Genomic DNA, 72,089 nt, shown 5'->3' with positions numbered 1-72,089 from the left:
TGATGTGCCTAAACAGTGGAAACCCCCCACAAGTGACACCATTTTGGAAACTACAGTACAGACCAAAAGTTTGGACACACCTTCTCATTTAAAGATTTTTTTGTATTTTCATGACTATGAAAATTGTACATTAACACTGAAGGCATCAAAACTATGAATTAACACATGTGGAATTATATACCGTACTTAACAAAAAAGTGTGAAACAACTGAAATTATGTCTTATATTCTAGGTTCTTCAAAGTAGCCACCTTTTGCTTTGATGACTGCTTTGCACACTCTTGGCACTCTCTTGATGAGTTTGCCCAATTTTTCAGACTGACTGACCTTCATTTCTTAAAGTAATGATGGCCACTCGTTTTTCTTTACTTAGCTGCTTTTTTCTTGCCATAATACAAATTCTATAAAGGCACAGATGATTGGCCTCGGGGAGACCAAAACATCCAACACCGCGGAGACACCATCACGTGTTTCTCAACGCAGTGATTCCAGAACACTGCCCCCATCCCTTATGGGAAATATGCAGATGCATGTAAAAAAAGCTGCGGAGACACCATCACGTGTTTCTCGACGCAAACAGTGAATAGCCAGGCCTTTCCCCGGGAAGGAACAACCACGGGAAGGGCAGCATCCTATGAAGGCATGCCAAGCATGGTATCCATCCACAGACAGCTGTTTCTTTTTTTTCTTTTTTTCTTTTTCCCCTCAGATGGGAAAATCCACGGTCCAGAAATCCAAGACCAAAGAAAAATCCCAAACAGCTGCGTCAAATCCAAAACACAAAAGCTGTTCCCATCATCATCGGAAAATTTCAGTTTAATACAACATCAGAAAAAGCAAGTCAAGACATATTTACAAGGTATCTCCACTTCTTCACCTTCCAAATCCCTTCGGCATCCACCTCCCCCCTTCTTCTTTTATCCCATAGAAAACACACATACATCTTCCCCAAAATCACTTTTAGACTATTCTTTACTACAATTTCCTTTCTCTTAAAAACATACACATTCCTCACATCCCATAATACTTCTTTTATACATGCAACTATTAAACACAACACTCTCTCCTTCACTCCATCACACATTCCCAAGCCAAACATGAACAACTCGAATGATAACAAGCTCACACCACACAATTCGTTACACAAAGGTCCCATTCTTCCAATCACCTCCCTAGCATAACGACAATTCCAAAACACATGTATTACACTTTCCCTTCCACCACACCCACCTCTCGGACACATATCACTTCTCCCCAACCCACGATTCTTCTGAAATTCCCTAACTGGTAACACTCCATGCAAAGACTGCCACACAATCTCACTCTGCCTATTCGTCATACCGTCTAACCGCACTTTCTTCCATACTTTTTCTATATCATTCCCTCTTACCATGTTTATTCCACACTCTGTCTCTCTACATTCAATCATCCTATATACAGCCTTCTTATTACTCAACAACCTAACATCCACATCACATAACTCATACTTCACCAAAAAATTTATAAACCCACACATACCATCTAGGCACGTCAAAAGCAACCGGATACCTCAGATCCCTCTCTCGCCACTTCAAACGAAATAAATACGCCCCAAACAAAAACCTACACAGACAAGAAAACTTGCCATCCATCCTAATCACCCTCAACACAAAAACCACAATATTTACACCAAAAAACACCTCAAGGTTTGGAAAACCCAACCCACCTTTTTCTAAACGTTTCACCAAAACCTCCCTCCTAGCCCTCTCCATTCTAGAATTCCACAAAAACACAAACAGAATCCTATTTAACCCTCTCATACACATATACCCCGGCGGAAAGACCACTGCAATATATAAGAAAATAGGCAAAATCACACTTTTAATAACTAAGATTTTTCCAAAAAACGAAAAACTTCTCATCTTCCAAAAACATAACTTCCGCTCAACCTTTCCTTTTGCATCATCCCAACTTTCTTTCCCATCCAAACTCTCTGAAAATTTCACCCCCAAAACCTTAATAGACCCAGTCACCTCATTCACTCCTACATCCTTACTTAAAACCCCTCCCCCAAAAACCTTACACTCACTCTTCTCCCAATTCACCTTAAATGCTGACGCACCACAAAAAATAGACGCTAATAACTTCACCCGCCTCACAGAATACTCTGAATCACACAACACACACACGTCATCCATATAAGCACTAACCTTCCATTCCCTCCCTCCACCTCCTGGCACTTGTACACCTCTAATCCCTTTATCTTTCCGCAACATACAAAGCAACGGTTCAATCGCACAAATAAAAACCACAGGAGACAAAGGACAACCTTGTCGCACACCTGAAAAAACATTCACTCTTCTACCCACAGAACAATTCATCAAAACACAACTATAAATGTCTTTATATAAGCTCCTCACCCTCCAAACAAAATCAGGCGGAAACCCCATTCTCAATAATACCCGGAACAAAAAACTATGTGATAACCGATCATACGCCTTTTCAAAGTCCAAACTCAAAACAAATACACTCTTCTTCCGACTCATACAGTCCCACAAACAATCTCTCAACATACACACACACTCATGTATACGTCTCCCAGGCACCGCACAACACTGTTCATCCCCAATCACACTCTCTATCACATCACGCATCCTATTTGCCATTACTTTCGCATAGATCTTATAATCGCAATTCAACAACGTTATCGGTCTCCAATTTTTTAAACTCTTCAAATCTCCTTTTTTAGGTATTAACACAACCATCCCTGCACGCATACTCTCAGCCACCTCCATACTAGACCACATATACTTACACACATCCACAAAATCCTTACCAATCACATGCCACATCACCCTATAAAACTCTATAGGAAGTCCATCCTCTCCTGGAGTCTTATTTAACGCCATGCTATTCATTACCTTCCATACCTCATCACCTGTCACCTCACCCATCACTCTCTCTCTCTCCATCTCACTCAATTTATTTTCTAATACACTTAGTACATCCTCCTCCAAAGCCTCATCCCTCCACTTCACTGCATACAGCTCCTCATAAAACTTAGCCACATGTTCACACATATCCTCCCCACTTACCTCTCTTCCATCCTCTGCATTCAAAACACCCATACTCTGCTTTTTCCCAAAAACCTTTTTAAAGAAAAACCTCGAACACCTTTCATCTTTCTCCATTCTATCAATTTTTGCCCTAAAAATAATACTCTTCCCTTTCTCTTCCAAAAACTCTTTAATTTCTTTTTTAACCTTTTTTATCCCCTCCTCCACCTCCATTCCTCCTTCCCTCAATTTATACAATAAACATAAACGGGCATTCAACTTAACAAACTTTTCCCTCTTAATTGCCGCAAATTCATACCCCACACTTTTAAAAAACTTTTTTGTCTGCCTCTTAACCCAATCCCACCACTCACAAACATTCCCAAAACTTTCCTTACTTTTACACCACTGTTCATACTTTCTCACATACTCCTTCCTCACAGCTTCATTTTCCAACAATTTCACATTTAATTTCCACAAACCCTTTCCAAACACACCACTAACATTAATATCTAACTCGCACAACACACAAACATGGTCCGAAAAAACTACCCTATCCTGCTTATATCCAACAGGAATAATATTTTTAGAAATAAAACAATAATCCAACCTGGACTGTGCTCTTCCACTATCAGAAAAAAAGGTATCTAACAAAGGGTTAACCTTACACACACGCTGCATATCACTCAAATCAAAGTCAGTAACTAACTCCAGCAAAACTTTTCCAGACACATCCACATTCACTCCCCCCACATCACAATTCATATCACCCACAATCACCACAGGCACTCTTCCTGGAACAAAAAGCTTCACTTTTTCAAATAATAACTTACGCTCATTTTTTTCTACTGGCGCATAAATATTGATAACACAAAACTTAGCATTTTTATATTCAAAATTTGCTAAGATACACCTCCCCACCTCCACCACCAAATAATTATTCAAAACAACCTCCTGCCCCTTAACTAAAATACCCACACCATCATTTCTATTATTTGCACTACCAGACCATACAGACGCACCATAAGACCACTCATCCCCTTTCACACCATCCACAATCCCACATTCTTGCAAACAAAAAATAGATGCACTCTGCATAGCTAAAAAATCCAAAATTGCTGCTCTCCTCCTCGCTTTCTTAAAAACTCTCACATTTTGAGAAACTATAGAAAAACCCATACTATAAAAACAAAGAACAATGCAAAAATTACCACAAAACTACACACATTACACAAAAAGCCCTTGACAAAGGTCAAGACTCACAGAAAGGAGAGAAAAAAAAACAACAGATCCACTGAGCTTTCATTTTACCCAGTATCACCATTGTCCTCCTCTGCCATTTGGACTGAACAGCAAGTCTCTGAACCACTAACCCCTTCGTGCTCACTCCATTTTTTTTTAGCTGGCCCAATTTTCCTCTTAGGCATACTACTGCATGCCTCATCACTTTCCCCATCCTCCTCCCTCTGACACTTATTCGCACCCCTGTCCTGATCTGAAGAAAGCCCTCTAATATTCTGAGGATCTGAGGGGTGCACAGGGCTCTCAGCTTCAGAAATACGCAAGTCTTCCTCCGTTGCATCCATTGCTTCCTCAAGAGAAAACATTTCAGGCACAGTAGAGTCATCATCTTCTTCCTCATCTTCTTCCTGATCTTCCTTATTAAACCCCTTCTCTACTTTTTTTGCCGCCAACCAAAACTCCTTATCTTCCTTCTGTGCATCACTCATAGTACCACAGGGTGCTAGCACAATGTCATCTGGAGTCACAGAGCGTCTTTCCCTCTCCCTCTCCCTCCTTTCCTCTCTCTCCATTCTTTCAGTTTCCTTCCTGATAGTCGCCAACCTCCTCCTTCTCTCCTCCTCCTCTCTCCATTCACTCTCTGAGCGTCTAGGCGCCCTCCACGGACAATCCTTATACATGTGGTCACTACTACCACACACATCACAGGTCTTAGCCATCGGGCAATCACCAGCCATATGCCCCTCCTTCTTGCAGTTTCGGCAACACTGCCCCTTCTGGCAGTCTGCCTGGACATGTCCAAAAGAGAAACATCTCCTGCAAAACAGAGGCTGCCCAGGGTACGTCAGGAAACCCCTATGCCCTGCCACAGAGAAGTTCGCCGGAGGGTGTCTGAACCCACCCACACTGCCAGGATCTCTTCTGAACCTTACACGATATTTGTATCGACAATTGAAGATTCCTAAACAGTTCACTTGCTTCTCTCCCTTTGAAACAAAGTCACAATACTGTGAGAGGAAGCTCTCCAACAATGCAGGTTCAGTAAAGGGGTTATGGACAGTGATAGTCACCTGCCTTTCCTGAAGACCAAACAGTGGTTCACATTTCACTCCCTTCAAACAGGGATCTCCGGCATGATTCCGAAACCACTCATAGACATTCAGGCAATAATGCTCCGACATAAAAGTAACATCGTAGTTACCTTGATTAGGGAACTCATTGATGCTATAGATGTTCTCCCGCTTTCCTCCAGCCTTTTCCTCAATAAGGTCACGTACAATAAAGACCACGCTGTTCCTTGCCCGGATAGATGGCTCCAACGTCACTCGGATGGTGTTCTTCACATAACTCATCTTCAAAGCTGTCGGTACAAACGACCACAGAAAAAAACAGAATTCTCTGCAAAAGGGTCTGGATTGCTCCAGAAAACCTCACTCCAGACAGCTGTTTCGGGGTATTTGCCCCTCATCAGTGTGGAGTAGGAATCTGACTATTAGGAGCAGTGCCTAGTAAAAAGGCTATAAAGGCACAGATGATTGGCCTCGGGGAGACCAAAACATCCAACACCGCGGAGACACCATCACGTGTTTCTCAACGCAGTGATTCCAGAACACTGCCCCCATCCCTTATGGGAAATATGCAGATGCATGTAAAGAAGCTGCGGAGACACCATCACGTGTTTCTCAACGCAAGCAGTGAATAGCCAGGCCTTTCCCCGGGAAGGAACAACCACGGGAAGGGCAGCATCCTATGAAGGAAAGCCACCTATGCCAAGCATGGTATCCATCCACAGACAGCTGTTTCGGGGTTTTTGCCCCTCATCAGTGTGGAGTAGGAATCTGGCTATTAGGAGCAGTGCCTAGTAAAAAGGCTATAAAGGCACAGATGATTGGCCTCGGGGAGACCAAAACATCCAACACCATGGAGACACCATCACGTGTTTCTCAACGCAGTGATTCCATAACACTGCCTCATCCCTTATGGGAAATATGCAGATGCATGTAAAGAAGCTGCGGAGACACCATCACGTGTTTCTCGACGCAAGCAGTGAATAGCCAGGCCTTTCCCCGGGAAGGAACAACCACGGGAAGGGCAGCATCCTATGAAGGAAAGCCACCTATGCCAAGCATGGTATCCATCCACAGACAGCTGTCTGTGGATGGATACCATGCTTGGCATAGGTGGCTTTCCTTCATAGGATGCTGCCCTTCCCGTGGTTGTTCCTTCCCGGGGAAAGGCCTGGCTATTCACTGCTTGCGTCGAGAAACACGTGATGGTGTCTCCGCAGCTTCTTTACATGCATAATACAAATTCTAACAGTCTATTCAGTAGGACTATCAGCTGTGTATCCACCAGACTTCTGCACAACACAACTGATGATCCCAACCCCATTTATAAGGCAGGAAATCCCACTTATTAAACCTGACAGGGCACACCTGTGAATTGAAAACCATTCCCGGTGACTACCTCTTGAAGCTCATCAAGAGAATGCCAAGAGTGTGCAAAGCAGTCATCAAAGCAAAAGGTGGCTACTTTGAAGAACCTAGAATATAAGACATAATTTCAGTTGTTTCACACTTTTTTGTTAAGTATATAATTGCACATGTGTTAATTCATAGTTTTGATACCTTCAGTGTGAATGTACAATTTTCATAGTCATGAAAATACCGAAAAATCTTTAAATGAGAAGGTGTGTCCAAACTTTTGGTCTGTACTGTAAATCACCCAAGGAACTTATGTAGATGTGTGGTGAGCACTTTGAACCCCCAATTGTTTCACTAAAGTTTAGAATGTAGAGCCGTGAAAATAAAAAAAATCATTTTTTTTCAACAAAAATGATCTTTTAGCTCACAATTTTTTATTTTCCCAAGGGTAACAGGAGAAATTTGACCCCAAAAGTTGTTGTGCAATTTGTCCTGAGTATGCTGATACCCCATATGTGGGAGAAAACTATTGTTTGGGCACATGTCGGGGCTTGGAAGGGAAGTAATGACGTTTTGGAATGTAGACTTTGATGGAATGGTCTGCGGCCGTCATGCTGCATTTGCAGAGCCACTAATGTGCCTAAACAGTAGAAACCCCCCACAAGTGATGCCATTTAGGAAATTAGACCCCCCCAAGGAACTTATCTCGATGTGTTGTGAGAACTTCGAACCCCCAAGTGTTTCACTAAAGTTTATAACGCAGAGCCATTAAAATAAAATATAATTCTTTTCCCCACAAAAAATGATATTTTAGCCCCAAAATGTTTATTTTAGGAGGGGTAATTGGGCCTCAATAGTTGTTGTCCAATTTGTCCTGAGTACCTTGATACCCCATATGTGGGGGTAAACCACTATTTGGGTGCACGGCAGAGCTCAGAAGGGAAGGAGCAACGTTTGACTTTTTCAATACAGAATTGGCTGTAATTGAGATCGGTCGCCATGTCTCATTTGGAGAGCCCCTGATGTGCCTAAACAGTGGAAACCCCCCAATTCTAACTCCAACCCTCCCAACACACCCCTAACCCTAATCCCAACCCTAACCCTAACCACACCCCTAACCCAAACACACCCCTAATCCTTGTTACTGATCTGCAACACAGGACTAAGGTAGATGGGGGAAAACTGACCCTGCACTCTGACTAGGCTGAAACCCTTCGATGGAGTGGGCGACTCATTCCTTGCAAATAGACCCACCGATGATCCTAGGTTAATCTCAAGAGAAGACCTATAGATAAGGGGAAGGGGTACCTTAAAAGAACTAAGGACTGGGTACAAAAACAGGTCACCTCCTAGTAGAAAACACAGAGAAGGCTGCAGAAACCAATAGAAAACAGAAACTAAGGCTAGCAGAACCAGAGGTACCAGTACTGCACAAATAACATACACAGAACCAAAAGCAAAGCACCAAGCTAGAGCTCAAGCAGATTAACACTGTTGTCCAGCAAGGACTGGGAGGCAGGTGCTGGTTAATAAAAAGTGAAACAAACCCAAGACAAACCCAGCACCAGAGGAAAAAGACCAGCAGCCAGAACTCCACAAGAAAATGGTGGATAGTAACAAACTAAACAGATTCTAACAACCCTAATCCCAACCTTAACCACAACCCTAAGCCCAACACACCCCTAACCCCAACACACCCCTAACCCTAATCCCATCCCTAACCATAACCCTAACCACACCCCTAACCGACACACCCCTAACCCTAATCCCAACTGTAAACGTAATCCCAACCCTAATCCAAACCCTAACCCTAACTTTAGCCCCAACCCTAACTTTAGCTCCAACCCTAACCCTAACTTAGCCCCAACCCTAACCCTAACCCCAAACCTAACCCTAACTTTAGTCCCAACCCTAACCCTAATGGGAAAATGGAAATAAATACATTTTTTTATTTTATTATTTTTCCCTAACTAAGGGAGTGATAAAGGGGGTTTGATTTACTATTTATAGCAGGTTTTTATGTTTGGCAGCTGTCACGCTTTTTATTGCAAAAAATTGTTTTTGCATCACCACATTTTGAGAGCTATAATTTTTCCATATTTTGGCCCACAGGGTCATCTGACCTCTTGTTTTTTTGCGGGACGAGTTGGCGTTTTTATTGGTACTATTTTTGGGCACATGACATTTTTTGATCGCTTTTTATTATGATTTTAGGGAGGCAGAATGAACAAAAACCAGCAATTCAAGAATTTCTTTTGAATGGGGCGTTTATACCATTCCGCGTATGGTAAAATTGATAAGGCAGTTTTATTCTTTGGGTCAGTACAATTACAGCGATACCTAATTTATACTTTTTTTATGTTTTGGCACTTTTATACAATAAAAACTATTTTATATAAAAAATAATTATTTTTGCATCGCTTTATTCTAAGAGCTATAACTTTTTTATTTTTTTGCTGATGATACTGTATCATGGCTCATTTTTTGCAGGACAAGATGACGTTTTCAGCGGTACCATGTTTATTTATACCCGTCTTTTTGGGTGTAATTCCACTTTTTGTTAGGCGGTATGATGATAAGGCATTGTTTTTGCCTTTTTTTTTTTTTTTACGATGTTCACTGAAGGGGTTAACTAGTGGGACAGTTTTATAGGTCGAGTCATTATGGATGCGGCGATACTAAATATGTGTACTTTTATTTTTTTTTATATTTACATAAAGAAATGTATTTATTGGAACAATATTTATTTATTTATTTTTTCTTTATTTAGGAATTTTTAAAAAAATATTTTTATACAGAATAATATTTTTTTTTAACTTTTTGCATTGTCCCAGGGTGGGACATCACTGTATAAAGTCAGATCACTGATCTGACACTTTGCACAGCACTGTGTCAGATCAGCGATCTGACAGGCAGTGTAGGAGGCTTCTCAGCAGGTCCTGCTCTCAGCAGGCACTGACAAGCCACCTCCCTGTAGGACCCTGCGGCCATCTTAGATCCAGGGGCCTACAGGGAGGAGACGCTCGGAACAACCCGATCACATCACGTTGTTCTCAGGGTCTCAGGGAAGCATGGAGGGAGCCCCCTCCCTGCGTGATGCTTCTCTATGCCACTGGAACGCTGCGATCTTGTTTGATCTCAGTGTTCCGGGGGTTAAAGTGCTGGGAGCGGTCCGTGACCGCTCCTGGCACTTAGTGCCGGGTGTCAGCTGACACCCAGCGGCGATTGCCTGCGCTACCCCCGTGAGCGCGGCTGATCGCATGTGACGTACTATTCCGTCCATGGGAATTAGGGCCCAGGTCACATGGACGGAATAGTACGTCGGATGGCAGAAAGGAGTTAATGAGGGATTGTTTTATTGTTGTTATGTATTTTGCAATAATTATAAGAAGCATCTTCATTATTTCTATGGTTATAAGCCCAGATTTTTTAATGGGAAGGATATAATAGGGAAGGATGAGATAATTTGTGTTTAATCTACATTTATACCACTATTGACTTCATATGGTCATAAGATAGATGCATTTTAGCATTCTTTTTACATTCTCTACACACTGCCTCTATTAGACAAATCAACATCACTAGATTTGGTTTCCAGTACCCTCTCTATGCTGATGACACCCAATTATACACATCATCTTCTGTCATGACCCTTGCATTACTATAAAATACCAAAGTATTTAGAATTGAGAGTCCTCAGTGGTTGATAACTTTTAATGGCTAACTGAAAAGATGGTAACAAATTGCAATTTGTTACCATCTTTTCAGTTAGCCATTAAAAGGTATCAACCACTGAGGACTCTCAATTTTAAATATTTTTCTATCTACTGCCTAACGCGGTACCAAGATATATATCTTTCCTGTATAAAATACAAGTGATTGTCTTTCCACTGTCTCTAACATCATGTCATTCATCTATCTGAAATAGAATCTGTCAAAAACTGAAGTCCTTGTGTTTCCTCCCTCCTCTAAGCTACCTAATTGCCGTTTCTGTGCGAGATTCTACCATAACTCCCAAGCAGCACACCCGTTTTGAGGTTATATTTGACACAGAACTTTCCTTCATTTCCTTTATCTGATCACTCGCTCATGTTACCTACTCCTCAAAAATGTCTCTAGAATTTTAGCTTTTCTTACCTTTGACTCTGCAAAAAACATTTACTGTTTCTAAACTCTCGCTTCTTAGGCTAGGTTCACATTGCGTTATGGCTCTACGTTTAACGGACTATGTTACACCGCGGCATAACGCGGTGTAACGTAGTCCGTTAACGCCGCCATAGACTGCAATGTCGGATGCATCGCTAGTGCACGCCCTCAATGGGCGTGTTCTACCGATGTGCCGTCATTTGAGTGACGGACCCGAGACGCGGGCTGCAGTGTTTCCGGGTCCGTCACTGCTAGCGCAGATGGAACTAGCAGAAGCTCCATCTGCGCTAGCGCTGTGCAAAAGTTGGCACTTGCGTTAGCGCAGTTCGTTCAACGTATGCGTTGAATGGACTGCACTAACGCAATGTGAACCTAGCATTACATCTCCATCCTGAATGTAGCAGCCAGGATTATATTCCTCTCCAACCACTACACCGATAACTCTATCCTGTACCAGGCATTGCACTGGTTACCCATCCGCTACAGACTACAATATAAATGTATCAGTCTCACCTACAAAGCTCTCCATAGTTGTGCACCACACTACATCTCCTCCCTCGTCTTCTCTATCACACTACCCGTGCTTTCAGTTCCGCTAATGATCTAAAACTAACATCCTCTACAATCTGAACCTCCTACTCCTGCCTCTAAGACATCTCACGTGCTGCGCCAATTCTCTGAAATGCATTACTCAGGACAATATGATTAATTCCCAGTATCCTCAATTTTAAACGTGACCTAAAAATGCATTTTGTTAGACTGGACTACCGCCTCACTAATCTAACTATTCCCTTTTTGCCTTTTGCCCTTCCCTCATATCATCAATTTACACTTCCTCTTCCACTTAATAGCCCTCTGTATCCGTACATATACTGGCTCATGACTGGTTCATGTAGCATTATTTGACTACCCTACTTATTATATTGATGGCTGGACCGTACACGACAACATTTTTTATCATTTCCCTATTGTGTGTCTCCCCTATTTCCTCATAGATTGTGAGCTTGCTAGCAGGACCCTCACTCCTCTTGGTATGTGTTGAATTACAGTATGTGTTACTATGTAATATCTGATATTGTCTGTACATGTAACGTGCATAAGATGTTGAATATGTTGGCGATACAGAAATTAAATTATTATTATTAACCCCTTTCTGACCTCGGACGGGATAGTACGTCCGAGGTCAGATCCCCTGCTTTGCTGTGGGCTCCGGCGGTGAGCCCACATCAAAGCCTCGACATGTCAGCTGTTTTGTACAGCTGACATGTGCGCGCAATAGCGGCGAGTGGAATCGCGATCCACCCGCCGCTATTAACTAGTTAAATGCCGCTGTCAAACGCTGACAGTGGCATTTAACTATCGCTTCCGGCCATCCGGCCGGAAATGCGCGCATCGCCGACCCCTGTCACATGATCGGGGATCAGCGATGCATCAGCATAGTAACCAGAGGTCTCCTTGAGACCTCTATGGTTGATGATGCCGGCTTGCTGTGAGCGCCACCCTATGGTCGGCGCTCATAGCAAGCCTGTAATTCAGCTACATAGGAGCAATCTGATGATCGCTGCTATGTAGCAGAGCCAATCAGGCTATGCCAGCTTCTAGCCTCCCATGGAGGCTATTGAAGCATGGCAAAAGTAAAAAAAAAGTTTAAAAAAATATGAAATAAATAAAAAAAATATAAAAGTTTAAATCACCCCCTTCAAAATAAAACAATAAAAATAAAATCAAATATACACATATTTGGTATCGCCGCATTCAGAATAGTCCGATCTATCAAAATGAAAGCATTAACCTGATTGCTAAATGGCGTAGTGAGAAAAAAAATTCGAAACACCCGAATTACGCTTTTTTGGTCGCCACAACATTGCATTAAAATGCAATAACGGGCGATCAAAAGAACGTATCTGCACTAAAATGATATCACTAAAAACATCAGCTCGGCACACAAAAAATTAGCCCTCACCCAACCCCAGATTACAAAAAATGGAGACGCTACGGGTATCGGAAAATGGCGCAATTTTTTTTAGCAAAGTTTGGAATTTTATTTCACCACTTAGATAAAAAATAACCTAGACAGGTTTGATGTCTATGAACTCGTAATGACCTGGAGAATCATAATGGCAGGTCAGTTTTAGCATTTAGTGAACCTAGCAAGAAAGCCAAACAAAAAACAAGTGTGGGATTGCACTTTTATTTGCAATTTCACCGCACTTGGATTTTTTTTCCCATTTTCTAGTACACGACATGGTAAAACCAATGATGTCGTTCAAAAGTACAACTCGTCCCGCAAAAAAGAAGCCCTCACATGACCATATTGACGGAAAAATAAAAAAAATTATGGCTCTGGGATGGAGGGGAGCGAAAAACGACCACGGAAAAACAGAAAATCCCAAGGACATGAAGGGGTTAATTAACAATTTTTGTTAATTGTTTTCAACTTTTCACATCAATATCTACAATAGAAAAAGAAATTCATAATTGTTCACACTGGCCACTAGATAAAATATTTGACTCATACTTCATGTTCTATGCAGATGAGTTTTCAGCAGTGTTATCATTACAGACAGGATTACAATAACAGGTAACACCTCTATATACAGCAGATAACATAGGATTCAGCATTCACAACAGGATGTGTCACAGCTCCCATTTGCTCCCCCTACATTCACAGTGACCTTTAACCAAGTCACAGCATGCCTAGAAACTTTCAGTGGAAGTTAATGGGTCAGTCAGTATATTCCTGACTATATCCTTGTGGCTTCATGATTATATCATACTTATCCATAAAGTAAATAACCACCCTAAATATGGGTCACACTTCAAACAAACACAAGTTTTCTACCCAATTTTTTTTTTCGCCATTGTTAGAAAATTAGTGACGGCAATAAAAAAGTAATATCAAAAAATGTAAATTTTTATTTATATAAATCCCATTCAAAATATTTAAAATAGAACGTTACTTCTAAAGCAAGGCACATATAATCTCTATATATCTAAATAATTATTTTAATCCCATATGGATCAAAATACATCTATTAGTAAACAATTTCTAGTAGGTTTTTAGCAGCCCATATTAGAGAATAAAAAAAATAATATTGGACCATATTGGGATTTCAGCTACACATATGAGGGATACAACAAAAACTGAACTAGGAAATAATAGGCCAGTAAGCTTAACCTCTACTGTGGGTAAAATCCTGGAGGGCATTCTAAGGGATGCTATACTGGAGTATCTGAAGAGGAATAACCTCATGACCCAGGTTCAGCACGGGTTTACTAGGGACCGTTCATGTCAGACTAATCTGATCAGTTTCTATGAAGAGGTAAGTTCTGGACTGGACCAAGGGAACCCAGTAGATGTAGTGTATATGGACTTTTCAAAAGCTTTTGATATGGTGCCACACAAAAGGTTGATACATAAAATGAGAATAATGGGGATAGGGGAAAATATGTGCAAGTGGGTTGAGAGCTGGCTCAGGGATAGGAAACAAAGGGTGGTTATTAATGGAACACACTCGGACTGGGTCACGGTTAGCAGTGGGGTACCACAGGGGTCAGTATTGGGCCCTCTTCTTTTTAACATATTTATTAATGACCTTGTAGGGGGCATACAGAGTAGAATTTCAATTTTTGCAGATGACACTAAACTCTGCAGGGTAATCAATACAGAGGAGGACAATTTTATATTACAGGAGGATTTATGTAAACTAGAAGACTGGGCTGATAAATAGCAAATGAGCTTTAATGGGGATAAATGTAAGGTCATGCACTTGGGTAGAAGTAATAAGATGTATAATTATGTGCTTAATTGTAAAACACTAGGCAAAACCGTCAATGAAAAAGACCTGGGTGTATGGGTGGATGACAAACTCACAATTAGTGGCCAGTGTCAGGCAGCTGCTGCAAAGGCAAATAAAATAATGGGATGCAATAAATGAGGCATAGATGCTCATGAGGAGAACATAATTTTACCTCTATACAAGTCACTAGTTCGACCACACTTAGAATACTGTGCACAGTTCTGGTCTCTGGTGTATAAGAAAGACATAGCTGAACTAGAGCGGGTGCAGAGAAGAGCGACCAAGGTTATTAGAGGACTGGGGGGTCTGCAATACCAAGATAGGTTATTACACTTGGGGCTATTTAATTTTGAAAAATGAAGGCTAAGGGGTGATCTTATTACAATGCATAAATACATGAGGGGACAGTACAAAGACCTTTCCAATGATCTTTGTAGACGTAGACCTGAGACAGGGACAAGGGGGCATCCTCTACGTCTGGAGGAAAGAAGGTGTAAGCATAATAACAGACGCGGATTCTTTACTGTAAGAGCAGTGAGACTATGGAACTCTCTGCCGTATGATGGTGTAATGAGTGATTCCCTACTAAAATTTAAGAGGGGACTGGATGCCTTTCTTGAAAAGTATAATGTTACAGGGTATATACTAGATTCCTTGATAGGGCGTTGATCCAGGGAACTAGTCTGATTGCCGTATGTGGAGTCGGGAAGGAATTTTTTTACCCAATGTGGAGCTTACTCTTTGCCACATGGGTTTTGTTTGCCTTCCTCTGGATCAACATGTTAGGGCATGTAAGGTTAGGATATGGGTTGAACTAGATGGACTTAAAAGTCTTCCTTCAGCCTTAATAACTATGTTACTATGTTACTATGAGTGGTAACTGCAGTGTCTATGGCTGCTAGTATAATTCCCATCACTAACTCTCCTAAGCAAAAAATTGAATATAAGACATAGATGTAAAGCTTCCAGATAATCAATTTACCATTAAAGCACTATAAGAATAAAAGCCTTTACCTGACACTAACAATCGCCAAAATGAGGTTCAAGTGATGGCTTCCCTGCACCTTCGACAGGCATGTCATGGCAGGGTGTGTCCCAGTTTAAATACCCTGAAAAGCTAATAGGAGAAGAGTAAAGTGATGATGTTACCCATCCCTGGATTAAGCTGCCACATGCACATGATCATATCAACATTGCGTTGTTTCGGTGATTTAAAACAATGGTCAATGACGTCTCATGTCCATGAATTTCTATGGTGCATGATCCAGCTAGTCGCATCTCACGTTGCCAAGGTGACTTGAAGGAGCGGTCACGTGAACTGGCCCTCATTTAAATCTGTCCTACGGATGAAAATGTGGGGTTCAACAAAGACCATCTCATCCAAATCAGAGTGAGCTGCCGGCCAGCGCATGCGCACCTTCACAGAAAAAGGAGATGAGTCATATCGGTGCCTAAATGAAAAACGCTTCATCGTGTCAATAGAATAAATTATTAAAATACGATTTGAATGTGATAATTAAAATCTTGTGCTATTACATGTGGAAAAAATGTATAATATCATATTAACAGTAAATACAATGCTAAAACACTTGATCAAAATCCATTCCTGATTAATTCTCTTCAACACAAATTGCAAGAGAGCTTATCAACATATCTATTTTTTTCACCCTTCAAGACCTCCCCCAGATAGTGGGTGTAGTACCAAGTCGACAAAGGAGAAAAAAAACCTTGAGAATACACAGCCAGTATACATTTAGCGATCTTGAGAGTTCATATCCATGAGAAAAAAATAAATACCGTATTTTTCGGACTATAAGACGCTTTTTCGGACTATAAGACGCACCCCAAATTTGGGGTGAAAATTGCAGAAAAAAAGATTTTTTATAACATGGGGGTCCGTCTTATTGTCCGAATTTACAGTATCTTATGGCGGTGGCAGAGCAGGGTCACAGGAGGCAAGGTGGAGTGATGCTGGGATGAGGAGGTGCTGGGATGAGAAGGTGCTGGGATGAGAAGGTGCTGGGATGAGAAGGTGCTGGGATGAGGAGGTGCTGGGATCAGGAGGTGCTGGGATCAGGAGGTGCTGGGATCAGGAGGTGCTGGGATGAGAAGGTGCTGGGATCAGGAGGTGCTGGGATCAGGAGGTGCTGGGATCAGGAGGTGCTGGGATCAGGAGGTGCTGGGATGAGAAGGTGCTGGGATCAGGAGGTGCTGGGATCAGGAAGTGCTGGGATCAGGAGGTGCAGTGAGAGGTATGGCGTGAGAGGGGTCCCTGGCGTACCATGCAGGCTTACCTAGGTGGCAGAGGTGCGGTGGCAGAGGTCCGGTGGCAGAGGTGCGGTGGCGGGGGTGTGGCAGCAGAGGAGGCGCAGGAAGCGGGGTCCCTTTCCCCGGTATGGTGATGCAGCAGGCCCGGTATGCAGCAGAGCCGGGTGAATCCTCTTGTTATCGGTGGGCGCGGCCATCTTCCTGAGGCCGCGCGTGTGCAGATGAAGCGCTCTGCTCCCGGGGCTTCAGGAATATGGCCGCGGGAGGCCGCGCGTGCGCAGATGGAGATCGCGGCGGCCATTTTCCTGAAGCCCCGGGAAGCAGAGCGCTCCATCTGCGCACGCGCGGCCTCCGGAAAATGGCCGCCACCACCGATAACAAGAGGATTCACCCGGCTCTGCTGCATACCGGGCCTGCTGCATCACCATACCGGGGAAAGGGACCCCGCTTACTGCGCCTCCTCTGCCGCCACACCCCCGCAACCGCACCTCTGCCACCGGACCTCTGCCACCGCACCTCTGCCACCTAGGTAAGCCTGCATTGCGACTATTAGACGCACCCCCCATTTTCCCCCCTTTTTTGGGGGGGAAAAAGTGCGTCTTTTAGTCCGAAAAATACGGTAAATATTCTAAAGACAGTTCGTAAAGTCCACATATTCCAAGTCTCTAAAGACCTGAAGATATTTGTACTCTCTTTCATCTTTTTCTTGGGGTGGAGTTACCCAAATGTTCCACATCTGCATTGGTCTACAAAATATTCTTTTTAGTTTTGTTTGTCCTTTATTCCGGCAAACCAGGTTATTCATGGTTAGTTAGTTCTCTTCCTTTTCCTTAAGACCAGACTCAAGATCTTGGGACCAGAGATCTCCAACCAGGGCCATACCACACAGATCAGATACATCCAATTTCATCACCAAAAAAGCCCAAAAGCTACAGTGGGGAAAAAAAGTATTTAGTCAGCGACCAATCGTGCAAGTTCTCCCACTTATAAAGATAAGAGAGGCCTGTAATTGACATCAAAGGTAGACAACTATGAGAGTCAAAATGAGAAAACAAATCCAGAAAATCACCTTCTCTAACTTGGCAAGATTTATTTTGTAAATTGTGCTGGAAAATAAGTATATGGTCATTAACAAAAGTTCATCTCAATATTTTGTTATATATCCTTTGTTGGCAATGACAGTGGTCAAATGTTTTCTGTAAGTCTTCAGAAGGTTGGCACACACAGTTGGTGGTATGTTGGCCCATTCCTCCATGCAGATCTCCTCTAGAGCAGTGATGTTTTGGGCCTGTCGCTGGGCAACATGGACTTTCAACTCCCTCCAAAGGTTTTCTATGGGGTTGAGATCTGGAGACTGGCTAGGCCACTCCAGGACCTTCATATGCCACTCCTTCATTGCTCTGGCAGTGTGCTTGGGATCATTATCATGCTGAAAGACCCATCCATGTTTCATCTTCAATGCCCTTGCTGATAGAAGTAGGATTGCACTCAAAATCTCACGATACATGGCCCCATTCATTCTTTCATGTACACGGATCAGTCGTCCTGGTCCCTTTGCAGAGAGACAGCCCCAAAGCATGATGTTGCCACCCCCATGTGTGGCGCCCCTGAGGGTTCAGTCGCCACAGTGGTACTGCACCTCACACGGAGGTGTGGTGTCCCACTCTCAGGTAAGCAGGGAGCACTACCCAGGACTCTAACACTCACATCCAACACACACCAGTTCAGTCGGGGCACCTGGGCGTACCCTTAGGGAGGAAGGCCTCATCTCAGGCTGGATAGGACTGGGTGGTGGGAGTGGGTGGGTTAGTTAGGAAAAGGGGAGGAACTTAGAAGTCGGAAAGAACAGTGCAGAGAGGAGTCTGAGAGGAGAAGTGGAGCTGAGAAGAGAGAATTGAGAGGGAGAGACAGAAAGAAGGGATCCTAGGGGCACGGGAGTGCAGAAGCCACCCATGGGGCCCGTATCCACGGGACACTGTGGGTAAGGCACTGGACAGGAGAAGTGGAAGCCAGCGTAGTGAGACGGCCAAAGAAAGGCATATGAAAGGAGTCCTGGAAAGGTGCATCCCAATTTACCTGGGAGTTTGCTGGACCACTGACCCGGAGAATACAGCATCCGGCTGGTGTTTGTGGTCTGGAGAACTGTGAGTAAAAGTGGAAACTGCAACTTACTGTGTCCTTGCGCTATTCCTACAACACCTGCCCAGCATAACCACCACCGTCATCTTATCATACAACATTACATCTGCCCTGGGGTTAGCTCTATCCATGGAGATCTGCACCAACTCTGCTTCATCACCATCTGCCCCAGAGGATCTGAACTGCAGCGTCGGCCACCATCTCATTGCCGAATACCACGGGTGGCGTCACGAACATTTCCCTTTTTCCCATAAACTTTATTCCCATTTTCCATTTTCTACAAATCACCCCTTTAATTGGACACCCATGGCCACAGACTGGGTCACTGCTGCCGTGACCTTCCCCTTTAAGAACTGCTGTGTTGGACCCGGTAAAAAGTACCCCACGGCCCTATGGGGGCACTCCACATGCTTCACAGTAGGTATGGTGTTCTTTGGATGCAATTCAGCTTTCTGTCGCCTCCAAACATGATGAGTTTTATTTCTACCAAACAGTTCTACTTTGGTTTCATCAGACCATATGACATTCTCCCAATACTCTTTGGATAATCTTAATGCTCTCAAGAAAACTTCAGATCTGAGTCACTGGTGGTGCAGTGTGTTACTGATGGTAGCCTTTGCTATGGTGGTCCCAGCTCTATGTAGGTCATTCACTAGGTCCCTAGGTGTGGTTCTCGGATTTTTGCTCACCGTTCTTGTGATCATTTTGACCCCACGGGGTGAGAGCTTGTGTGGAGCCCCAGATCGAGGGAGATTATATGTGAACTTGTATGTCTTTCATTTGTTTTCTTATTATTGCTCCCACAGTTGATTTCATCACACCAAGCTGCTTGAGCCTATTGCAGATTCAGTCTTCCCAGCCTGGTGCAGGGCTACAATTTTGTTTCTGGTGTCCTTTGATAGCTCTTTGGTCTTCATCATAGTGCAGTTTGGAGTGTGACTGTTTGCGGTTGTGGACAGGTGTCTCTTATACAGATAGCAAGTTCAAACAGGTGTCCTTACTACAGGTAATGAGTGGAGGACAGAGGAGCCTCTTAAAGAAGAAGTTACAGGTCTATGAGAGCCAGAAATCTTGCATATTTTTAGGTGACCAAATACTTATTTTCCAACATATGAGTAAATCTTGCCAATTATACAGCGGCAATGTCGCTGATTGGCCGTGCTGGCTGAGCGTGACCTATCAGGGAAGCAGGATTTAAATCCCGCGCCAATGTCGCTGATTGGTCGCGCCGGCTGGGCGCGACCAATCAGCGAAGCGTGATTTAAATCCCTCGCTTTATGCTGCGGTGTAATGCAGTCAGTTTAACAGACTGCTACAACGATATGCGGATGGCGGGCACTGATTGGGGGGGAGTATGGAGGAGGCATTGACTGCAGGGGAGTAGGGAGCAGCCGGACTATGCCAGTCACTCCCAAGAGTGCATTTTGGTCTCGCGAGATGATGATGTAGCGGTCTCGCGAGACCGCACGTCATCATCTCGCGAGACTGCAATGCATGGACCCGGGCGTCGCGAAGAGCGGGAAAGGCCTGGGCTGCATCCGGGCTGCATTTTTTAAATTATTTTTAACATTGGATCTTTTTACTACTGATGCTGCATAGGCAGCATCAATGGTAAAAAAGATGGTCACACAGGGTTAATAGCAGCGTTAATGGAGTGTGTTACACCGCGGCATAACGCGGTTCATTAGCGCTGCCATTAACCCTGTGTGAGCGCTGACTGGAGGGGAGTATGGAGCGGGCAATGACTGCGGGGAGGACGGAGCGGCCATGTTGCCGTCGGTCTGTCCCGTTGCTGATTGGTCGTGGTTGTTTTGCCGCGACCAATCAGCAACTTGAGATTTCCGTGACAGACAGAAGGACAGACAGACAGACAGAAAGACGGAAGTGACCCTTAGACAATTATATAGTAGATATTAAACCAATAAGCAACAATAAAATTAATCACTCCATAGATACGAAAAAACATCAAGTATCCACCCAGCATAGCTGGGCGAGAACCATCTAATAAATACCACGACGACATTACAACTTAAGGGAGGGCGGGCGGGCGAGCAGCAGTTTCTTCAAAATCCCGGCTGCTGTGAGACCCCTGACAGGAATGCAGGGTTTAAAAAGGCTCTTTTGCTTTGCACCGAAATCTGTCCACCAATCAGGCTCCTGTCGCTCATTTCTGTCTGGCAACTGAAGACTAAGGGTACCGTCACACTATACGATTTACCTACGATCACGACCAGCGATATGACCTGGCCGTGATCGTAGGTAAATCGTAGTGTGGTCGCTGGAGAGCTGTCACACAGACAGCTCTCCAGCGACCAACGATGCCGAGGTCCCCGGGTAACCAGGGTAAACATCGGGTTACTAAGCGCAGGGCCGCGCTTAGTAACCCGATGTTTACCCTGGTTACCAGCGTAAAAAAAAACAAACAGCACATACTTACATTCTGGTGTCCGTCAGGTCCCTTGCCGTCTGCTTCCCGCACTCAGTGACTGCCGGCCGTAAAGTGAAAGTGAAAGCACAGCACACCGCTGTGCTCTGCTTTCACTTTACGGCCGGCAGTCACTGAGTGCGGGAAGCAGACGGCAAGGGACCTGACGGACACCAGAATGTAAGTATGTGCTGTTTGTTTTTTTTTAGTTTTACGCTTGTAACCAGGGTAAACATCGGGTTACTAAGCGCGGCCCTGCGCTTAGTAACCCGATGTTTACCCTGGTTACAAGCGATCGCATCGCTAGATCGGTGTCACACACACCGATCTAGCGATGCCAGCGGGAGATCCAGCGACGAAAGAAAGTTGTAAACGATCTGCTACGACGTACGATTCTCAGCAGGATCCCTGATCGCTGCTGCGTGTCAGACACAGCGATATCGTAACGATATCGCTGGAACGTCACGAATCGTACCGTCGTAGCGATCGAAATGGCAGTGTGTGACGGTACCCTAAGACACCAACCTACAAAAGGTAAGTACCATTAGTCATTACATAACAAAGGGAGGGGGGATTTAAAAAGAAGCCCACTACTGAGAGAACTAATGGGACATACCAAGACTAAACCCTAACTAGACTAGGCTTTTAGCAAACAGGGGGAGTTGGTGCCACAATCCCATGAAGCCCCCATGCTATTTGCTCTAAAGGGGGACTTGGACATTCTTTTTGTGAGGTAAAACATTTCCCTGCCTGTTTTTAAACAATGTTTTACCTAAAAAAAGAATCATTTACGATCCCCTGCTGTAATTTTTCTCTGCCCTCTGCCCAGGAGCTGTGGCATGATCAGACCATGTTCCTGCACGGTCACACACAGCCATTACACAGTACACAGCAGGGGCACATTTATAAGATTATCTCAGCACAGGAACATTTTATTTACACACATCCAATTGTGGAAATTATTATTATTCCAAGATCTATTGATTAAAATGAGATTTTGTTGTGGAAAATTCCCTTTAATTTGTAAAAGAGACTTCCAGTCAACACATAAACCCCAATGTGATCCAGCTAGTGTGATTTGAGGTCACATAATCCAGCAGAGGACCCGAGCGACACTGGAAACAAGGCACAACCGCCATCAGTAAGTACTTACATTACTTTACCACACATATTAGGGATTAGGCGATACATGTTTTGCTGTACCTATTTAGTAGTATGTGTGTCGTGAGGATGCAGATAGTGTGAAGAGCGCTGTGTGGAGCGCCCCATCAGGGCAAGGGATCACTCGGTACCGGGTCCTGCGGTTCACAGGGGGATGTCATGGTGGCTAACCCAGTCCGTGGCCCTGGGACGTCCGTATAAAAGGGAAAGGTCTTTAAAGGGATAAAGTTTATGTTCGTGACGCCACCTGTGGTATTCGGTCAGGGTGACTGATGCTGCTTCAAGGGGTCCGCTGGGGTGATGCTATGGCAGCTAGATGGTATACCTACCCACAGTTGAAGTGTATCCCCAGGGCTTCCCAGTATGTAGATGGTAGAATGGTGAGAGGTGCAGTGAAGAACGAGGACACAAGGTTGCAGTCTCTTTGCCTTTACTGAAGGCTTCAGCAGCCACAGTCCAGGGCACCAGACCACAGGGCAGGCAGAGTCCGGCCAGTTCAGAGGCAAGTCCAGAGTCCCCTTATCCAGGTGGAAATCAATAGCCTTCCCTTGCGCTGTAGTGGTGTAGTCCCTTACTGCAAAAGCTTCAAATAAGGGCCTCACAGATGTGGTGTCTCTCTCTCTCTGTCCCCCGTAGTCGGATAGGACAAAACCCGTATGACTGGTGGCTTGAGGCGGTTTATAGGGACTCTAGCATGCCCCAGCCTCTGAGGGGTGCCACCGTGCCCCCTGGGTGTAGGTGCGGACAGGTAACGTGCAATTAGCTGTCCTGCCGGTCTCTGAAGTAAGGCACAGAGGTCCTTACTACCTCGGTGTTCCAGCTACCGGTTATCTGCCTCAGAAGGAGGCAGCCTGCTCGGGGCTGGTCCCCTTCTGGTATCCTCTCCTGTGCCTTGCTTTCCTTCACACTCGCTGCAATACAATTCTGCTTTCAAAATGTCTCTTTCTGGGAGCTGCATCTCTTAGGGCATGCACAGCTCCGTGGACCCTCTCCTACGTCCTCTGACAGGAATTCGCTCCTGCCAGGAACAGCTTCCCTGAAGGAATGACTGACTTTCCCTACAGACTACCAGTTATATATATATGGGGAGTCACCTAGTAAATACGATCAAAAGCTCCCCCTGGTGGCCTGGAGTATGAATGTGTTGCATGTTTGTGATACCTGGATGCAGTTATCCTTCCTTGCCTCTAAACGTAGCATCACTCTCCCCGGGAGGAAAGCAATACCACTGTGACGACCAGGACCCTGGGGCGCCACATGTGGACCCACTGCCGGACAGGCCTGTGTAGGATTTATCAGAATTACCAGAAGGCCAGTTCGGCATCAGTGCACCCTAGACATCAGTCATGTGTAATTAATTCAATCTGCACAGTTGGGACTATATTTTCAGCTACCATTGCTAGAACTATGTATTATAGATATAAAATGTTGTAACTAGTTTAGATTTTTAATAAACTCCCAGTTATTAAAAGTTTGACAATCTGGGGTCTTATTTTGCAGAGGAGGTCATATAAGGAAATGTTCTAAGCATTAGATGTTTGAGCACCATCCTATCTTGTGGAAATCAAATTTACATAAATAGTGACAATTCACATAATTTTTTTTTACATAGTAGACTATTTATGTTGCTTCTAATATTAGATTTTATTGTGTAAGGAATCCAGTGCTCTCCCCAAAACAGAACATCTGGACTCCTACCAAGAACTGAGCGTACAGGCCAGCTCCATATCAGAAACTGTACAATCTTCCTGCATTAAAACAAATACAACCTTGGCCAAATTCCCATGGGAAAGGCAACTCTGAAATATACCAGGAAAAATTGCTAGGACCTGTTGGTGTATGATGAAATCTCTACTGGTGCCCAAGCATACATCGATTCAGTGGTGGTCGTTGCTTATCCCTTTCACAATGTTTTCAAGATCTATACCTTTCTGATTTTTCTATCAACACTGTCGTGCGATGTTTTTTTTTTTTCCGAGACGAGTTGTGGCTTTGAATTACACCATTCACTTTACTAAATAATATATGCTGAAAAGGGTAAAAAAATGTAAGTGAAGTGAAATGTTGAAAAAGACACAATTCCGCATTCTTTATTTATTTATTTATTTTTTGGGGGTGGAAGGAACGAGAGAGTGTGTTTTTCATAAACCAAAAGCAGTAGTATAGGGTTCTAGTAGTAGGAAAAAAACAAGTATCAAACAAAAAACCCGTTAAAAATTAACGTTTAATAATTTCATTAAAAGGTCAAAAAATACCACTAATATTCCTTAAAATAGGAATTGGTGTAGGGTCTTGAGGCAATAGTCCCATGAAAAAATAACCACCGAGAAATGCAACAATGGCACAGAAACTTAAAAAAATGACAATATTAGGAAGAGCCTAGGGAAGATAGAATGTGTCTTACCCTAAAAGTGACCCTTCCTGACTGCGGAGGTTGGCACCCTGGGTAGCGAAGTGGCGCCCCCGCTCCACGTTGACTATCCCTCCCTGACCCTCACCAGGACTCCTTATCAAAGCCACCACTAAACACCCAATAAAGTGCTATACTGCAAATCAAATTGTTGCCTGGTTTTTGGTGCCTAATAACCGCTGAGCTGTGCAGACAATAGGGCTCAGCGTTAAGGGGACATATAAAGTGACCATATGACTATATGTGTCATGGGCCTTCCAGGGCAAGGCTATAGTATTGCACATACAGATATATAAATGGTTAATCTTTCTGCTTAAACTAGCATCTTAGAGTAATAAGAAAAAAGGGAGTGGATTATACATACATCGCAACGCAGAAAAGAATGGTCACATCCAAATATAGGTTTCAGTGGTACAATGCCATTCTGTCCCCAACCAGATCACATCATAATAAATCCTTGCAGAGATGGCACCAATGTCACAGACATAATAAATAGGCTCTTATCTCAAAGGGGATGGTACCCCAACGCGACGCATTTCCACCTTATTTTGTCAGTCCAATTGGGGTTCATCAGGGGAGATGGCGGCAATACACCACAGACAGCTTCTGTCAATGAGGCGCTGTGTGTGTTGGCGTGGGCACGTGTCCATCCTAAAATAATCTCTTGTCAGCGCCCGCTCCTGCCGGAAAGCAGTGCAAGCGGGGGTGGGCATGTGACCGCAAATGACCTCAATATCCAGAGATGTTTGCTGGAACGCAATATGCGTCCCAGCAGACCGGAAGTGATGTTCACCAGGGCGGAAGCATATTCTGAAACGCAAGCATCGCTACAGCATGTAAATATCCCAAGCCGGACACTGCAGGGCACGTATGCAAATCAAGAAAAAATAAACAGGTAGAATTTAAAAGGCACTGGATGGTGCCTGATTATTCAAGGTCATCAGGTAGGATACTGAAACATACCAGTTATATCATCCTCATTGCATACTGTGTTGCCATAATAAGGTGAAATATTATTCACTCAGGCTCACCCACATATATGACAACAGGGCGGGGCCTAAAGTTATTCATGGCATTTTAGGCATACCATGCATATTGTGATTAGATACACACATAGGATGGTCGTGCAAATGCATACCGCACATAGAGTATCTGGCTATACTAAATAGAGAAAAAAATAATAATAAAAAAATAATAGCTTAGTAGATCTATATGAAAAAAATGATGAATCGTGCCCACTTAAGAAAAGAAGATGGTATTCCTATGATATAATTCAAAGATAAAACAACCCCCCAAATGGGAGATGTGCTGTACAATAAAGAGTCGTCATAGTCTGTAGGAACAATATAACCATTTTGCCACAGTCCTTTTGACTAAATGACCCAAAAACTAGTAAAACCAAGTTTTTCATTCAGTCCCCTCGGACTCATGGACTCCAACCAGAAGAGCCATCTGGTCTCTCTTTGGATTACTTTCTTGTCCCAATCCCACAATCTCTTGGGTAGAGGGATTGTTTCAATCACCCTAAACGAAAGGGATTTTAAATCCTCCTGATGTACACTGACTATGTGGCGAGATATGGAAGTGTCTCTTTTGTGGATAATGTCCTCCACATGCTCTCCAATTCGTACTCTCAGTTTTTCACACATAGTCAAGGGGGCAGGTACATGTACAAATGTACACAATGCCTGCTGTTCTGCAATTTGCAAAGTCTTTGTTATTATATGTCCTGCCTGTTATGGCACTTGAAAAGTTTTTGGAGACTTTGACATATTTACAGAAACTACAGGAGCCGCATCTAAGAGTTCCCGGTTCTCTATAATCAAGCCTCGTACCCGTTGGTTTGGGGGCACTGTAGTGACTGTGTGTCACAAAGTATCGTATTGATTTACCCTTTCTAAAGGTAACTGACGGGTGTGAAGTAATGATATCAGAAATATCTGGTTCTGCCCTTAGGATGCTCCAATGTCTTCTTAGGATATTCATAATTCGGCCGTTATGGTCATCAAATGTACCAAACGAGTGACATCACGGTAGCTTCCTTAACTTTCGGGACCAATCAATAGTTCTGACCGATTATATGCAATAGCATGTGTGTACCCTTTGTCTATAATATGTGTAGGGTAGCCTCGGTCCTTGAATCTTCTTTTTAGATTGTAAGCTTTAGATTCAAAATCCCTCAGTGATGAGCAGTTCCTTCTCAGCCTCAGGAACTGCCCCTTGGAATGCCCCTCCTGAAGCCGAGAGGATAATAGCTCTCCTACCTAAGCAAGCTATTGGATGCTTTTGGTTTGCGATAAATGGAAGTACCGAGATGGCCATCAGCATCCCTTACAATGAAGATGTCCAGAAAAGGAATACTGTCCGTGCCCACTTCACACGTAAACCTCAACCCCAGTTGATTAACGTTGAGGTATGCCATAAACTCTTCGAAGGATCTCTTGTCGCCCGACCAAAGGATGAGGATGTCATCAATATAGCACCCCCAAAAAATAATTCTGGGGCACCATGTGACATCCTCGTCCCTGAACGCGACGGTGTCCTCCCACCAGCCTAGGAGCAGGTTTGCATAGGTAGGGGCGCAAGGACTCCCCATGGCTATGCCCCTGAGCTGGTGGTAGAACCACAAAGTTGCTATGTGCCAGAAACTGATTACCCTTAGTGCTGAGATAATATTCAACCGCTTGGATAACCTTTGTATGAAGGATGCTACTGTAAAGTGATTCTACATCGATTGACCCAAGTATTGTATTAGGCTCAATATGGATGTCCTCCAATTTATTCAGTAGATCCGTTGTGTCTCTTATGTAAGATGGTAGAGCTGTGACAAAGGGACGAAGAATCTGATCCAAGTAAACACTGGAGTTCTGGCACAATGCATCAATCTCTGATACGATCAGGCGACCCCTCAGGGGGGATAGTCCTTTATGGATTTTCAGAAGAGAGTAGAAAGTGGCAATAGTGGGATGTTTCGGGAACATGAAATCAAATTCATTCTTAGATATTAGAATGTCATCCAGGGCTTTAGTGAGGATCCCAAGAAGGGAGGTGGAATAACTGGATGCAGGGTCCCCCCTCAGAGTCGCATATGTCGAGGAGTCAGATAAAATAGAGTGACAAATGTCCAAATACTTTCTTGCGTCCATAATAACAACATTGCCTCCCTTATTGGATTGTTTAATTACAATAGTTCTGTTTTTATCCAGGGAGTGCAATGCTTCTGTTTCACTGTCTGTCATATTCCGAGTAATGGAAGCCTGTCTCGGATTAATACGTTTAATTTCTTTTGTGACCAGTTTATCAAAAATCTCTATATTACTATAGTCCCCTAGTGGAGGCATCCAAGTAGTCTTTGATTTTAACTCTGAGAAAGGACCTTCCCCCCCACCTCTCATACCTTCCTCATAGAGTCCAGCTAAAAGGTTAACATCAGCTAATGAGTCCAGGGGGTGCCCAACTGTTTACATTTGGCGTTGTCGCTATTCTTAAAGAATTTTCTCCATTTGAGCTTTCTAATAAAAAGATTAATATCTTTGACCCACAGAAAGGGGTCAAATCTAATAGTGGGTACAAAAGATAGTCCGGAAGCCAACACTGAAGTCTCTGCTGGAGTCAAAACATATGTAGACAGATTAACCATTTCTATATCTGTATGTGCAATACTATAGCCTTGCCCTGGAAGGCCCATGCCAGACATAGTTATATGGTCACTGGAAAGACATATAGTCATATGGTCACTTTATATGTCCCCTTAATGCTGAGCCCTATTGTCTGCACAGCTCAGCGGTTATTAGACACCAAAAACCAGACAACAATTTGATTTGCACTATAGCACTTTATTGGGTGTTTGGTGGTGGCTTTGATAAGGAGTCCTGGTGAGGGTCAGGGAGGGATAGTCGACGTGGAGCAGGGGCGCCACTTCGCTACCCAGGGTGCCAACCTCTGCTGTCAGGAAGGGTCACTTTTAGGGAGTGTGTTTTTACATTGTTCAGTGTGAACTTAAACTGACCGGGCAGCATAATTCTCTAGGTCAGTACGATTATGTCAATATAAAATTTTTATATTTTTTTTGTGTAATTAAGTTGTGGAAAAAAAATTCTGAATTTTTATAAAAAAATAAATAATAATAATAAATTTTGGTTTGTGTCTCCATTTTATGAGACCCATAACGTTTTTATTTTTCTGTTGCTATAGCTGTATGAGGTTTTGATTTTTTCATGGCGAGATGACGTTTTTACTGAGATCAATGTGGCACATACCATGGTTATTATTGCATTTATTTGTGAGGAGAGGAGGTGACTATGAAAATTCAATTTCCTTTTTTTTACTTACTTTACTGGTTAATTAATTTTGTATTTTAATAGATCAGACCTTTATAGATATGGGGATACCAAACATGCTAATTTATTGAGAGAAAAAGGATGAGGGGTAATTCAAAGTTTTATATTTTTTAAATATATATTTTTAAAACCTTTTATGTTTTTTATTTTATTTTGTAAACCCTTGGGGGATTTGAACTTGCAGTGATTTCATCAATTGTGCCATATATTGAATTACCAAAGTATATTCCTCTATGAAGCCAAGCCTGAGGGTGGAAACCGCAATCGTGTCATGTAGATGCCAAAGTCAGTGATTGACAGTGGCATTTAAATTGTTAAAGGGCAGCGATTGGAACAAGTGCCAGTCGCTGCTGTTATAGGCAGATACCAGGTGCAGTGTAACCTCAGCTCCCGAACTTGCTCCATACAGGGGACACAACATAGAATGTAATATTACGGTCTATGTTGGGAAGGGGTTAAAGGAAATGTGTCATGAGAAAATGATCAATTGTTTAAATTAATTTTATATGGAAATATGTTTCAAAATTGTGTTTAGTTCTCCATTTTTGTATTTAAAAATGGAAAATTCAATTAAAAAAACACTTACCTTACATTTTTCACTCTGGCCACAGAACCTTATAATAGGCTGACACTTCCTGCTTTGCACAGATCACTTCTCAGCAGTCTCATTATCATCACAGGCAGAATCACAATAAATGGCAACAGATATAGTCAAGTTTAGCTTGACAAAAAGTGCAATATCCTGTTATCTTGTCACAATGGGTTATCTCACTTAAGGTACCTTCACACTGAGCGACGCTGCAGCGATACCGACAACGATGTCGATCGCTGCAGCGTCGTTGTGTGGTTGCTGCAGAGCTGTCACACAGACAACTCTCCAGCGACCAACGATCCCGAGGTCCCCGGTAACCAGGGTAAACATCGGGTTACTAAGCGCAGGGCCGCGCTTAGTAACCCGATGTTTACCATGGTTACCAGCGTAAACGTTAAAAAAACAAACACTACATACTTACCGTCCGCTGTCTGTCCTCCGGCGCTGTGCTTTCCTCTGCACTGTCAGCGCCGGTCAGCCGGAAAGCAGAGCGGTGACGTCACCGCTGTGCTTTCCGGCGGACCGGCGCTGACACAGGATGCAGGAGGAGTGCAGAGAAGCAGAGCGCCGGGGACAGACAGCTGAAGGTAAGTATGTAGTGTTTGTTTTTTTAACGTTTACGCTGGTAACCAGGGTAAACATCAGGTTACTAAGCGCGGCCCTGCGCTTAGTAACCCGATGTTTACCCTGGTTACCAGTGAAGACATCGCTGGATCGGCGTCACACACGCCGATCCAGCGATGTCAGCGGGAGATCCAGCGACGAAATAAAGTCCTGGACTGTCCCCAGTGACCAACGATCTCCCAGCAGGGGCCTGATCGTTGGTCGCTGTCACACATAACGATTTCGTTAATGATATCGTTGCTACGTCACAAAAAGCAACAATATCGTTAACGATATCGTTATGTGTGACGGTACCTTAAGAGATGCATGTTTTAGATGATAGGACCCATCAGAGAAGTGTCACCTTGTCGCGGTTGATGGGCTCGCATGAATTGGCCAATTTATGCACTAAGAACCTTCACTTTTGTAATGTAAATTTTTTTTTTTACTTTTTATTAGTTTACTCAGCAATTATGATAGATTTTGTGTTCCCATATACAGTATATTGGTCTCTACAGAGTGCTGCTGCGTTCCTCCTTTTTCAAAGTTATGTAGTCATTGCAGTAGGCGTCTGTTCACTTTATATGGAGGTGCTGTCAGGTTTTTTGTTCCACACATTAACCTGTTAGCCCAATCCTGACCGCTATCAACAGGTTTGTCTAATTTTTATGTAATGTCTTGGGGTGGGGGGTTTAATTGGCATGTCCTTGTCCAATGGTGTCATCAATTATATAAAGGAAATGCGAGAAGGTAAAAGTGACATGATTACTTCAGCTTGTATCTCACGCCTCATTGTTATGCCTGAATGCAGCTTGACAGAAAGGAGAGCAGGAGCAGAAAGACAAAGTCTCGCCTCCGCTCCCTGTAATCTGTCTCGGCTTCACTGCTGCTACAAACGGATTACACTGGACAGCAGGCAGGAGACAACACATTGGGCAGAAAGGCTGATACCTGGGAGAGATTTTTCAGGAGTAAGGCAATATAATTTGATTTGCTGATTGTCTATATATCACAGTATCCTATGAGATCATATTATCTGAAAGTACAAACACTACTTAAAGGGAATCTGTCAGTAGGTTTTTGCTATGTAATCTGAAGACAACATTAAGTACGGGGTAAAAACACTGCATTCAGCAGCTGCTTTATGTCACGTCATCTGCCCACACCCCCTCCTGTGATAAGTAGCTCACTGTCAATAGACAATGTACACAGAAAGCTATGGGGTGGGGCTAGCTTTCTCAGCTCTGCTTCATGCTGCATCTAAGAACTCGGATTGTGTCATAACCGCTGCACCCAGTAATCTATGTGATACATCGTTAGAATCAGGGTCTCTTTTTCTACATTATGCTGGTCTCAGATGAGGTAGCAAAAACCTGATGACAGATTCCCTTTAAGGAATTAAAAGCTGTAATGGTGTACAAATTATGGACAGTTCTTTATCATTATCTTTAAAAAGGTGGAACTTTGTAGTGGAACTTTGTAGCAGTTTATAATAAATATGTTGCTGTAGTCGTCAGTTCACTTTCCCTCTGGAAAGAAATAAATGCCCGACCCCATTTTTCCTATGACAAGTGCTATGTATCAGTGGCCAAAATCAATAGCGATGCTTCATTATGAAGACCCAAAAATTCCTTTCTTCCTTTTCATCTTTGCCAGGCGAAGGTGTGAATCAACATCGGCCATGAAAAACTTGATTCAATTTCCAGTTTTATAATAAATCAAAACAAAAGGAATTCAGACAGAAAACACGGTATAAAACACGTAAGAAAATACATGTAAAATATATTTGTTGGACCTATTGGGTCTTTATTATTGTACCACTCCTTCTTCTCCTCCTCCAATTATGACACATAAACCAGCATGTTATTTCAGAAGGGTGCACACCAGTGGTGGGATTGTGAAGAGGCACAGGCAGAGGGTTCTGTAATCGGAAGCTAAAGGGGTCTCCTGGGTGGGTGGGGGGTCATTTATATTCAGTGCTTATACACAGTGTTCCTCACAACAAGTGCAGTGTCTTTGTTTGGATCTATATCTTGGAAGACCTAAGATACCAGCTCATTTCTTCCATTATAAATCAATCTCTTTTGGTGTCACTGTGATGGCGATATCTTCATTTCCGCGGCGTACCACCAAACGTAGAGGCCCTTCCTGCTTAATGGCTTCACTGACGTCATTGCTGGAAGTCACAGTCTGACTGCCAATACTAATTATCACGTCACTTTCCTTCAGCCCAGCCCTGGGATAAAAAGACATAAAGTTATGATTAAATCGTATCGGTGCTGACCACGTGAAGGGCTAAAAACCCAAAACGAACTATGTATCATAGGAAATTGACACTTTCCCTAAATACTGCAATACTACAGCACAAAACAGACGAACAATCACAAATTCAAGTCTAAAAGGGGGACGAAAAAAATATGTAAAAAGCGATTAACAAAAACCCATAACATTTTAGATCACTCCTCATTTCCCAAACCAAAAATAAATTAAAAAAGCAAATTTGGTATCTGCGTGTCCATAAAAGTCCTTGAATTATAAAATTAATGAACCTATAAACACTGCAAATAAAAACAAAACAAAACAACCGAACTATTTTTTTTCAGTCACCCCTTTCCTAAAAGAAAGTATTAAAAAGGTGATTAAAACATTGCATGCATACCAAAATGGTACTAATAAAAACTACAGTTCACCATGCAAAAACCAATCGCTTACACTGCTTCATCAACAATAGAAGAAAAAACTATGAGTTAACAAAAGTCAACATTTAAAAAAAAAGTTTTTAAAAAGTTCTGAAATTTTGAAAAGAAATGAAATAATAATAATAATAATAATAAAGTATTGCTGTAATCATACTGATCTGCAGTTTCATGACAGGTCATATTTACCGGCCAGTGAACACCATAAAAAAAAACAAATAAATAATGGAATAATTGCCACTTTTTCCCCATTTCACCTAACATGGAATTTTATTCCTGCTGTTTTTCAGTACATTAATTGGTAAAGTGAAACAAACAAACAAACAAACTTACAACACGCCCTGCAAAAATACATCAAAAATACATGCCTTCATGTGGCTATGTAGATAAAAAAATGATGGCACTTGGAAGATGAGGAGGAATAAACTCTAGGGCAAGAATATAAAATAGCTCAGCAGTGAAGGGGTTAGGAAAGCCGTATTCATTGGACTGAACTGTATCTCATCTTCAGATTTGCCCTCATAAAGGAAAAAGCTAAGGTGAGACAAGTGTAGGCTTTACAGCCGATTTCAGCACCACTTACTCTTCTGCTGGGGTATCGGGAAGCACCTCTACAATATAAGCTCCAGACGTCACATCAGAGAAATCCTTTAATTGCTCCTTCAGTTCCTTTGCTTTGCTGCAATGATGCAAGACACCATTATTTGCACTAGTCGGTGCCTTGATAAGGTTTTGCATTACATATACAGTATACGGATTGCAGAATAGAATCAGAAAACATTATCCTAAATATCAAAGCATTAAAATCATCCATGGATTAAAAGGAGGTTCTCACCTTGCATTGAGTGACAGCATCCTTATTCCTAAGTATCTTTTCTTCTTAATTCCCTGGCCTATAAGAAATATAAGATAAACTTGTAATACAAAACTGCACATAGTCATAATGCCGTATGCCCGTCTGTTTCCAATATTAACGGAAAACTTCTGACATGCTGCAGAGACATGTTACAAGTTTGATCGGACCTTAAAAGGTTAATCCTGAAATGCAAAGTTATCGCCTGTGTATAGGATGGCTGATAACTGTGAAATGGCTGAGACCACCACCAATCGAAAAAAAAACTGAAATCTGAAACGCCCCGAAGGAATGAGGCACCACCACTCAATTCTCTACTGGACTGATAGGTCCCATAGTGAATGAATGCAGTGGTGGCGTGCATACGAGGAAATACCTAAAGGGCATTCCATTCTCGGAATCAATGGGGCTCCAAGCAACCGGACTCCCACCAATCATCCCTGTGAATAGGTGCTAACTTTTAATGCTATGAGACACCCACCAAAGGGACAGTGGCACTTTACAGACCTCTATGGCCCTTTGGCTCTCATCATCCCTTAGACTCTAATGAAAGTCAAATGAACCTATATCAGAGCAATTTCGATTTGTCATTGTAACCTTCTGAAAAGTAATTCAGTGTCCGTGCTGATCTATAGCTCAGAGTCAGGGAGCATAAACGTCAACTGAAGCCGCTGGTGAAAAAACTACAAAAGTCAATACAACCTAAAACTAATCCATAATTCAGAGTAATGAATGTGCGTGACCTCCGGCAGAGCTGAATTCCAATTTTCCAACAGATGTAACAGAACTGAATGCGGACATTACTCTGGGGGCTTCTGTTTGCTTTGAAATAATAAGTTGGTTTACTATGAACCCTTGAAAGCCACCACCATGATAGGTGCAGTCTGGAGGAACTGAGTCCTAATCTCATCTCCATCAAACATCTTTGGGAAGCATTGACAAATTGTGAGCTCGTCCAACGTCAATGTCTGAATTCACTAATGCTCTTTGGGCAAAATTACGAGATACCTCCAAAGTCTTGTAGAACGTCTTCCCGGAAGAGTGAAGGTTGTTATAGCTGCAAACAGGGGCCAAATTGCACATTAACTCACATGGTTCTAAAATGTGATGTCCAAAATGCTCACATAGACGTGTTGGTCAGGAGTCCACATACATCTGGCAATATTCTCTGATCTCAGCTGGAGAACAGGATGAGTGAGCACTGCGAAATTGCTCAATGAGTGTCAAGCCTCATTCAGACATCTGTTTTCGTATGTTCGTTCTATATATTGTTTTTTCACAGATAGAACAGGTATTCATTATAAATGCAAGAAAAAAGGACAAACAGCTCACCTGTCCGGAGATCGGCAGAAGTACTCCAAGTGATAAAACCAAGTGGCACTCGCGTCTTTCTAAAAAACTTCTTTATTTAGTCCAGATTTAAATGAAGCAAAGGTAAGTGGCAGGAGGGTAACACATACATGCCTCCATTGCTGCTTTTAAATCTGGACCAAATAAAGAAGTTTTTTATGGAGGCAATCATTATAGTCTACATACATTTTTACATGTATGTTTTTTTCTGGGGAGGATCGATTATAAATAATGGAGACATGTCCATTTGTATCCATTTGAAGTGACGGAATCTGTGAAAAAATGGATAGGACTCTCTTTGATTTTTACTATTCAATGGGTGGTAAAGGCTTGAAAAATGTATTGATTTATTTTGGATATGAGAAAAATGGATGCGAATGATGGTAAAAATTGACGCATGATAAAAAAGGTCGAAAATTGGATCCATTTTATTTTCCCATATGCACAAAAAACATGGTAGTTTTTATGAGCCCAAACATTGTTTCTGCTATAAAGGTACTGTAGTTTATCGGCAGTTATAATTGCTCCATCACCCTTCATGAAGTATTGGGGGAACCTACTTAAAATTCCCATACATGGCAAGCACTGGAACAGAAAAAAAGAAAATTACAAGTGCTTTGGGTTGGTGAGATGATTCAGCATTAGTGAGGGGCCCGATTAACTTTTTTGCTATAGACCACTTTTACACTAAAGAATCCTCATAGCAATTTATTTGGTACTGGGGTCAAAGAACCGTATCCATACCCCGGACCACACACTTCTATCCAAGTTGGTTAGACCCTAATAAGCAGCTGGTTTCGAACGTGTTCATGTGTGGGCCTTCACAACTTCGCCATATGTCATTACCTCCTCTTTCATCTAAAATATCATTTTATTTTCTGTTTATTTTCCCTCAAACTTCAGCCTGTGAATGCGTAGGTTGGCCTTGACTGCAAGTAGTTGTTATCAGTGGTAATAAATGGTGACTATTCATTGCATGTTTGCCCACGAAAGGACAGAGGTTGCAAAATCACCTGCGGACTGTCTGCTGTGTGACTCGGCAAGAAACTTGCGGATTTTATCTGATGGAATAGCAAAGGAGATGCCAGCAGTAACCTTTAGAGTGTTTATTCCGATCACTTCTCCGTCCTGTGGTGCGAAAAAGAAAACACTGGTTAAAAGAGCGTGGTCCAACAGAAATACTATGCTGCATGGCGGAAACAACATTTAGGTTTTGTAAGTGAAAATTGCAAGCCTTCGAGTTCTGGGAAACAAGCTATAAAGGGTTTGAGTGTTGAGTGTGGTTTTTCTTATGATGGTCACTTTTGGTTTATGAAGCATTTTACTTATTTGTTAAGCTTTCTATATTAATGTGTTTCTAAGAAGAATTATAATTTGTGCATATTTACTACCAAGTTATTGAACACAGCTACAATCAAAATATTACCCAACAAGTCAACCAGGGCTCAAACACAAGGTCAAACTGCAATATAAATGGAGAATATTTGGGGAGAAGAGAAAGCAGAGGTGGTAGGTGAAAAATGTATGATCGCTAGGGATCAGCTCATGATCATGAGTACGGGGCTCTCAAAGTCCTCTGTGTATGGAGCACTAGTGAGCGACCAAGATCCAGTCACTGTCTATATGAGTGGTGGCCGCACAGGCACAGGGGACATTGAATTCAGGATTGTTGTAGGTCTCAGTAGCTGGATCCTAATTATACACGTCTAATGTAAGAGGTGACAGAAAGACTCGTTCTACCTGACATCTGGCAGTATTATGGACAAGTCAATGTTTGCACTGTGCCAACAATATTGTTTTTCTCGGTCGGACTAGGTCCAGTAAAGAGAAATCTCAATACTTCAACACCCATGACATTTTGGAAAATTGTAGTTTCCTACTTTGTGGCAACAGTTTGGGCAAGGCCCTTTTCTTTTCCAGCATGACTGTGCCTCAGTGCACAAAGCAAGGTCCATAAAGTCATGGCTGGGTATATTTGGCATGGAAATACTTGACCGGTCACACAGAGTCCGGCCTGAATCCCATCCAGCAGCTTTGGGATGAACTATTACAGAGATTATGAGCCAGTGCCTCTAATGCAACATAAGTGCCTGACCTCACAAATGCTCTTCTGGAACAAAAGTCCTACAGACCTCTCCAAAATCTTGTAGAAAACCTTCTCGGAAGAGTGGAAGTTCCTAAGCTGCAAAGCAGGGACTAACTCTAGGTGTAATGTGGAGGGGGCACAACATTTTTATCCATAGAGTATGAGAAAATTGTGGGATTTTCGACACAAACTTCTGGTACACAAAAGTATCTGCAGACCACCACAAAAAACAACGGGGAATATCAGCACAATATGAATGAAAACAGGACATTGACAGTAATAAGTGAAACTTCAGGAAGTTAGTAGTAATTTTCTGTTTTTGGAAGTTATTTGCTTTTTGTGGCTTTTCCTTTTATAATGTTTTTATTTTTTTACACTCTAGCTTACCTAATATATTACGGTTTTCAATCACATATATGAAACTTTTCCTTTCATTCAGATACTTAAAACTTCAATAAACTTAAAGTTATTTGTAGATCGTAAGCAAAGTCTGTAGAGGGTTAGTCAGCCACTAACACCAACCACCTTGTGTTTGTCTTGCCAACCATACATATTTGAGACATGTAGTAATGTGATGCCAATCCACAAAGCTCTTGCCAGGTTCTATCAGGTAACATGTTCTGACAAAACCTTATGAAGTCACATACATAACAAATAACTGAGGGCATAAAGGGCAGGGTCTCTTACCAAATTCACAAGAGGTCCTCCAGAGTTCCCATACTGAAAAGAAAGCAAATGTATTATTATTAATTTCTTCTAAGGTTGTATTTCAAAGGTGTCTTTTCTTTTTATGTTGTGGCCCATTGGGTCAATAAAATATTCTCAAAAACTACATTGGGCATAATTAAAGCTTTCTTTAATCAATCAATCAATCAATCAATCATCTAAGTTATCTAAAAATTCTGGAGGATCAATGGTACAGGACCCAACATAGACTTGTCTGGTGACTTCATATTTGGGTGGTTCCTGGGAGCCATCCTCCCTTATTCAATTAGAAATTAATGGGGTTGATGTTTGGATCCATCAACAAATTATACATAATGTCATGGCTTTCTTATAAATAAGAGCCATGATAAAAGTGTGTACACAGTCTTAAAAAAGTTTGCACATTTTAGAGGTGATGACTATTCTTTCAGAGCCCCCAAACACTGGAGCGTGCATGTGTTCTCATAAAGGAGTGGGGGGTGAACTGCTGACAGACTGTACTGGTGGTCTACTTTTTACACCTGATCAAAAAGAGTTGGTACATCCCCATGCACATTAGAAGATTTGCTTGCCTCAAATTAGAGTGTCCAGTGATAGTTATCTAATGTGTATGGCCACAGTGAGGTCTTGGAGTAATTAAGCAAAAAATAATCTTTGCAAATATTAAAGGGGGTTTTCTCAACTTAACACCTATTTACAACTAGTTGATAACTTGATTAGCTAGTGGGAGTCCCACAACCCTGGCAGTGTCGGACCATTTGAAATATTCAAGAAAAACTACATAAAAGGACCAAACGAATGAAATATTTCATAAACATCATGTAAGGTCTTGATTTTAGCCATAAAAAACAAGAAGTGGTGAACAGGTGACTTTACAACTCACATCTGTTCAATTCATAATTGGCAAACTCAACATATTCGTGTCTGTCTTTATCCAACCCAAAACTAAATATCCATATTCTGACTTAGGGTTCGCTCACATCTGCATATAAAATCGGCAAGTGCAATGTGAGATAAAATCGAATTGCACTGGCACCAATGTTATTCTATTAGGTAGTGTTCATCTGAGAGCTTGTTCTCACCTGGAATTGGGGTGAGGGGAAAAAAACAAATCGCAGCATTCTGCGTATAGACGCGTAAAATAGCCAAGACTCACTAATGAAAATCTACGGGTGAGAGGAAAAAATTGCACGGCATACAGACCATGCGTGTGCCGAGCGACTTTTACACACGACATTTCATGTGACGTTTCATGTGACACTCGTACAGTAAATTCATAGCATGAACCGTTAGAATAGAATAGATATATAGATAGAATAGATAGATAAAAGGATGTCATTGAGATACAGTATATAATTAGTGCAGTGCGTGCATAGATTTCTGTACATGTATTTAGCAAATAATTAAATAAATAAAAGAAAAATAATGAAGTCCTCCTTATTTTTATTAACAGCTGAGGGAAAGCAGACAGCTGAGTGCTGCTTTTAATAGTCTGGGAATGGGGCAATAAACATGGAGCTATTACTATCAGCTCACAGATTTTTACTTAGCCTGTACTGGTTATTAAAAAGGGGGGACCCAAAATAAAATTATGTGGGGTCCCCTCTATTTTTAATAGCCATCAAAGGCTAAACAGACAGCTGCGGGCTGATATTTATAGCCTGAGAAGGGGCCATAGATACTGGCCCCCTTCCAGACTATTAACACCAGCCCTCAGCTGCCCCAGAAATGGCTCATCCATTACATGCTCCAATTCTGGAGCTTAGCCTTGGATCATTCCACTTGCCCTGGTGCGTTGGCAACCGGAATAATGGTTTTGGGATTAATGTCAGATTTGTAATGTCAGCTGACAAAAAGGCCAGGGGTTAGTGATAGAGAGGCATCTATAAGGCAACCCCCATTACTAGCCCCTAAGTTTAAAGCAATGGATGAGCCATTTCTGGGGCAGCTGAGGACTGGTGTTACCCCAAAACCATTACCCTGCTGGCCAGCACACAGGGAAAGTGGGAAGAGTCGAAGCTAAGAGCCAGAATTCGTGCATCTAATGTATGCGCCATTTCTGTGGTAAATGAGGGCTGATGTTATTAGTTTGGGAAGGGGTCAATATCCATGGCCCCATCCCAGGCTATCAAACTGTCTGCTTAGCCTTTGCTGGTTATAAAAAATATAGGGGCCCCACGTCATTTTTTAATAACCAGTAAAGGATAAGTATACAGATGTGAGCTGATATTAACTGCCCCCTTCCAAGGCTATTAGGACCTGCTTTCAGCTGCCTGCTTTTCCTCAGCTGGTTAATAAAAATAAGGGGGACCCCATGCCATTTTTTCTTACATTTTTTTTATTTACTAGCTAAGTACAAATACAGAAAACTACACATGCAAAGAACTGATTATATCAGATTGACATGTTTCTTTCTATCTATCTGTATATAAGATTGTTTCATTAGTTAAAAAACTAGCTTGAAATGACATACGGGTGCTAGGTGAGAAAAAAAACACATGACACTCACTTGACACTCTCCAACTTTTCTGGCTGAGAATCTCACTATTATATATACGCAGAAAAGGGAGTTTTACTAAGCCACTAAGACTAAGTGGACTAAGCCACTATGAGAATCTTATGTGCAGTACAGAGTTTGCTTCTTTAATATTTCAGAAAAAAAAGTTTCAATCATATGTAAAGGGCTCCTCGGTGCACCCTTTGGCATTGCTTAACTTGAGTGACAGCGCTCACTAAAGGTAAGCTGCATCCCTGGTCCCTGCTGATCCACACTGGCACTGCGGGAACTAAGGGAACACCTTAACACACAGTGTCAATGCAATCACTCTCTCATACCTCTCTCCTGTCTGCAGCACTTGCACGCAGCTCACAGGATCACAGAGTTGCAAGCGGCCACTGTAGACAGGAGAGAGGGAAGAGAGCGAGCCTGCACTGACTCTGTGTGTTTGTTTGCTGTGCTTCTGCATTGTCTGAATGGACATGCAGAACCCAAAGATTTAATTCAGGCAAGTGAGTGCTGTCAATCAAGCTAAGGTTGCGCAGCATCCTGGTTGAGAAGGCAAAATGGTGCCCTGAGTCCTTGACCAAGCCAAGAGTAACCGGAGGAGCCTCATTTGCACATGAAGTTTTCTCTTGAATATACTGAAAAAATGAGCTATAGTAGCTAAGTCTTCCAATATAGTCCTTAATATTGTTTTGTACAAATATTTTTAGGCAATTGTAAGGGGTGAAAACAACTCGCTTGAGCAAAACTTTTAGAAAAGGGGTCACTTTTTTCACACTGAGGAATCTGATCAAATCTTGTCACAAGATAGTCTCCTACGTAGCACCATATTACAGCCATCTGTAAACCAGAGCTGGTAGCCGATTAATTAGTGACTTACATTAATGATGGCATCAGTCTGAATGTATTCCATATCAGAGTTTTTCAGGCCCAGTTCCTTCCCACCACGTTGTGCGGTGCTCACGATACCGGTGGTGACTGTATTTTGAAGAGAGAACGGACTTCCAATGGCAACGACGAACTCTCCTGGACGCAGGTCTTCAGACCGGCCCAAGAGCAGAACAGGCAACTTCCCCTGCAAAAGCATACAAAGATGGAATTTTATATATTAAGCAGTTATGCAGTAGTGCTTTATTATTTTATTCTTTACTAGTGGCTAAAATGCATTAAAGGAACCCTCTAGGCAAAACACATACAGGGTCAGGTTGTAGACTGGGCAAAAAGGAGCAAATACTGCAACCCTAGGGTCCCGAATTGCTAATTTGACGAGGGACTGTCGTCAATCCTGTTTCTATCATCTAGCGGCTTCCTTCACAAGACACAGAAAGATCCCCAGCAAAATTGGGCCTAAGCACTGTAATCTGAGTGTTATGTAGGACTGTCACTTATGCATTGTATGGTGGTTTTATTATCGCTCCATATTGTATTTTGTATTTATGCACAAAACAGCTCTATTGTTTGGGCATTATAGCAGAGGTGTAATTTTCATATACAGTTATTGGCACCCTTGAAATTGTTCCAGAAGATTAAGTATTTCTCCCAGAAAATTATAGCAATTACACATGTGTTATTATACCTTTGTGTCTATTGGAACATCACAAAAAAACAGAGAAAATAAGGTAAATTGAACATAATTTTACACAACACCCCAAAAATGGGCCAGACAAAATTGTTGGCACCCTCATCTGAATATTTAGTTGCACAGCCTTTGGAATAAATAACTGCAATCAATCACTTCCTATAACCATCAACAAGCTTCTTACACCTCTCAACTGTAATTTTGGGCCACTCTTCTTTTACAAACTGCTCCAGGTCTCTCATAATTGAAGAGTGCCATTACTGTATGTAGTCTGTTTTGGATTCTTTAGCTAGTCTACCTTCCCTTCCCTCCAAAAGCAAAAAAGGGACCTTCATATAAAGCTATGCCCAGAGTCCTCAATAAATCTTAACACAGCCCTGGTGTTATGCCTTCATGTCCTGCCTGGTGGGAGCACACAAGACACAGAAATTTAAGACCCCCAAACACATTAGACAGAAGTCAACCGACAGCTCTCTGACTCCCACATACAGAGGAACGCTCAACCAAGTGTCCCTGTGTCCTCAACAATAGGGCCGCTATCAGAGGAGTCTGGCAGAGACTTATAAGTGCGCCAAACAAAAAGTTCAGCTGTTGAAATTCCAAAATCCAGATCCTTCTCTCAGTTAACAAGATTGGTTGGGGAAGAAATTATGTCAGCTGCGATCTTCATTCTCCCTGAAGCTGAGCCACCAATAGATGTGTCTCATAGACTCAAGCGCTCCTCGAATGTGGAGTAGTCGGAAGAGATAGCTACCGTCCAAACCTTTATTTAGCCGACATTTATCTAATGTCTATGAGACCCAAAGGTCTTGCACTAGGCATAACATTGGAGGGTTCCTTTAAATTAGGAAAGAGTGCTAAAAAGAAAAGCTACAGGGAAAGAGAGTGTTGGAGATATAGAACTTATTTTTGTAGGCTGCATTTGATTAATCCTCGTTTTGAGGGCCAAATTATTATGTGCTGGTAAATGAAAAAAAAAAGCAGTGAAAAAAATAAGTTCTTAGTAATAAGAAAAAGGTGGTATTATACATCATAATGCCAGGCAGGAAATCTCCCAAATCATAAACATATTGTTCTCATAAGTCAGGACTTGCCACATCACTTTTTCTAACTTTCCCAAGAACAAAGCCCCGCACCGCTGCCTCCTCCGAGCGCTGCCATTGTCCTTAGCCAAAAGCAGCTGCCAGTGAGTCACCCAGCGAGCAGACATCTAACGAATGGAAGGTTTACTGAAGGCGACGTCTCATCTTAATGGGCCGACACCTGGCTGCGACTGAGTCACTTCATACATCAATAAGCGACGTGCTTTTATATCTGCTGAATTATTCTGCAGCCTACGGGGAAAGGATTCCTCTTGTTTGTGTGGGTGACTCTTCCACGATATCTTCCCCTGACAGGTTCTGACAAGCACGAATTGTAAGCGAGCCAGCCAGCGCATAACTAGATTACGTATATTTACTAACAGCGAGCCTCGCTGATGGACACAGTCACAGGTTTTGGAATTTGCCCATTGAAAACATGTGGATTAAGACTGATGAGTCCAACTTCATAGTCTGTTTCCCAGCTGGCACCACATACTGACATGACTAATTAGGTATATATATATATACAGCACTGTACATGTCACGGTGTACAGTGTAACTTCAACTATTTAAGCATTGGAATTGCCAGATGCTGTGATATTTATGGCAGAAGTGTACAGCCACACAAAAAAAGTTTATAAAGGATGGATGAACAGATGTGCCCTACTTTTTAACATTTGGGAGAATGCAAAAATATGCATAAAAATGAAATCACTTATATATATGTATATATACCAAAGAGGCCTGAAAACCGTAAAGGCCAAATTCACACATCTGTGTGAAAAAATAGAAGCTTTTTTCATTAGTGTACTGGGTCATTTTTCCTCCATTTTTCAATTTTCACCATCCATGTGTTGTCTGTTTTTCTTTTATGCAAACATAAAAAACACAGATGGAGGTTTGTTAAGCTTTTCCCTGTTAGGGCTTCTTCTTCAGACGTCCGCGATCATCAGTCCAGTATCAGAATGCAATGCACGGACCAACCGCGTCCACCAATCCGACAGCTGCCTATCTTTCTATGAGACGGTCATACTCGGCTCAGGAGATGCGTGGCCAGTCCGTGCACTGCGATCATGATACTATTACAATGGAAATCTGGGATGCTAAGAAAGGAGTCTAGTTCTTCAAAGATTTTCCTGTTGAGCGGCCCTCCCAGCCACCAGATGAAGCCAACCCATTTTCTTGCGAAACGTCACCATTTTAAAATATCATAACAACTCTTTAAGGTAGTTGTCTGGTGTATAATATGTATTCATCTATTAGCAAAACTGACTACGAAGAGTGTCTTCCTCCATGGAGCGTTTGTATGTCAAGTACCATTTTGGACAGTTTCACTCGTCTGACCGCAGGGTCTGTAGTGCCTGTGGGTCTCCTGACCTAAACCTAACGAGTATCCGTAGTTTTAGTTTTATTTCATAAATCAAAAGTACACAGGGAAATAAGAAACTTTGTAATATCAGAGAAATTTGCTTCTATCACTGTCAGGATTCATCTTTTTCTCTCAATTCACAGGTTAAGGGCGCAGTCAGACAGCCATATATTTCCCGTTACTGAGATAGGAGATGATAGTTGGTGGTTTTCAAAATTCTATGGTGGAGGGAAATCTAGAGGCAGATACAGACATAATGTCATGCAAGACCCAGGAGAGCAGGTGCACCAGAGGGGGTTATAGCACCGGAGATGGCGCTGCAAGGGGACTAAACACTTAAATGTGTTATCCAGGCTTGGGACCCAAGTCGGCACAAACCCTATGTGACAGCAGACTTGTGAATCCTCACAGTGCGCAATGTGTATGCTGTTAGGATTCTACGGTGTCGGCACCCAGAGCAGGCGGTCATGTGAATGCAAGTATATAATTTGCCACATTACGACTAGACGTGCTCAGCCTCGCTCAATTCACTGTTATTGAGCGAAGCTGTGCACATCTAGTCGGCATGTGACATACTTGCTGTCACGCACTAGTAACAGAGAATCCTGACACTGTGCGATGTGAGGATTTACAAGTCTCCAGCCACATATAGTGCCTGCAGACTTGAACCCCATGCCGGGACAACCCACAGATTATAACTGAACACTAGAGGTCCCAGAATATCCTATGATCTCATCCATTAGGGTAAATCCACACTAGGCATTTTTTCAGTGTTTTTTTTTTTCTGCAGCAAAACCTGATCTCTTGGCAAGGAAAGCTTGTTTTTCTTGCGTTTTTTGCTGCGTTTTTGACATGCTAGATTTGTCTCTTGCTCATGCTGATAAAGTTTGGTATTGGAAAAAAAAAGTCCTATTCTACAGAATCAGGTTTTGGCACGAAAAACGAAGCAAAACCAGATGCCAGCGTTTTCTCACCACCAATTCATTTCAACGGGTGAAAAACGCTGAAAAAAACTTTGAAAGAAGTGACGTGCTCCATTGTGCAAAAAACATGCAAAGCACAAAACAATGATGACAAAAAAACAAGGTGTGTGCAGGAGATTTCTGAAATCTCATAGGCATAGCTGGTACTGTAAAATGCAGTTGAAAATTTGCATTAAAAAAACGCTGCAATGTCGCACAGTGTGAACTTAGCCTTATAAGGAACAAAAATCACGCAACCCATAGCAGGAGTTTGGGAAGGATTTAGTAGACCTACAGGCAGCTCTACATTCTCAATGTTAGCAGAATTAGCCATCTAGGGCGCTATAGCTGTTGTAAAACCACAACTCCCAGCATGCTCTTCACTTTATATGATGTCATCTTTAATCAGAACAACAGTCCAATACCCGCAGTCTGGCTCATGAAGGACACATGCAGTCTCCCACAGTAGTCAGCCCTGTCCGGACATTTCCAGAGAGGTCTCACGAGTTCTGCGCTCTGGCAGGAGTCCAGCGCACCCGGCGACTCACATGTGACAGGTACACGATCCCATAATCTCTCCGATGGTGTAATGTTGCACTCAGTCCTCCCCGTGTGTATGGCAGGCTGATCCGGACTTGCCCCACTTTCATCTTTCTTTATATGAATGTGTACAAAGTGTGACGTGCATGCAGAGACATTAACCTGGAGGGTTTCCCTGTAGAAACCCAAGAAAAACTGCAGCCACATTCCAAATCAAGAAAATATCCATGGTCCAGACCGGAAAACTGAGTTTTTTACATCTCATGATCAGATATTGCTCTGATAAGGCTCTGTTTACATTACGTGCTTTTTTTCTGCTCAAAACGCACAATAACAAATGATAATTGCATTTTTGCTGCATTTTTTGGGTGCGCTTCCCCTTTATTAGATGGATGTTTTTGTGCAGATTTGAAGCAGCGTTTTTAGTGTCCGTTCTAGTACAGATAAGTTTTGATTCTACACTTAAACATGCAACAATTTTTCCCACTTGTGGCTTTTCAGGCTCCTCAGAGAAAAGAAGCACCAAAAACCGTACAGTTCGCCAGCGCCTTTAAACTCACGGTGGTCAGGAGATTTCATGAAATCGCACCAGTTACATGCAGCAGGTTTTCCGCACAAAACCCCCCACGGCATTTGTGGGAACACGGATTTAGAGTCAATCAAAAAGATTTGCAGGACCCTGATCCAGCAGCCATGTCAGTAGTCTGGCACTACCGAACCATAGTCCCGTGAACTCCTCCTACATGCCGGCATTCCTTCCCCCCCTGCTAATTATTAGGGCAGGCGCAACGTCATTGTTTGCAGCATGATGCATGCGTGTTAAGATCTATGGGCTGGACATAGATCCCCCAGAGAATCGGCCTCCAGAAATTCTTGTAAATGAAAGGTGTGAGACATGTAGATCCGGAGAGCGGACTGTCAGTCATTACAAGACTCACACTGGTAATGTTCCCTGTCATTTACAATTAGCTCTGGAGGTAGATCCTCAGGGAGATCTATGGCCGGCCCACATTGCAAATCTATAACTGCCAGCATGTCCCGGTAGACCCAGACTGTAATGGTCTGCTGGAAATTGTAGCAGCCGCAGGTTGGAGACCACTGTAATAAGCATGATAAATATCTCAGTACCTTTGCTTTGATTTTGATTAAGGCAATGTCGGCCTTTTCATCCACGTCTATGATCTTGGCATCATAGGTAGACCCATCACTGCGCTCCACTTTTAACCTTTGCTTGTTCGTGACCACGTGGGCATTGGTAAGAATCAAGCCATCTTCCGAGACAATGAATCCAGAGCCACTGGCTGCTGGAATTTCCCGGTTTCCAAAGAAAGAAAACCTAAGAACAAGAGATTGGTGTGATATGACTGCAACAGGATAAGAAAAAATTGTATGAAAATTTATAGAAAAGGAACAAAACATGTTATAAACTATTTTTAAAAAATCTTTTTGAACTAGTAACTAATATCTGATACTTCTGATATTGTGTTATTGTAAGGCTATGTTCCCACGATGAGCTTTTGGTGAGTTTTGGATGTTGAATATTTTCTGTACTATTTTTGCACTTATTAATTAAAATAGATCACTTGCGTTTTTTTGAAGTCACGCAGCAAAAAAAAACCAACTCACCAAAAACTCATCGTCTGAACGCAGCCTTAGAATATGACACACGAAGAACCATCTTCCTGAAGACATAGTGGTAATGTTTTATACTGCTGCATTTTCCATAAGTTGATATTTTACGCAATTGTTTAACCAGTTCAAAATCAGGCCATTTACCCCCAAACCTGACCAGGCACATTTTCGAGTTTATTGGTATATACAGTTTATAGAACTATAAAAAAAAAAATTCTCATTCACATATTCAAATAATTTTTGCTTCCTTTTTTCATGATACATAGGGGTTTATTTTTACTGTCATATTTTATTGTTATATTTTTTCTTTTTTTTGGCTGATATGTGGCGACATATGGTGCAAAAATTAGGGAAATCATTTTTTAATGAGCATATAGGACAAAAAAAATACATAAAAAAATCTGTTCCCCATTCTGTAGCAAGTATTTTTATATACATATATATAAGGCTTGTTTTTTTTTTACAGGAGCGGGGCTAGTAACAGCAATTTGGATTGACAGTGTCTTTTTTTTTCCATTAATCTATTTTTTACATGTTATTTTATTTATTTATTTTTCATTTATTTTACACATTGGTCATAATAGACCTTTGGGGGTGGGGCATTTAAATATTGAAATACTTTTTCATTTACATTTTATTTACCTTGTAACTGGGGCTGGTATATAGGCCCAGTTGCAGGAGAAATGCATCCTGCTGGATGTTTAGCAACGCTAACTACCCACATAAATGTAGGTTTCAGCCTAGGAGAGTATTCACATTAGGCCGGAGTTCATACTAGCGTATGGCATCTGATGAGAGATGCTAATGACCCTCGGCTCATGCTCTGCTGCGAGCGGGAGCCAAGTGTCATGCTACTGTGCTCCAAGCCTCTCGCACAGAGAGAAACGGAGCACAGCTGCAGAGGAGGTGGAGAAATGAATTTCTCCATCTCCTCCATTGCTGGCATCGGCATATATCACATAGCACTTGGATGATATCCAAGTGATGTGCGCTGTGTCACTCGCACCCATATGGGTGCGAGTGAGCCGAGACTCGGCCTAGTCTAGGTGCCAATCGCAGCATGCTCCGATTGTTCTCGCATACCGATTCGGCATGAGAAAATAATCGCAGATGTGATCTGCCCCATAGATTAACACTGGTCCGAGTGCTATGCCATGTTTTCTCGCATAGCACTCGTCCGTGTTGTAGGCTAGTGTGACCCTGGCCTTAGACAGATTCCCAGAAACGAGAATCGCCCTATCGCGGCTGCCGGGTACACATGAATTGGCCAATTTATGCACTAAATATTCTCCATTTTTCCTATTATTTAGAGCAGTAATGCAATTCACATTTCATGTTTTCATGCTACAGAGTGCCACTTTATTTGTTGGTTACATTTTGCAGAGCTGTCGAGGACTCCTATGAACCAGTGGCTCCTGCTTCCTCTCTATACACAGTGACCATCAGAGCTTCCTAATACTGTGTACACAGTGATTACTTAGCACTTTGTATGCAATGACCGAGAAGGCACAGACTGTAATAAACTATATGTGCCTTCTCTATGGGGACTCATGCTGCCTCTGATAGCCGGGTGCCCACTTCCGCAGCCACATGACCCTATGCAGTGACATTTCAGTGATGTTTCAGCAAAGGAAAATTTTTGCTGAATAGGCTGGACCTGGGGGTGTTAGTGAAGACATGCTGAGCTTACCAGATTCGGGCATGGCTACCGCTGAAGAGGGCTGTGGTCAGCGTAGAACAGTTAGTAAAGATAGGATATGTATGCCACATATCTATGCCGAAATGTTGATGCTACCAATTGATGTGTTGCCACAGGTGACTACTAAGTTTATGGCCTTCTGTGCAATACAGACGATGTGAACTCCAAGCTTTGCACCTGCTAACTACTGTATATGTCTCAGGTCCACCAGTAATTTTCTATTTTGTAAAATGGACTGAATTCTTCCTTTTTACAGCCAGGGTTCCTTTGTCATCAGAGGGTATTTGGCCTGAATGGGAGAAATCTGAAGGGAACACCACCACACACACCCTGAGGAATCCATGTCATTTGTGTTTAGGATCACGCAGAACACGTGACCATTACATTATGTTATCAAAGCCCTATCATTTATTCTAACTTTTATAGAAATAGTTTTTCGGGTCAGTTGTAGGTAAATACATTTTTTGGACTGCCTGCAGCCTCAACTAGGAGGCTTTCAATATTTTTCAAAAATTTGGGTAAGAGCAGAAAATATATTAAGATGGTAAAAAAACTAAACAATACTCATCCATTCAATACCCTGTGAATCCAGCACCACCGCTCTGGTGATCCATGCCGGTCCTTGAGTGTTGATGTCACATACAGAAAACAACGTATCTCACCAAACATGTAGAATTGCGGGCTTCCCAAGTTTGGGCCACGACCATTCACGAGAATGGGGAACCAATGTCTTCTGTGTGAATGGAGTGATAGTGAGAATGTGCGCCCATTGCTCCACCAACTGTGTGCAGCAGTGATGGTCACACATGCTCACCACAACACCATTCACTTTGGGCTCCCTATTCTCAGAATCAGCAGTCAGACCCCCAGCACTGTTCTGTGAATTGTGTTTATGACAAGGCGTCCTTTAAGGTGACCGCTGCAACCAATCATTGATTTCAGTATAGATGACAGTGATTAGCTGCATTGTACAAGTCAATGATATTCGTGACCTCATTGATGCCGAGTCGGTGAAGACCACTAGAGCAACGGCACTGGAGCGACGAGGAATTGAATAGGTGAGTGTTTTTTTATTTATTAATTTAACTCCTTTTTTTACTCGTAGCCCAATTAGACGTCCCCGTCTGAACCATGTTTGTGCTTATTACACCAGAGGAACTTACGTGCGATAGAGCTCAATGTGCACAACAGCCGGTGCGATCTTCTCCACCACATCAGCTATAAAGTTGTATTTATAGCGGGGGCTGTCAGGGTCCTTCTGTCCTGTAATATACAATTATGGGATGTGACATATGTTGGGTTCTGTTTGGTGGTTGAACTTGAAGATTTTTTTATTTTTCTATTAGCTACAGTAAAAACGATCTTTACTCAACCTCAGGACCGTCTATGGTCATCCATCAGTTCTCACACATTCCTTAACCTCCGTAAATACCATCTGCGCTATCAACACGTTCTCCTAATCAAAGGCTCCAGACTCCTAAAGGGGCAGTATGTCGATGGAATAATTGGTAACTAAACTTTTCGTTATTTTTTAATCATTTTGTCCAGCATGAAAAATTATGAAACTTTGCAAATCACTATATTAGGGTATTTGTATTCATTAAAAAATTCACAGAAAAAAATCCCCAGTGTAAACTAGATAAAAATACCTTTATTAATAAATCTTAAAACCTATCAAAAATAAGTGCACTTAACGTAAACCGTCACCATGACAACAACATATAATAGAAAAGACCAGGGTGATGCCTAGCCCTATACTGCACTACCTGCACCCTACCTACCAGCGGAGGTTGGCACCCTATAATCCTGCGCAGTTGGCGCCCCCGCTCACCGTCGACTATCCCTCCTACCCCTATTGGGCCCTAATAGGATGGGATGGGAACACATAAACAGTCATACCGAAATGCCATAGTATATATGATAGAGAGAAAGGGGGAGTCTATATTACTACCTGCTCTACCCCTACCTATCAGCGGAGGTTGGCACCCTATTATAGTACGACAGTGGCGCCCCCGCTCAACGACGACTGTCCACTAGCCTGTCCCTTATTAGATGTTTGGGAAAATATAATATTGTATTTATAATAATAAAGTGCTGTAGTGCTTATAAACCATGTCTAAACACTCCCAAGGATTAAACATACATGTATGGATCCTCTTAATATAATACACATTCATAAACCAGGTACTCCAGACAAAATATAGTTTGATATACGAAAGATATAAATATCTGGTCTAATGGTGCCTCCCATATCGAGAGGGGATTTGCCCTGGGATGCTGTACCATGTATCGGTTTTGGTTTTGACATTTGACATAAGCTAAGTAACCCCTTATTATCATGTATTGCTCCTGATGAACCTCATGTAACAGTGAGGGGAAACGCGTCGAGTCTACAAGGGAGGCTTTTGCAAATATATAAATTGTGTTTATAGATACACTATTAAGATACTTTGTTGGCCCAAATGGTTTTTGTACGGATTCTCAATAACAAAGGTACTGATTGACTGAGGTCTTTTTTCTTGGGGTCTGACTGGGTATTATGCTCAGTGTTTTTGGATTATGTATTTTGGTGTCCAATCAGTGCATCAGACTGATCTGGATGAACATTAGACCAGATATTTATATCTTTCGTATATCAAACTATATTTTGTCTGGAGTACCTGGTTTATGAATGTGTATTATATTAAGAGGATCCATACATGTATGTTTAACCCTTGGGAGTGTTTAGACATGGTTTATAAGCACTACAGCACTTTATTATTATAAATACAATATCGTATTTTCCCAAACATCTAATAAGGGACAGGCTAGTGGACAGTCGTCGTTGAGTGGGGGCGCCACTGTCGTACTATAATAGGGTGCCAACCTCCGCTGATAGGTAGGGGTAGAGCAGGTAGTAATATAGACTCCCCCTTTCTCTCTATCATATATACTATGGCATTTCGGTATGACTGTTTATGTGTTCCCATCCCATCCTATTAGGGCCCAATAGGGGTAGGAGGGATAGTCGACGGTGAGCGGGGGCGCCAACTGCGCAGGATTATAGGGTGCCAACCTCCGCTGGTAGGTAGGGTGCAGGTAGTGCAGTATAGGGCTAGGCATCACCCTGGTCTTTTCTATTATATGTTGTTGTCATGGTGACGGTTTACGTTAAGTGCACTTATTTTTGATAGGTTTTAAGATTTATTAATAAAGGTATTTTTATCTAGTTTACACTGGGGATTTTTTTCTGTGAATTTTTTAAGGATAGAGGTCCCCATAGATATATTTCTTTTTTCTCTGTGAATGTATTTGTATTCATTCCTAAATTGAACTGGCTTCAACTCTCTGCTTTTCCCAGTCTATTTGGCTGCACTCATCTGATTTTATATTAGAACGTATTTCTTTGGAGTATAGATGATGGCAGTGAAAGGGTCATTCAGCAGTGTCCCACTAAGGCCGAATTCAGATGTCCGGGTATCAAGGTCCGAATATGGACTGCAATGGCCGTGGGTCTTCTGACCTGAATTTGACAGCTTCATATACAGTATTCAGTTGTGCTCAAAAGTTTACATACCCCGGCAGAATTTTTGCTTTCTTGGCCTTTTTTTCAGAGAATATGAATGATAACACCAAAACATTTTCGCCACTCATGGTTAGTGGTTGGGTGAAGCAATTTATTGTTAAACTACTGTGTTTTCTCTTTTTAAATCATAATGACAACCCAAAACATCCAAATGACCCTAATCAAAGGTTCACATACCCCATTTTTTAATACCGTGTATTGCCCCTCTAACATCAATGACAGCTTGAAGTCTTTTGTGGTAGTTGTGGATGAGGTTCTTTATTTTCTCAGATGGTAAAGATGCCCACTCTTCTTGATAAAAAGCCTCCAGTTCCTGTAAGTTCCTGGGCTGTCTAGCATGAACTGCGTGCTTGAGATCTCCCCAGAGTGGCTCAATGATATTGAGGTCAGGAGACTGAGATGGCCACTCCAGAACCTTCATTTTGTTCTGCTGTAGCCAATGACAGGTTGACTTAGCCTTGTGTTTTGGATCGTTGTCATGTTGGAACGTCCAAGTACATCCCTTGTGCAGCATCCAGGCTGATATGACACATCAAATTCCATCCCGAGAATGCTGGAAGGTAGAGATTCGTGGGATTCCCATCAAGCCGCTGAGCACTACTGACCCGGACACTGCTCCGGAATCCTGCAAATTGATACGCTCATCTCTAGTGCTAACCCTTTCACTGCCATCCAAATGATTATGTTCTGATATCAATACACCTGTAAGAAATCTGCGGAACAGCAGGAGTTTGGAAGCCACTTAAATGCATTTTTTTGCAGAAATGAAGAGAAATTCCCTAATAAAGTGATTTTCAGAACTTTCCAAGGTGAACAAAATTATAGAAAAAAAACAATTTAGTCCAGACTATGATCTGGCATAGTGACTTTATGCACTGACACATGTCATGGCGCCATTTCATCCTCTTCTTTGTCACTTACTAAAGTCTACCAGCCAGACATTGGCTAAATGGACACTCGTGGCCTAAATCAGAATAATGGGCCCCTTTGGACACATTTTTCATGTAGTTCAGGGGCTTAGCTCCCAAACAGATCAAAAATGGGATGTGAACAAGATCTTTCAGGCTGCCTTTCAGATATTTCTTAATACATGAGTGGTTGGCTGATTTTTTACCTTTTTCACAAGTATTTATAGGTGTGTAGATAATTCCGACAATACTACACTGACTTATGGCTCATTCAGACATCCGAGTTCTTTCCATGTTCTTCACTTTGTATAGTTTATGGGGCTTTTCACATGTCCACATTTATTTTGAAGACCGAGCGGCCTGCGCAAAATCGCGGATACATGTCCGATATTGATCCAAGTGTCGGGTCAAAATAGTCAACGCAAATCTATGGGTCCTTTAAAAAAATCAAAAGCCATACTAGATAGAAGGTAGAGAAATCGATGACACTTGGAGCAAACTCTGATGAAACTGAACAAAACATGTAGTAATCAAACATGCTATAGCGGTATGTCTGCGGATTTCTGATAATCACATCGACCTGGGTGTGTTCAACAGCCAACCATAATGGCGAATGTTCGCAGGCTGCCAATCGCACCTAGGGAGGCATGTTAGAGGATCTGAGGTAGGACCAGTCCGGGGAAGAGATGTCCTGCAGGATCAGTCCTTTGTTATATGCTATGCTGCAAAAAAAATGTAATTTTCTGAGATTGTAGAGCTAGTGCGCAACTCTAAAAAATAAATAAAATAAATTAAAATAATTTTTTTTTTAAATTAAATAAATCTGCAGGCATCAGATGGGGACAATCAGGGAGTCAGAGGACCTGTCAGATTCCCTTTAAGAAAAACATCTTACCACTAAAAAAAATGTTGTTCTCTCATCTGTCCTGGAAAATATATTTTTGAGTGTAAACAGGGATAATTCCATCCATTGACAGTGGTTCCTGCAGCCGTGTTAAGCCAAAATGAGCAACAAATCTTATGACCGGCAAACCCATGCACATAAATGAGGCTTCTACAAAATTTCCAATTAGATTTTTGCCATTGCTGAAAAAAAAGTACCGTAAATCAGTAGACCGCTACTTTTGTTTGGGCGAATGGAAAAGCTGAGGTTTAGGATGCTTTCACACTTCACTTTGTCCCACGCTCATTGGTCCAGTGAGGGCTTACGTCCGAATCCTCCCCACCCACAAAACAGGATTTGGGCGTATGCGCCGACAGGCCATTGACTATAGTCAACGTGAGCTCTGTGTTGCATCATTTTTGGTCGTATATTTTTAATGGAGGCGGACACTCAGATGTAACAGACTGTGAGTGTGCGTCTCCAGTATACGTCCGAAAATGATTCATGTTCGCTCTGCCGCCACTATTATAGACTACTATGGCCCCATCGGCACATATGTCCAAATCCCGGGAAAGTACAGATGTAAGCCCCGACGGGACCACTGAGCCCCACGCAGTGTGAAAGGGGCTGTTACCCCATTATTAGAGATGAGCGAATATGAACTTAAAAGTTTGGAGTTCGTACCGGACAGTTAGTGTCCGTGGCTAAACTTGTCCCGGAAGTCCAATACAATGTTCGGAGTTCCGGTAGGAGTCCGTTGCAGAGAGAGAGAGAATTTTTCCAGCTCAAAGGTGCGGGTCCCCATTTTTTTCAATGGGGTTCGGGTTTTGGTTGAAATCTGGGTACCCGAACCGAACTTTGGAAGAAAATTTGGGTCTTGTTCCAGAACCCGGACTTCTACGGGTCCGCTCATCCCTATCCATTATGGCCTAATCCTTCTGACAGATCAAACAGCAAATCCGCAGCAGAAATCCAAAAGTCGGCGGGTGGCTTCATTTGGAAGACATTCGCTCTTTATTTATAGTTGAAACATTCGAAAAAAGACTGAAAATTACGGCAAAACCGTGCATGAAGCAGCTTCAGGAAAAAGATGGCCAGCTATTCCCTGAAACGGCTTCGCCTAGGAAAACCTGGCTGGTTCCTGTGCCCGAATAAGCATGTAGTGTGCACATACCCCTACAGTATATGGTGCAGGATTTTTCAGCACATTTGGTAATGTGGGAAAAAAAATCAACTTGTCTATTGATATTCCATTGAACACATAAAAGCTGTACCAAAAAGATGTTTTTTCATGGTGAAAGCCAAAATAAACCCTGTGTGAACCTTCACTCCGTGCCAACTGTCCTTACGTCTTACTAAGGCCTCATTCAAAAGTCATTTTTTTAGTTTTTTGGTGTTTCAGAAAAAAGGACCCCTGTGTTTTTCCCCAGGGTGCTGCATCCGATTTCCATCCCTTTTTGGTCCATATGTCCATTTTTCTGTACGCTAAAATCCCCCAAAATTCTAAGCTTCTTCCACCCATTAAACAGTAGAAAATGGACGGTGTTTGGAGGACACACGGACGGCATCTGAGTGCGAGCTTTTTTTCCCCATAGATCTATTCACTTGAAACAGTGAGTTTTTTTAATTGGATCATGAATGCACGTCTCTATGTTTTTTCTGTGGAAAATCGGTCTTCAAATCAAATAGTACATGTGAACAACGCCATAAACTGTAGCTAGTGGGTAAGTGCTCTGGGGAAGCACATGTAGGTGATACACAGTTGTCTGAATAGGGCCTAGCTCACAGGAGAGCAGAATCAGGGCTACGTTCACACCATGAGATTTTTTGTGAGTTTTTTAAGCTGCGTATTTATGGGGAAAAACTGCAAGTGACCTATTTTACTAAATGGGCGCAGAAAATCATCCACATCAAAAACTTACTAAAAGCTCATTGTGGGAACGCAGCCTAAAGGATCAGTGGTTGTAACCATGGAGACACATAACTTAGCACAGATGCTGTGTGCAGAATACGGCAGAAGTTTTTGGATGGAAACTATTTGCAGACTTTCGGCATTTTTCAGGTGTAACTGCAAAGATAAAACAGCAGCAGCAATGCCGGCTGTCAGCAGCTGTCCTGGGAATGAATGAGTGCAGATCTTACCCTGCTGACAGTCTCCCCTCTGGATGGGGATGATGGCGGCCGAGCCCTGGCTCTGCACCGCTTTGCTCTCCGCCTGCAGCTTGCACAGGCTGCTGTACGTCTTGCCATCACTTCCACACACCGGCTGGGGTGACGGGCACTGACAGCTCCGGGCGCCCGCTGACCCGCTCTTCACACAGCTCAGGGAGGAGGCGCAGGTGGGATCCGCAGCTCCTTCCCCGCATCGCTCCCCTTCTCCCGCAGCGCACACGGTGCAGCAGCCGCAGCGCACAGCAGTCTCTCCAGAGGGGCAGTTAGTGGGCGCCGGCGGGCAGGAAGATGGGTCACAGCGAGCCGGGCATCGGGGGGACGGGAGCAGAGCAGCGGGGACCCCGCAAGACAGGAGCAGCACGATCCACAGCATTGTAATACTGGCACACAGCACGGGAGGGCACGCCACTGACTACGGCCGATCACTCCTGGGAAGAGACAAAGGAGGCATCGGTGACAGAGCTATAAGTGGCCGCGACCACACCAAGCACCCATGGGCAGTGAGCCCACCGCCCCCCAGGGGACAGTCACCGCCTGCAGGTGTCAGGAGACCACCGCCCAGAGGACAGTCACCGCCTGCAGGTGTCAGGAGACCACCGCCCAGAGGACAGTCACTACCTGCAGGTGTCAGAAGAGCACCGCCCCCAGGGGACAGTCACCGCCTGCAGGTGTCAGGAGCCCACCGCCCCCCAGGGGACAATCACTACCTGCAGGTGTCAGGAGACCACCGCCCCCAGGGGACAGTCATTATCTGCAGATGTCAGGAGACCACCGCCCCCAGGGGACAGTCACCGCCTGCAGGTGTCAGGAGCCCACCGCCCCCCAGGGGACAATCACTACCTGCAGGTGTCAGGAGACCACCGCCCCCAGGGGACAGTCATTATCTGCAGATGTCAGGAGACCACCGCCCCCAGGGGACAGTCACCGCCTGCAGGTGTCAGGAGACCACCGCCCCCAGGGGACAGTCACCGCCTGCAGGTGTCAGGAGCCCACCGCCCCCCAGGGGACAGTCACCGCCTGCAGGTGTCAGGAGACCACCGCCCCCAGGGGACAGTCACCGCCTGCAGGTGTCAGGAGACCACCGCCCCCAGGGGACAGTCATTATCTGCAGGTGTCAGGAGACCACCGCCCCCAGGGGACAGTCACCGCCTGCAGGTGTCAGGAGACCACCGCCCCCAGGGGACAATCACCGCCTGCAGGTGTCAGGAGACCACCGCCCCCAGGGGACAGTCACCGCCTGCAGGTGTCAGGAGACCACCGCCCCCAGGGGACAGTCATTATCTGCAGGTGTCAGGAGACCACCGCCCCCAGGGGACAGTCACCGCCTGCAGGTGTCAGGAGACCACCGCCCCCAGGGGACAATCACTACCTGCAGGTGTAAGGAGACCACCGCCCCCAGGGAACAGTCACTACCTGCAGGTGTAAGGAGACCACCGCCCCCAGGGGACAGTCACCGCCTGCAGGTGTCAGGAGACCACCGCCCCCAGGGGACAGTCATTATCTGCAGATGTCAGGAGACCATCGCCCCCAGGGAACAGTCACTACCTTCAGGTGTCAGGAGACCACCGCCCAGAGGACAGTCACTACCTGCAGGTGTCAGAAGAGCACCGCCCCCAGGGGACAGTCACCGCCTGCAGGTGTCAGGAGACCACCGCCCCCAGGGGACAATCACTACCTGCAGGTGTAAGGAGACCACCGCTCCCAGGGGACAATCACTACTTGCAGGTGTAAGGAGACCACCGCCCCCAGGGGACAATCACTACCTGCAGGTGTCAGGAGACCACCACCCCCAGGGGACAGTCACCGCCTGCAGGTGTCAGGAGACCACCGCCCCCAGGGGACAATCACTACCTGCAGGTGTAAGGAGACCACCGCCCCCAGGGGACAATCACTACCTGCAGGTGTAAGGAGACCACTGCCCCCAGGGGACAGTCACCGCCTGCAGGTGTCAGGAGACCACCGCCCCCAGGGGACAGTCATTATCTGCAGATGTCAGGAGACCACCGCCCCCAGGGAACAGTCACTACCTTCAGGTGTCAGGAGACCACCGCCCAGAGGACAGTCACTACCTGCAGATGTCAGAAGAGCACCGCCCCCAGGGGACAGTCACCACCTGCAGGTGTCAGGAGACCACCGCCCCCAGGGGACAGTCACCGCCTGCAGGTGTCAGGAGACCACCGCCCCCAGGGGACAGTCACCGCCTGCAGGTGTCAGGAGCCCACCGCCCCCCAGGGGACAGTCACCGCCTGCAGGTGTCAGGAGACCACCGCCCCCAGGGGACAGTCACCGCCTGCAGGTGTCAGGAGACCACCGCCCCCAGGGGACAGTCACCGCCTGCAGGTGTCAGGAGACCACCGCCCCCAGGGAACAGTCACTACCTTCAGGTGTCAGGAGACCACCGCCCAGAGGACAGTCACTACCTGCAGGTGTCAAAAGAGCACCGCCCCCAGGGGACAGTCACCACCTGCAGGTGTCAGGAGACCACCGCCCCCAGGGGACAGTCACCGCCTGCAGGTGTCAGGAGACCACCGCCCCCAGGGGACAGTCACTACCTGCAGGTGTCAGGAGACCACCGCCCCCAGGGGACAGTCACCGCCTGCAGGTGTCAGGAGACCACCGCCCCCAGGGGACAATCACTACCTGCAGGTGTAAGGAGACCACCGCCCCCAGGGGACAATCACTACCTGCAGGTGTAAGGAGACCACCGCCCCCAGGGGACAATCACTACCTGCAGGTGTCAGGAGACCACCACCCCCAGGGGACAGTCACCGCCTGCAGGTGTCAGGAGACCACCGCCCCCAGGGGACAATCACTACCTGCAGGTGTAAGGAGACCACCGCCCCCAGGGGACAATCACTACCTGCAGGTGTAAGGAGACCACCGCCCCCAGGGGACAGTCACCGCCTGCAGGTGTCAGGAGACCACCGCCCCCAGGGGACAGTCACCGCCTGCAGGTGTCAGGAGACCACCGCCCCCAGGGGACAGTCACCGCCTGCAGGTGTCAGGAGACCACCGCCCCCAGGGGACAGTCATTATCTGCAGATGTCAGGAGACCACCGCCCCCAGGGAACAGTCACTACCTTCAGGTGTCAGGAGACCACCGCCCAGAGGACAGTCACTACCTGCAGGTGTCAGAAGAGCACCGCCCCCAGGGGACAGTCACCACCTGCAGGTGTCAGGAGACCACCGCCCCCAGGGGACAGTCACCGCCTGCAGGTGTCAGGAGACCACCGCCCCCAGGGGACAATCACTACCTGCAGGTGTAAGGAGACCACCGCTCCCAGGGGACAATCACTACCTGCAGGTGTAAGGAGACCACCGCCCCCAGGGGACAGTTACCGCCTGCAGGTGTCAGGAGACCACCGCCCCCAGGGGACAGTTACCGCCTGCAGGTGTAAGGAGACCACCGCCCCCAGGGGACAGTCACCACCTGCAGGTGTCAGGAGACCACCGCCCCCAGGGGACAGTCACTACCTGCAGGTGTCAGGAGACCACCGCCCCCAGGGGACAGTCACCGCCTGCAGGTGTCAGGAGACCACCGCCCCCAGTGGACAGTCACTGCCTGCAGGTGCCAGGAGACCACCGCCCCCAGGGGACAGTCACTACCTGCAGGTGTCAGGAGACCACCGCCCCCAGGGGACAGTCACCACCTGTAGGATCTCTGAATCCTCTTTTTGTGCTGTTGCTGTTTAGAGATAGGACTCATAAGCGTGAGGACCCTGCGTATTTTGGCCAGAATATAAACCAATACTTCACATAATATTTTTTTCTGTGTTTTTTGCACTTTTTTTCGGGGTGCAGTTGGGCCCATTTTCTGCTTGTAAACTGTGGTGTCTGTGCACATGGGGTGCATTTGGATAGCGCTGGGCAGGCCCGCCTGATCTAATAGAAGGGTGTCACTACTAGGCCTGCCTGGATGCTGTGCATCTCCATTGTGTGAACAGCGCCACATACAAGTTTTTATGTGCGGCAATGTGCCAAGCGGCCACCCCCTCCATTAGTTTGGTAGTTGGTGAGTGGCTGCGTCATCGGTTATGCTGCACCTGTGTTTCTATTTTACCACATGGGTCCACTGCATCCTGTTAGTGCATTTGTTTGGAGGCCTAGGCAGGTAAGAACCTCTGCCGTGTTTTTGCTGTTTTTTCAGGTGTAAGGAGACCACCGCCCCCAGGGGACAGTCACCGCCTGCAGGTGTCAGGAGACCACCACCCCCAGGGGACAGTCACTACCTGCAGGTGTCAGGAGACCACCGCCCCCAGGGGACAGTCACTACCTGCAGGTGTCAGGAGACCACCGCCCCCAGGGGACAGTCATCTGCAGATGTCAGGAGACCACCGCCCCCAGGGGACAGTCACCACCTGTAGGTGTCATGAGACCACCGCCCCCAGGGGACAGTCACCACCTGCAGGTGTCAGGAGACCACCGCCCCCAGGGGACAGTCACTACCTGCAGGTGTCAGGAGACCACCGCCCCCAGGGGACAGTCACCACCTGCAGGTGTCAGGAGACCACCGCCCCCAGTGGACAGTCACTGCCTGCAGGTGTCAGGAGACCACCGCCCCCAGGGGACAGTCACTACCTGCAGGTGTCAGGAGACCACCGCCCCCAGGGGACAGTCACCACCTGTAGGTGTCATGAGACCACCGCCCCCAGGGGACAGTCACCACCTGCAGGTGTCAGGAGACCACCGCCCCCAGGGGACAGTCACTACCTGCAGGTGTCAGGAGACCACCACCCCCAGGGGACAGTCACCACCTGTAGGTGTCAGGAGACCACCCTCAGGGGACAGTCACCGCCTGTAGGTGTCATGAGACCACTGCCCCCAGGGGACAGTCACCACCTGCAGGTGTCAGGAGACTACCGCCCCCAGGGGACAGTCACTACCTGCAGATGTCAGGAGACCACCGCCCCCAGGGGACAGTCACCACCTGTAGGTGTCAGGAGACCACCGCCCCCAGGGGACAGTCACCACTTGCAGGTGTCAGGAGACCACTGCCCCCAGGGGACAGTCACCACCTGCAGATGTCAGGAGACCACCGCCGCCAGGGGACAGTCACTACCTGCAGGTGTCAGAAGAGCACCGCCCCCAGGGGACAGTCACCACCTGCAGGTGTCAGGAGACCATTGCCCCTAGGGGACAGTCACTACCTGCAGGTGTCAGGAGACCATTGCCCCCAGGGGACAGTCACTGCCTGCAGGTGTCAGGAGACCACTACCCCAGGGGACAGTCACTACCTGCAGGTATCAGGAGACCACCGCCCCCAGGGGGCAGTCACTATCTGCAGGTGTCAGAAGACCACCGCCCCCAAGGGACAGTCGCCGCCTGCAGATGTCAGGAGCCCAATGCCCCCAAGGTACAGTCACTGCCTGCAGGTGTCAGGAGACCAATGCCCCCAGGGGACAGTCACTGCCTGCAGGTGTCAGGAGACCACCGCCCCCAGGGGACAGTCACTGCCTGCAGGTGTCAGGAGACCACCGCCCCCAGGGGACAGTCACTGCCTGCAGGTGTCAGGAGACCACTGCCCCCAGGGGACAGTCACTGCCTGCAGGTGTCAAGAGCCCAATGCCCCCAGGGGACAGTCACTGCCTGCAGGTGTCAGGAGCCCAATGCCCCCAGGGGACAGTCACTGCCTGCAGGTGTCAGGAGACCACCGCCCCCAGGGGACAGTCACTACCTGCAGGTGTCAGGAGACCACCGCCCCCAGGGGACAGTCACTGCCTGCAAGTGTCAGGAGACCACTGTCCTGATACTTAGTCCTGCCCCAGTCTATGCATATTAGGGCTATCCCCATTGTATGCAAATATAGTCCTATCACGTGTATGAGCCAGTGTACTGGTGTATAAGCACTAGCTACTCTATACTCTACGCACACTTCACTTATTTACCAGTACTCTCACTTTATACACATATTTATTTGTACTCTCACTTTGTACCCTTACTAGTATTCTCACTTTCTACACTTACTAGTATTCTCACTTTCTACACTTACTAGTATTCTCACTTTCTACACTTACTAGTATTCTCACTTTCTACACTTACTAGTATTCTCACTTTCTACACTTACTAGTATTCTCATTTTATACACTTACTAGTATTCTCACTTTACACACTTACTAGTATTCTCATTTTAAACACTTACTAGTATTCTCACTTTATACACTTACTAGTATTCTCACTTTACACACTTACTAGTATTCTCACTTTACACACTCACTAGTATTCTCATTTTATACACTTACTAGTATTCCCATTTTATACACTTACTAGTACTCTCACTTTATACACTTACTAGTACTCTCATTTTATACACTTACTAGTATTCTCAATTTATACACTTACTAGTACTCTCACTTTATACACTTACTAGTATTTTCATTTTTTACACTTATTAGTATTCTCACTTTACACACTTAATAGTACTCTCACTTTCTACACTTACTAGTATTCTCACTTTATGCACTTACTAGTACTCTCACTTTAAACACTTACTAGAACCCTCAATTTACAGACTTACTAGTACTCTCACTTTATGATCTTACTAGTACTCTCATTTTATACACTTACTCGTACTATCATTTTATACACCTACTAGTACTCTCATTTTATGCACTTACTAGTATTCTCACTTTATGATCTTACTAGTACTCTCACTTTATGATCTTACTAGTACTCTCATTTTATACACTTACTAGTACTCTCACTTTATGCACTTACTAGCACTCTCATTTTATGCACTTACTAGTACTCTCATTTTATACACTTACTAGTACTCTCATTTTATGCACTTACTAGTATTCTCACTTTATATACTTACTAGTACTCTCACTTTACAGACTTACTAATATTATCACTTTATGCACTTACTAGTACTCTCACTTTGTGCACTTACTAATACTCTCATTGTATACACTTCCTAGTACTCTCACTTTATCATCTTACTAGTACTCTCAATTTACACACTTACTAGTACTCTCACTTTATCATCTTACTAGTACTCTCACTTTATCATCTTACTAGTACTCTCATTTTATACACTTACTAGTACTCTCATTTTATACACTTACTAGTACTCTCATTTTATACACTTACTAGTACTCTCATTTAATGCACTTACTAGTATTCTCACTTTATATACTTACTAGTACTCTCACTTTACAGACTTACTAATATTCTCACTTTATGCACTTACTAATACTCTCATTTTATACACTTACTAGTTCTCTCACTTTATCATCTTACTAGTACTCTCAATTTACACACTTACTAGTACTCTCACTTTATCATCTTACTAGTACTCTCACTTTATCATCTTACTAGTACTCTCATTTTATACACTTACTAGTACTCTCATTTTATGCACTTACTAGTACTCTCATTTTATACACTTACTAATACTCTCATTTTATTCACTTACTAGTACTCTCACTTTATCATCTTACTAGTACTCTCATTTTATACACTTACTAGTACTCTCACTTTACAGACTTACTAATATTCTCACTTTATACACTTACTAATATTCTCACTTTATACACTTACTAGTACTCTCACTTTATGCACTTACTAGTACTCTCATTTTATGCACTTACTAGTACTCTCATTTTATACACTTACTAGTACTCTCATTTTATGCACTTACTAGTATTCTCACTTTATATACTTACTAGTACTCTCACTTTACAGACTTACTAGTATTCTCACGTTATACACTTACTAGTACTCTTCCTTTATACAGTACACTTTACTAGTATTCTCACTTTATGTACACTTCATTACTTGTTCTATGTCTTTATAGATACGTTTAATAATTTCCCAGATATATTATGACCCGACCATACCATTATGTTACATCACCCCCTTTTCATGCACATTTTCCCTCCCTACTGGACACAGCTAGATACCAGCATGATTATAAGCTGTGAAATCCCCCAGAAGACCACCTCTTTGAGAAGATCATTCCCCATCTAGTCCAGATTCTCCTGTGATTTTCATTTGTCCTATCTTCTGTGAATATGAAGGTCCATCCCATAGAAGGAGATATCTCAGTGTAATTTTGGGTGGTTGTCCCTAGAGGTTTCCCTGTATCTATCATCGCCCCAGTATATATACACACCTTGTGGTTGGGGTGTATCCAGAAGCAGCGCCCCAGGAGATGCAGCGCCTCAGGAGATGCAGCGCCTCAGTAGAAGCAGCGCCCAAGGAGATGCAGCGCCTCAGGAGATGCAGCGCCCCAGGAGAAGCAGCGCCCCAGGAGATGCAGCGCCTCAGGAGATGCAGCGCCTCAGTAGAAGCAGCGCCCCAGGAGATGCAGCGCCTCAGGAGATGCAGCGCCCCAGGAGATGCAGCGCCTCAGGAGATGCAGCGCCTCAGTAGAAGCAGCGCCCCAAGAAATGCAGCGCCTCAGGAGATGCAGCTCCCTGCACAGCCCGTTATCTCCTGCAGCAGATGTGATCTCCTCCCAGGTCCCAGGAGCTCAGATGTCTGCTGTTTGTAGAACCGGCCCAGCTCTCTGTCCTCACAGCCCTGCACTGATTCAGCTTCTTTTATTTGGAAAAGCCCCAAAACAGAGAATTACTCCACCCCCGCATCTCATGTGAGGGAGCAGGGCAGCCTGCCAAAGCACAGCGCAGTGTAGAGCACTCAATTCATACTGTAAATCATACCTTACAGCACTGGGTACAACACCGTACAGCAGGCAGTACTCAATATATACTGCACATGCTAAAGTGTCGTACAGCACTGATCAGCCCTCCAGCACTCATTACATACAGCAAAGTATATGTGTAACATCTGTATCGGAGTGTGCTTTTCGTGCCTGTTTGCCACTAGCCAGCACCGTAATAATAATACGGATGCCACTGGGTGACGGCAGCGTGTTTCTAAACTTTAGGCTAGCCGTTGTCCCCCATCCATTTCACCTGTGTTTTTCAGCAAAGAGTTAGGAGTAGTAATTAATTAGTGATGAGCGAATATACTCGTTACTCGAGATTTCCCGAGCACGCTCGGGGGTCCTCCGAGTATTTCTTAGTGCTCGGAGATTTAGTTTTCATCGCCTCAGCTGAATGATTTACAGCTTTTAGCCAGCATAAGTACATGTGGGGGTTGCCTGCTTGCTATGGAATCCCCACATGTAATCAAGCAGGTAAGTAGCTGTAAATCATTCAGCTGCGGTGAAAAAAACTAAATCTCCGAGCACTAAAAAATACTCGGAGGACCCCGAGCGTCTCGGGAAATCTCGAGTAACGAGTATATTCACTCATCACTAGTAGCAATTCATTCGCTGTTGGGAGCCATGACTCGTCTCTACTAGCAGTGATTTTTTTAGCTGTCAGTTATAAATTCTACTTACCCTGGTTTGTGGAAGGTGGAAGGTGTTGTGTGTGCGTAAACCTACCAAAGGAATTCTCGCTTGTCTCCAGACATAGCACTATCCTCCCCATGAGGAAGACAGCACTACTGTGGTACCCAAACTCCTGGGGTGCCACATTCCCCCCCGCCACCCCACCCCTCCCGGTAAATCGAGTACTCCTGGACTGAGAAAAGAGGATAACAAAATACAAGTTAAATAATGCAAAACAATTTTGACAAACATTTCAACAATAATAAACTTTGGCTTCCCTTTATGGGAGGTGAGGACACTTGAACGTTGCAAAAACAAGTCTGTGAAAGTTCATCTGATATTGTCTTTGGTCAGATGAAACAAACAAAGGCTCTACCCACGCTGCAAATGGGCAGAACCAGTGTGCACCATCAGAGTGCCAAACTATTTACAATGAAAGTTTTTGAGTAAGCATTGTCCATTACCACAATGTCCATTTTAAACCTGTAACAAAGATAAGCAAGAAATTCAAACAAATAACAGGAATATCGACATTTCAAGTCCCTGTAATGAGCTGGGATTTGACATTTGGTACTACGAGTAGACCTACGTAGCTCCTGATCTAACATGTCTGCTGCTACTGTAGTGGACCCACTAACGTGTGTACTATCTGTAGGCCTGCATTGTGTAGGTAAATTGGGCAAGAGTCTGCATCTTCTTAGATTCACCATAGGTCTAACAGATTCACCAATAGCAGAGGGTGGATTTTCTTGTTCCACTGATGGGGTGACATTTGCTGCTTAAACCTGTTGGTGCAGAGTCTCTTCTGGTTCAGCATGGTATGGAATCACATTTTGTTCTGGTATTTCCAGCTGGGGAAAAGTCAAGACAGGTATAACAATGGCCCGATGTACTTGAGTCCAAGACTGGGGAAAATCTCCAAGAACAGTGCAAATCTTCTTTTCCTCTGGTTCCATGGGTGGAGATGTTCCTGGGTCTGTTTCTCTGCTTCTCAAATTTATTAGGGCATATTTTGAGATGGTCTCTGGACACTGCCGTCGATGTTTCTCCTCCATCTTTGCTGATAAGGCAGACTTTTGTGTTGTCAAAGTTGAAAGGTAGAATAGTTTGTGTACTCTCCTTTTACATTTGAGCACTTGTTCACCTGGTAACAAGGGACGTGCAGGAGCATGTTGGTTAAAGTCTGTTTTTTGCTTTTGTCTGGCTTGTGCTAAACTTCTCTCTTCGTATTCTTGCACTAGGCGGTACTTTTCTCAGTTTCCCAATCTGTATTTGGTGTGATATCTTCTGGGGTTAAGACTCTTATGTCTAGATCGACAGGTAGTTGACTGGACCTTCCCCTCATTAAGTATGCTGGCGTATAGTTGGTGGAATTTACTGGGACATGGTTGTATAAGTCTACCAAGTCTGGTAACTTTTCTGGCCTTAAGTTCCTTTCGTGTGAAGGCAATGTCTTTAGTAGATCAATCACTATTTGGTTCATATTCTCGCACATTCCATTGGTTTGTGGATGATAAGGAGTGCTTCTAATCATTTTGCATCCATACTACAGGTTGCAGAATTCTTGAAATACCTCAGCTTCAAAGGCTGGACCTTGGTCAGTGAGCACCTTCTCAGGGTATGCATGGGGTCTACAGAAGTATTGTTGGGAGGCTTGGGCTGCTGTCTTGGCTGTCTGATCCTTGACAGGTACAACCACGAGGAATCTGAAGTAGTGTGTTGTGATAAGGTAATTCAGTACCACAATGGACATAGAAGTCAGAGCACATACAGTGACCTGACAAACCCAAAAACAAGAACGAGCTCTGAGACGTGGAAACTCTGCTGACCGCAATCCCTAATCCTCTCCAACCACACTAGAGGCAGCCGTGGATTGCGCCTAACGCTCCCTATGCAACTCGGCACAGCCTGAGAAACTAGCTAGCCTGAAGATAGAAAATAAGCCTACCTTGCCTCAGAGAAATACCCCAAAGGAAAAGGCAGCCCCCACATATAATGACTGTGAGTTAAGATGAAAAGACAAACGTAGAGATGAAATAGATTTAGCAAAGTGAGGCCCGACTTACTGAACAGAGCGAGGATAGGAAAGGTAACTTTGCGGTCAACACAAAACCCTACAAAAACCACGCAAAGGGGCAAAAAGACCCTCCGTACTGAACTAATGGCACGGAGGTACACCCTCTGCTTCCCAGAGCTTCCAGCAAGCAAGAAAACAAAATTAAGCAAGCTGAACAGAAAAAATAGCAAACAAAATAGCAAAAGCGGAACTTAGCTATGCAGAGCAGCAGGCCACAGGAACGATCCAGGAGGAAACAGGTCCAATACTAGAACATTGACTGGAGGCCAGGATCAAAGCACTAGGTGGAGTTAAATAGAGCAGCACCTAACGACATCACCACACCACCTGAGGAAGGAAACTCAGAAGCCGCAGTACCACTCTCCTCCACCAACGGAAGCTCACAGAGAGAATCAGCCGAAGTACCACTTGTGACCACAGGAGGGAGCTCTGCCACAGAATTCACAACAGTACCCCCCCCTTGAGGAGGGGTCACCGAACCCTCACCAGAGCCCCCAGGACGACCAGGATGAGCCATATGAAAGGCACGAACAAGATCGGGAGCATGGACATCAGAGGCAAAGACCCAGGAATTATCTTCCTGAGCATAACCCTTCCACTTAACCAGATACTGAAGTTTCCGTCTTGAAACATGAGAATCCAAAATCTTCTCCACAATATACTCCAACTCCCCCTCCACCAAAACCAGGGCAGGAGGATCAACAGATGGAACCATAGGTGCCACGTATCTCCGCAACAATGACCTATGGAATACGTTATGTATGGAAAAAGAATCTGGAAGGGTCAGACGAAAAGACACAGGATTAAGAACCTCAGAAATCCTATACGGACCAATGAAACGAGGTTTAAACTTAGGAGAGGAAACCTTCATAGGAATATGACGAGAAGATAACCAAACCAAATCCCCAACACGAAGTCGAGGACCCACACAGCGTCTGCGATTAGCGAAACGTTGAGCCTTCTCCTGGGACAAGGTCAAATTGTCCACTACATGAGTCCAAATCTGCTACAACCTGTCCACCACAGTATCCACACCAGGACAGTCCGAAGACTCAACCTGTCCTGAAGAGAAACGAGGATGGAACCCAGAGTTGCAGAAAAACGGCGAAACCAAGGTAGCCGAGCTGGCCCGATTATTAAGGGCGAACTCAGCCAAAGGAAAAAAGGACACCCAGTCATCCTGATCAACAGAAACAAAGCATCTCAGATATTTTTCCAAGGTCTGATTGGTTCGTTCGGTCTGGCCATTAGTTTGAGGATGGAAAGCCGAGGAAAAAGACAAGTCAATGCCCATCCTAGCACAAAAGGCTCGCCAAAACCTCGAAACAAACTGGGAACCTCTGTCAGAAATGATATTCTCTGGAATGCCATGTAAACGAACCACATGCTGGAAGAACTGTTGTGAATTCTGTGGCTGAGTTCACTTCTGTGGTCACAAGTGGTATTGCAGTCTCTGGGCTTCCTCCCTCAGGTGTTTTGGTGAGCTCGTTGGCTGCCTTGCTATTTAGCTCCACCTGAGTCTGTCTTCCTTGCTCCTTGTCAATGTTCCAGTGTTGGATCTGAGCTACTGCATCTTTCCTTGGGCCTGCTGCTCTGCTAGATAAGTGCTTCTAGTTTGTTTTCTGTTTTTTCTGTCCAGCTTGCTATTGTCTTTTGCTGGTAGCTCTGAGAAGCAGAGGGGTGCACCGCCGTGCTGTTAGTTCGGCACGGTGGGTCTTTTTGCCCCTTTGCGTGGTTTTCGTTTTAGGGTTTTTTGTAGACTGCATAGTTCTCTTTGCTATCCTCGCTCTGTCTAGAATATCGGGCCTCACTTTGCTGAATCTATTTCATTCCTACGTTTGTCTTTTCATCTTGCTAACAGTCATTATATGTGGGGGGCTGCCTATTCCTTTGGGGTATTTCTCTGAGGTAAGTCAGGCTTGTATTTCTATCTTCAGGCTAGTCAGCTCCTCAGGCAGTGCCGAGTTGCATAGGTAGTTGTTAGGCGCAATCCACTGCTGCTTATAGTTGTGTGAGGATAGATCAGGTACTGCAGTCTACAGAGATTCCACGTCTCAGAGCTCGTCCTATTGTTTTTGGTTATTGCCAGATCTCTGTATGTGCGCTGATTACTGCACGCTGTGTTGCCTGATTGCCAGCCATAACAGTACAAGGAGCCAGACCAATGATTCCCAATAGAGGGAAAAAAGAAATCCTGACATCATTTTTTTTTCTTAGCTCTGTCTTCAGTCTTTTTTTTCCCCTAGACATTAGAGTGCTTCAGGACACAGCTGTGGACATGGATATTCAGGCTCTGTGCTCCTCAATGGATAATCTCGTTGTAAATGTACAAAAGATTCAAGATACTATTGATCAGAAATCGATGCTAGAACCAAGAATTCCGATTCCTGATTTGTTTTTTGGTGACAGAACTAAGTTCCTGAGCTTCAGAAATAATTGTAAGCTATTTTTGGCCTTGAAACCTCATTCTTCTGGTAATCCTATTCAACAGGTTTTGATTATTATTTCTTTTTTGCGCGGCGACCCACAGGACTGGGCGTTTTCTCTTGCACCAGGAGATTCTGCATTGAGTAATGTTGATGCATTTTTCCTGGCGCTCGGATTGCTTTACGATGAGCCTAATTCAGTGGATCAGGCTGAGAAAAATCTGCTGGCTTTATGCCAGGGTCAGGATGATGTAGAAGTATATTGTCAGAAATTTAGGAAATGGTCAGTACTCACTCTGTGGAATGAATCTGCACTAGCGGCTTTGTTCAGAAAGGGTCTCTCTGAAGCTCTTAAGGATGTAATGGTGGGATTTCCTATGCCTGCTGGTTTGAATGAGTCTATGTCCTTGGCCATTCAGATCGGTCGTCGCTTGCGCGAGCGTAAATCTGTGCACCATCTGGCGGTACTGCCTGAGAGTAAACCTGAGCCTATGCAGTGCGACAGGACTATGACTAAAGTAGAACGGCAAGAACACAGACGTCTGAACAGACTGTGTTTCTATTGTGGTGATTCTACTCATGCTATTTCTAATTGTCCTAAACGCACTAGGCGGTTCGATAGCTCTGCCGTTATTGGTACTGTACAGTCCAAATTCCTTTTGTCCATTACCTTAATGTGCTCTTTGTCATCGTATTCTGTCATGGCGTTTGTGGATTCAGGCGCTGCCCTGAATCTGATGGATTTGGATTATGCTAAACGTTGTGGATTTTTCTTGGAGCCTTTGCGGTGTCCTATTCCGTTGAGAGGAATTGATGCTACACCTTTGGCCAAGAATAAGCCTCAGTACTGGGCCCAGCTGACCATGTGCATGGCTCCTGCACATCAGGAAGTTATTCGCTTTCTGGTACTGCATAATTTGCATGATGTGGTCGTGTTGGGGTTGCCATGGCTACAAACCCATAATCCAGTATTGGATTGGAACTCTATGTCGGTAACCAGCTGGGGTTGTCAGGGAGTACATGGTGATGTTCCATTTTTGTCTATTTCGTCATCCATTCCTTCTGACATCCCAGAGTTC

The 72,089-nt window shown here is 44.1% G+C and overlaps 1 protein-coding gene across 1 annotated transcript; it reads right to left on the bottom strand.

The window, feature by feature from the left end:
• Positions 1-32,364: 32,364 nt before the first annotated feature.
• On the bottom strand, positions 32,365-65,697 carry HTRA1 (HtrA serine peptidase 1). Its single transcript, XM_069753684.1, has 10 exons — positions 65,281-65,697; positions 57,138-57,595; positions 50,803-50,902; positions 47,437-47,644; positions 41,657-41,851; positions 38,256-38,288; positions 36,496-36,610; positions 34,115-34,172; positions 33,863-33,958; positions 32,365-32,819 (listed from the first exon to the last, which is right to left on the bottom strand). The coding sequence occupies exons 2-10, from the start codon at positions 57,538-57,540 to the stop codon at positions 32,651-32,653; spliced, it is 1,377 nt and encodes a 458-aa protein (XP_069609785.1). The 5' UTR covers positions 57,541-57,595; positions 65,281-65,697; the 3' UTR covers positions 32,365-32,650.
• Between the last annotated feature and the right edge of the window lie 6,392 nt (positions 65,698-72,089).

Source organism: Ranitomeya imitator, chromosome 2, assembly GCF_032444005.1.
Source record: "Ranitomeya imitator isolate aRanImi1 chromosome 2, aRanImi1.pri, whole genome shotgun sequence".
Taxonomy (NCBI): Eukaryota; Metazoa; Chordata; class Amphibia; order Anura; family Dendrobatidae; genus Ranitomeya; species Ranitomeya imitator.
The sequence above is the reverse complement of the archived record's forward strand: the minus strand, read 5'-3'. Positions and strand labels throughout refer to the sequence as shown.

Coding starts and splice junctions, on each gene's coding strand:
- HTRA1 (XM_069753684.1), bottom strand. CDS start 57,540: ATGCTGTGGATCGTGCTGCTCCTGTCTTGCGGGGTCCCCGCTGCTCTG. Junction 47,645..50,802: donor CACATTGAGCTCTATCGCAC/GTAAGTTCCTCT, acceptor TCTTGTTCTTAG/GTTTTCTTTCTTTGGAAACC. Junction 34,173..36,495: donor ACACAGCAGACAGTCCGCAG/GTGATTTTGCAA, acceptor TATTTCTTATAG/GCCAGGGAATTAAGAAGAAA.